Here is a 72,089-nt window from a genome sequence, read left to right on the forward strand (position 1 = left end):
CTCAGTTCATTTCGTAAACGTGTTGCTGTTTAGCGCTTTACTTTTACTTGTGGTACTGGTTAACAAGGAGATTCTATGCCGTCGTTGAGTGGGAACGCGTGCTGCGACGATCAACTGGAGAAAGAAATGTTTTCTTCTTTGTTGCTCTTGTGCAGACTGTGGCGGGCACAAACTACCGAATCAAGTTCAAGATAGCAGAATCAACCTGCAGGGTGACTGAAGTTTACAGCAAGGAGGCCTGCCTTCCCAAGTCTAGAACGGTAAACTATCCTTTTTACTAGATTGCCTTGGTTCCTAAGATTAAACAATTATTTCTCACATCAAAGTAATCTTTGTAGAAACAAAGCCAGCGAACGCGGCATAATCCATAGAAATACCTATACAATACATTCGACTGCTGCGTAGTGAAGAATACAGACGTAAAAATTTTTAGATATAAAACAGAAACAAAAGTGCTTATGGAAATGGGCACATTATTAAAAGCAATGCTTGATGTCGAAATGCACTTGCTTTCAGGAAGTTTCAGTGGAACGTTTATTGCATTTATCTTTACTCGTTCGTTTCAACTCGCCCTGCTTGTTAAGTGGCTTTGGTGTTGGGCTGCTGAGCACGAGGTCACCAGATCAAATCCCTGCCACGGCGGTCGCATTTCGATGGGCGTGAAATGCAGACACTCGTGTGTTTTGATTCAGGTGCACGTCAATAAACCCCAAGTGGTCAAAACTAATCGGCACTTCCCAAATATACGGCGTGCCTTATGGTGAGATCATTGTCGTGGTACCTAAAGCCCCATATATATATATATATATATACATATAGAAGCCATTCATTGCATGGCGTTGCCTTTCTTACCATTTATATTATCATGTCTACTGTCAACATTTCAGCGAACAGAAACTGAGAAATAGACAATTATGATGTTACACAGTATATTACCATACGTAAGTCAAATATAGGAATCGTTCGGCCATGGTGGCTTAGCAGCTATGGCATGGGCTGCTAAGCACGACGTCGCGGGATCAAATTCCGGCCGCGGTGGCCCCATTTCGGGAAGGCGAAATGCAAAAACGCCCCTTTGCCGTGCATTTAGTTCACGTTAAAGAATATCAGGGGGTTAGAATTATTCATGAGTCCCTGATTACGGGCACGCCTCATAATGAGATCGCTGTTTAGCACGTAAAGCCACGGATGTTTTTGGACATGACGCCTACCGCATTCATTGTTATCAAAAAACCTAGCCACCCTTCGTCTCGTCACCCATGTTCACCGTAAACCATGTGCGGTATGCAAGAACAAATTGCTTGGGTATATTATTGACATATCCGCTCCCATCTCGAATTGTATTTGTGTTGCCACACTTACGTAGTTGCGGATTACATCAGGTAATAGTTCACGTCTTCTACACGCGCCTACGTTCAAACTAAGGGCAATTTCGCTTCTCACCCCCCCCCCCCCAAAAAAAAAGAGAAGAAACTCGCTGCAGAGGGAGTGCTTTGCGCACCGAACCCGACGTATTGGCATCGTGCAAACTGCTGTTAATCTCCATTGCCCTTAGTATGTAAGCATTCAGACTAGATCTCCACAGCAAAAGGTCAAGTCCATAAAATAAAAACAGAGTGAGGCCCGAGAAAGCATAGGAGAAATTAATTCTTATGCTTATTTGGCTTGTTTCCCGCTCGAGAGCAAGCGCCCAACGCGATGCCTACGCATGAAAGAATGCTGCACATTTGCCGCCTTGGCCGTGGGTTGCGCCGGTTAACACTTCCAGGCTTATCTTCTAAACCTACAATAATACCGATAAAATTGTGTGGGAGGAGGTAGACTAATTATTAAAAGATGAAACTGATAACGCAGAAATGACGCAAACTGATGAAACTGATTTGCAGAAATGCCAGTGACCAGTTATGTCTTCGTCCACATTCATAGGCTTTGATCTCATTATTCCGGCAGTTCAATTGAGCATAACAGTCAGTTACCTACAAGCACACTATGGTTCCGTTGGTGCTTTCTCTAGCTGAAACTAATGGTCAACACTCTTTTATTCCCGCATCATTCTTATTCAGTTCATAAAATAGTAGAAAGTAGTCATAAAACAAGGAAACAGTGACCGTGGGTGTCACGGAGGAAACGGCAAACGTTTTTGCTACAATAGCAGGAAACCGGAAGGTGGCTCTTTATGTCAGTGAAAAAAAAAAATATGACACGGTTTCTCAGACACGTGGCGTTCGTTGCTTTCACAGCGACCACAGTCGTGCAGAAGGCGAACCTAGAAATACAGCTAAGACAAATATATTTTTTGAGGCTATAGTGTGCACGCGCAGATGAGAGAAGGCGTGGCTAACAGTTCAGGGTGTTTCTTTTGGCGCAGGTGGTCAAGGACACTTGCACTGCGGTCGTCTACGATGTGCCTTGGCTGAACGAGCGCTCGGTGTCCTCTTTCAACTGCGAAGGAACTACCACGTCAACATAGGGCAACACAGACTATGCCGAATCTTGAAGTTATGCCAGCCCTCCCTCTTTAACACCCTCTTTGACCACCTATTCCCAGCAGAGTAGAAAATAAAGGTGGTACACCAATTGGACAAAGTAGTTCTTTCGAATTCTATCTTTTACTTCGTCAAAAGGTCCTAGATGTTTCTTAAAACGAATGTTTTAGTACGCGTCAAAAGAGCAAACCTCAATCATATGTTATGTGCATCTCACCAGTCATCTACATTACTAATTTTGTTTCGCATGTTTATTATTGTGAACCAAAATACGTACTTTCGCCATTGTTGTGTAAGAATAGCTTAAAACACAGCCGTTAAGTGTGTCCTGTGCTACTCATCCCAATACACAAGCAAATGCCTTCCGTGGTATCACACTGCTGCGAACACAACGCGAAAAACTCGGGCAATATTTTGCTCTTGAGACAGACTTATTGCCTTCCTTTTTCTCAATATAGGCTATCTGTTTTGTACAAAAATATGCCGAGAGCAGGACTGGCAGCTTCAGACCTAATGGTATGCCCATAGACACGGATTTTGCAACCGACAGAACAATACTTGTGGAGTTGTTTGAGAAAGTCGTAGCATCTAGGAAAGCATTTCTGTAAACGCGTCCCTGAACAGCCGGTGTAGTCTGCGAACTGATATGCGCCCTTATCTTAGTGGTAAACTCAAAACGTGGAATTTTGAAGCTCTGGGTTGCGTGCCTGAACTTTCCTCTCGTTTTAATAAATACGAGTAACTTTATTAACTTAAGAAAATGCGACACATACCAAAGAGGCTAGTAAATTTAAACAAGAATTTTATTTTTTTGCAAACAGAGGAAGTTTTCATCGATCAACCAGCGGCCGCTGGAGACAATATCGGGTAGCTATTGTTTCAAATGCATGTAAATTTGATTTGACAAATACACCCTCAGTGCTATCCGTTGCAAACTGAAGTGGAGTTAATAAGACATTTCGTTTGAAAGAAACCTATAATAGATCTTTGTGTAATAACCTATGTGTAACTTGATATAAAATCTACAATCAGCTTGTTATCTTAAATGCAACAAACTACATTCAAGTCTGTTCAGCGGTTGTTTATGGTGAATGTGTGTGTGTGTGTGTGTTTTTTTTTTTTGTGGCCTATATAGTAAGGTAATCGAAGTTGCGCCCTGTGTAAAGTGTGCTCTCGACGTAAAAACGGCAGCGAAAAAGTAGATTCTATGCCTTATAACTGAACCGTAGAAAATATGGTTTTGAGGCTTTAGAAAACAGCCGGTTCTCACTTTACCAGTCGCTATGGAATTCGGGTCACATCATACACAGAAATACAATGTTAGCACCATAAGGATACTGAAAAACTTTTATCGTTCGCGAATAAGTTACATTTATAGTTAGAGAGACACTGGTATAAGTATTTGCCATAAGTCAAGAAAAATATGGGTCGTAAAATTTAATCCTGGGGAACAACTTTTATAGTATCCGATAGCCTATTGGAAATTCCATTATTACATGCAAGATAACGTTCAACAATTCACGCAATACTCATTAGTAAAAAGAAAGCTGACTCAATAATGGCCTATCCTTAAATTTAATAAAGAGGATACTTTGCTCAGTAGTATCAGACGCTTTTGAGAAGTCTGACCACACAAGCAGTTCTGTCGGAACCGTCAATGTATGATTTATTCATGTGATTGAAACCCACTTTGTAATATCTGTAGAGCACTCAGACTGGGATGCAGAGTGACAAGGTAACGTGCAAAGCGCTACAATTAGTGTACTATAATAAAATTCGTAATTCAAGAAGATCTCTAAAGAATGTATATGAAAAGGAAACGCGACACTCAAGGAAGGTTTTCAACTTAGTTTCTTTTTTTCTCTTTTCTCCTTCAGTGAATTCAGATGTGAAGGAATGTAAGGCAAAATGTAAAGGAGGGAAAGAGATAAGTAGAAGGCAGGGAAGTTAACCAGAATAACATCCGGTCGGCTACCCTACACCGTGGGAATGGGAAAGGGGAGAACAAAGATAACAGGGAGAGAGAGGAGGAAAGGAAAGAAGGAAATTGCGGTGAGTTCGCTGATGTGTGTGGTCTTACAGAAATTGCATTAATAGACACAGATGGTCGCACAAGCCCGTCGAAGGGAAACAAAAAATAATCTGGTGTAAAAATGACAACAATAGCACTCGAATCGAGTGGTATTTAACTGAGACATTGCCTGTTACATAACATGCACTGTATCAGCGACATGGACACATCCAGTCAAATAGTGCCATATCAGAACAATCATTGTTTGCCTAGTCAGGGCAATAAAATAACACTAAAGATCAGAAGCAGCCTTGCACAGAACGGGAAATGAAGCTTTTCGATGAAAACGTTACTGGAAGTTCATATAGACGTGTACGTTGTCAGATGCTGAACACATTCATGATCGGTCGCCTTTTAACTAGCCGCATATACCCGAAATCTGAGCCTATTCTTGGCATTGGAACCTCACCTGAAACCGTGTGCTGCGTGGTCACATACCATACCGGCGAACGTATGGGGCAATACGAACTGTATATTATGAAGCTTTTGTTTTCATTTTCGTAATTAGTATAAAAATAAAGTCACCAGTTTGCTCTGTAATACGGTTGTGGTGGTGATGGTGCGGATGGATACAGGCGTTGTTAGCCTGGCAGACTTGGATACTGATTGCTCCGACTGAATGACTCTTTCTGCGCCAAATACGCCGCCATGTGACCATCAGTCCTGTTACTGAAGTTCTAAAGCTCCAAACAGACGACACAAAAAGAGACATCGACGATCATCAGCCCTGTCTCTCATAGAAATTTGAGAAGAATGCGTAGCACTTCCACTGCAATTATTTCGACGGCGGTGTGATGAACAGTTGGGCGCTGTTGCGCTTGTTCGCGCTGCAGAAGACGTCCGCAGAAGGAAATTGTCGAATAGGCGTGTGCACTGGTTTGCCGTAAGAATATAGCCTCAACTACATACGCATGATGTGCGATCAAGCTATCAATTGACCCTACATCTTTTCTTTCCTCTCCTTTCTTCCGAGCGTTGCTTCCTTCGTGCTCTCATGTGACGCTGTTAGTTAGCTTGGTTGCACCCTTATCTCAGCGTAAGAAATTTTTCGCTAAGATATTGCGTACGAATAACGCAGCCCAGTGAATTCCGCCCCATAACTTCTGGGCGCTGAAAATACACACGGGAGGGAGAAACGCACACAGACACACGGAGCGTCAACAACTCGATTCAGGAGTTTTACACACGCGTCAGCTACCAACTGACTTATTGAAATGCAAGATGAGAAATGGTGCAATTCCTGCACAAGCACAACGCAAGAGATATAATGTGACTTTGAATGATTATCTGTGCCGTTAGATCTGTGCTTTTACCTGTGCATCTAAGCATCACACTACGTGACTGAAGTATTACTCACTGACGGGCTACTTTTCTTTATAATGTTGCGTGCCTCCAATAATAGACAGCCAGTTTTATTCCCGCTACTAATCAGTGTGTAGATGCTCGTATAGTATTGATTACACGCACAGGCATTGCAATACGCGCTAACATAGATTTCATTGAATTTATTTTAGTTGACACAATGCTCCCTCAGTTTGTCATTCATGCGTCTGCCCGTTTTGCCTTTCCACAGCTGAGAGGAATCTCGTAGAGTACCCTAACATCGCTGCACTCAAATTACTCGGCGTGCTTCTTCCTGCACCCTTGTATCTCAGTACTCGTCGTACGAAGGAATAGCTGGACAAAATGGTTATGGGCAGAAGAAACCACACGGATATCTTACCAAGCAGCCACCTTCTTGAGGTCGTGGCTAATTCTGTGCATGTATGACCCAGCCTCAGGTCTAGCTGCGTCTTTTCCGGTAACGTCAGACTAAGAACGGGACATGCTCTTATTCATTTTACGGTCAACAGAAACGGCCACACTATGGACGACCTACTGAAGGAATCCAGCTTTGAAAAGCCTGGTGATCTGAGGTGGAAAATTTGCCTGCATTGTATGAACACATAATTTACAGAGCGCCGGCCCAAGGCATAGAGAGTCAATACCACGTTTTACAACCTTTGATTGGGCCGAGTCGTGTGGTAGCAGTTCTTTCTTAAAGCGTGGATTATAAGCAACGCAAACATGACGAGGTAAAACGTTATTCTGACAACTAAAAAACTGCCATGCGTTAGCTTTCACAGGCAATTCACAGTTGAAAGCCAGTCCTTGTGCACATAGCTTGAAACCGGCTAAACTTCGATCGTTAACCTCCTGAAAAGCCACTAGATAGACGCGTCCTAAAAAAACGGACGTCATCGGCATACCTGAGCCCTTCAAAAAATTAGAGGGGAAATGTTTAAATAAATTTGATGGTGCAGACCAGAGTGCCGACCTTAGGGTGCATGGTGCAGACCTTAGGGTGCAGACCTTATGGTGCATTGCCTGCGCATGTGAGTCATACTTTACGCGCGTTGACATACTGGCTAGGAGCACTAATAAAACGGCCCGTTAATTCTTTGAAACACGCTACACCAAAAATAAAAGTACCAAGTCTATGAGAGATACCCCAGTCACGTTGTGTGATACTGAGATGCGCTTGTTTGAAGCACAGTTGCAACGGCACAGGTAACCCTTCGATGCTACGCCATATGTCTTGTGTTGCGCGTGCGGAGAAATGACACCGGGCCCCACCTTGAATATTAATAAATTAGTTGGCAGTTGCTAGGCTGTGTGTCTGTGTGTGTCTAAGCTTTGCGTGTTTCTTTCTACCGCTGAAAAATCATGTTCCCTAAATTGCAGAAACTTCTCCCAGAACCGATTTCATTACATCACAACACGTTTACCGACTAATTAGCGCGCTATTCGATGACGTGTTACCACCCACAGACGGTTTTTATTCTAAAATAATTTCTAGAAACACATGAGATTGCATAAGTACAACAATCTCATGTAGACTGCAAGCAAGCCGTAATGATTGCTGCCTGTTTGTAGTGAATTCAAATTACACTAGTTGTCCGCTCAAAACGGCTTTCTGGTTCGTCCACTTCCTGCAAATTGTTGTCTCCAACTTTGTTTAGAAACTACAGGTATTCGCATTCGTGCATAAGGCAGGCCTGCAAATCAAAAGTCAGTATGCAACAGCAATCAATTTGAATTGTAAAATGTCGTTCCGTCTGTGAAACTATGACATCAACAATAAAATGCAAAATATAAATGTTTCTTTTTCTATATATATATATATATCTATATATATATATATATATATATATATTATGTTTACTGTCAGCCTAAGCAGAAAGCGCTTGTTCGCTGAACCTGCAGATGGCGAGGCTTCGCCTGTTTTAAAGGCAAATGAGGAGCTACTACTGCATTAACGCTACGTGAAATACACGATCTTTAAAGACGACACATGGAACTTCGACTGCTAAAACAAAAGATTTTAGAACGGCAGATTTATTTTAGCAAGTTATATAAAACAACATTCAACTGAAGAAATATGTCATCAGAAGCATACATTGTCCTAACTGTTACGTCTGTGAGCTATCATAATACTCGTGAAGAATCTTACCCGAAAGACCATTAAAACTATTTGTTGAAATAACAGCATTGGTTACCTATAGCATATTGTTCAAACATTCCCTCATGACCAGTCCACTTACGTGTCTTTTATTTAAGTGCAGCTCCTTTTTTTCATTGCTATTTAACACGACTTCCTTTGCATGCCCTAGAGCCGAAATTCTCCTCGAGAAGGAATCTGTAATTAACATTCAGAGCATTCAGTAACGTCGCTGCAGTGATTTATACCTGGCGCAATGCCCTCGGAAGATTTGCAACGGTGAAAAAAAGTCTCAGTTGCTTGTGAACGAACTCGGACGATAAAGAGGGAGGGGAGAGTCGCACGGACGACACGTGGCTTCGTCATTGAGATCTCCTTGAACTCCGCTGCCGTGTGTATACACGCTGATTTGAAAAAAGAAACTCGTCTTGTAACGCAAGCGACTCGGTTGTGTCCTTGTGCTCCTTATCGCTACGAGATTCAGTAGCTGCCGCCGCGAGGCCCTTGTAGTCAGGAGTGTATGTGTACACACTGGCTGTATTTTGGGGATTATTTTACGATTATCGCTGTCGGAGAGATATGAGATTGGTCCTTCGGCAATCGGAAGCACGTGCAACCAACGTGATAGGCCGCGTGATTGTATATACTTTGGACCGGTTGGTAAGTAGGGGAACTCCCAAGGCACGACCTAGCCGCGTGTTAAATTAGGCTGGGTACACTCTAAAAACAAAGAGAGTTCCGGGCACTCTCTTCGAGGGAGTAGCGGCTTGTCCCATATTTCACTCTCTCTTCGAGAGTAGATCGACCCTCTTTGAGAGAGAGTAGGTCGACTCCTGTTTACAGAGTTTTGTTACTCCACCGCAAGGGATTGCTAGTACTCTTCCACAGAGTGATAGTACTCTTCCCACAGGGAGTGCTAGTACTCTTCCGCAGAGTGCTAATACTCTCACTGCAGGGGTAATGGCACTCCACCAGACCGAGTACTTCTACTCCCCCAAACAGAGCGCTAGTACTCTTACCAATACCGTCTTAGCGAAGTCCTGGCCACGCATGCAGGCAGGAAATCAGATCAAATTAGGGTCGCTGATACGCCGTTCCCTAGGCGGCTCCTCAGAGTCAGTGGCCCAATTCCAAGCGGCCTTCAGAATAGGCGTGAGCAATGTTATGCAGGATTTTAAAGTCTGGGTTGTGTCCCTTCGAAGTAGTGAATACTTAAAAATCATTAGTAACAAACGTGTCTCTTGTGTACAGTGTTGTTAACGTGGCAAACATCGGAAAACCAACCAAACCATTTTCAGATGTCTGTTACAACCAAGTGTATCTTGTAAAGAGATTCTACTGTACTGAATATTTTTCATCTATGGATCATCTGCATGTACATATGGTCACAAAGACATGTTGTGTGGAATGGCGAATCAGCAAAAAGCTCGTACTCTTACTTTTTCCCTAACATAAGCAGCTGATAACAATATGATAAAAAGCAAGTAATGAGGCTAGCATGTAACACAATCCTTCAGCTCTAAACAGTTTTTTGGGCCCACATGATTCCCTCATATGACATAAGGAAACAACTTGATTGCAGTAATGGCTGCATGTGATCTGAGTTGATTAAGACAAACAATACGTAAGGTTGCCCTGCATGTAATTTTATCAGAGTGCTTTTTAGACGTCCTGCTGGCGATCCTGGGTGCACGATGTTTCTCATGCTTTTTCGCACGATTCCTTTCTTTTCCACTCCACTCTTTTTTCTGGTTTTCTCCTCTTCCCCTTCCCCCTTGCATAAAATAGCACACCTGAAGTATCAAATGTTTTGAATTATTGTGTGTATCAAACCTGTTAACATGCGGGCTTCTCTGTGGTCTGTGTTGTATTTGTGCGCTGTGCAAGTCAATTCAAGATGGAAGATGGAGTGTCCCTGCCTTTAGTTTAATTGTGTATATATATGTATATATATATATATATATATATATATATATATATATATATATATATATATAAATAAATAAATATATATATATATATATATATATATATATATATATATATATATATATATATATATATATGTCTCTCTCATGTTTTGAAATATATGTAGATTCTGGAGTGCCTGCGTGCTCTTCTCCCCTGCTCCAGTGAAGAAAAGGAAAGCCTTTTTTGTACCATAGTAAAACATTCCCAGGTTTTCGCTGTGCCCATTACATCACTTATCATATGGATCTGTCACAATACAGAATAGCTGTGGTCCATAATACTAGCCCATCCCAACGTAACTATAAATTAGAACATACCGACATGCTGTGAAACAGCTGTTGCAAAGCCGCTGGTGCTGGCAATTTCCGCAGCACTGCAGTGGTACAGCCGAGTGCCACCTGTATAGTGACAAATGCATATGCATGTTAGCAACTCAGTAGTTGCTGATGGTTTCATAAGCTTTACACAACACAATAAAGTAATCTAGACAACTTTGTTGGAACAAATACGCATAATTAGGACACCATTTCAACACTAACACGATTTATTGCCCCCAATCTCTCGCTCACTAAGGGATAATACTACTGAAACGTCGGTGGAGAGCTCAGATTAATACAGCCCATAAAGGACAAGCTTTCTTTGAGGAAAACAGCTATAACAGAGGTTAGTTTTCTTGATTACTTTATGTGCTAGCTTTGATTTAAATGTCATGCAGTACTATAAAATATGAAGTGCCGCATTTCTAGCAGCAGAAGGCGACGTCAGCCTCATGGTACAACTGATTTTTGCACTGTTTGTGTCGGTGAGCCGACACATACAAAGAAAACCGAATTCGCACATACATATACAGTGCCAAGTGCACTCCTCCTTCTGAAAACGCAGCCACCAGTTCCAATGCTGCTGAAAGGACAGGTTCTATAGAGTGCGAGACTGCATGGAACTACCACTTATGACTGTAAGTGTGTGATCTGCTGATTGGAGAGGTAGTCACATGCTATTTCTAGTCTCTTTTAAAAGCATTACTAAAGGATGAATTAAAATCTATTCATAAGTCACAAATTTCACGCATCCACAGTTTGGTTAAATAACTTGTGAGAAAAAGACATGTTTACCTTGAATAGCAACCTTTTTTCCTGCTGCAAAACTTTCCTTCGAATAATGAAATAACTTTACAGCGTCATAATCTATTCTGTTTCTCGCAACTACTTGCCAGCAATGGCGAGTTACAGTGTTTATATCTGTCTCATTGGGCGACAATGCTGCCAAACACAAATGCTTCACGAACACGAGAACACGTCCCTCGCAGAGAATAGCAACCATATATGCCTCTGTGAGACATGATCGCACCTTTGTGGTCAAAATGTACATTACAACGACACCATCATCTCATTAAAAAAAAGCCTCAGTACAAGGCAGCAGCCAACTGCATAATGTGAAATTGCGACTGATGTCCACTTACTGGTGGCCTGTGTTTGAGTCACTTCTGGCAGTTGACTGGTGAGAAATGCACGTCCTGGGTTGTCCCTACAAAACATACAGGGTTATGGTCAAATGTTGAAAATATATATACACTGGTATTTCATATGTTGCAAAACAAATGAGTAAACTAATAACAAGTGTAATGTAAAGAGAGTACACAGGATAAGATAGGCTGTCAACTGGTAATGCATTACGTGAAAAACCTAATGCATAGGAAAGACTATACGTATACACACGAAGCTGACACACAATTTAATTCGCTCTAGGTTTTTTCGTGCAGTATATTCAAATTATTGTGTCTCGTGGTTAGAGCAAAATTAGTGTAAATTACGCACTAAATTATGTACCCTGGAAAACTTTTCTTCAGTATGCACCTGTGCGCGCTTTGAATGAGTAGCGTTGTAAAATTTACGTACATGGCATTTAACATAGTTGCTGAACACGGATTTCCTTTGCCCTGTGTCGTGTACAGTGAGCTACATATATCTGCCCCCCCCCCTTTTCGTACTAGGCATACTGCGTGCCATTGCACCTATACGCACGTCAATAAACCTCACGACACAGAAATAAAAAAAAGCGCCAATCACCCATGCCTGCATATTTTTGTGGGCCTAACCTAACCAAGCGTGGGCTGTTGCTTTTTATAGTAAACACAAGCCCCGTGCTCGTTGCAAGTATGTATCATGTCACTAAGCAAATTTGCAATTTCATTGTACCACTATTTTTTTACCACTTGGATATATATGTTGAGAGGCAATACAAAAAGCAGTCACTTCTCAGAACTAATCAGCTTTTTTAAAACACATTTCTAACTTTTCGACGACACTTGCTGCTATGTGTTTGTCTCCAGAGAGCATACATGATTTGACTTTCCAATCAGAGACATTACATAAATATACCATGTTAAGATGACTGCCTGGAGCACGTGAGAATTTTCATCTTGGTGTAACATAATCTATCTTGATTTTGTTGACATTTGGTCAAATGGTACACCCAATATACCCACATACTAGTTTTCTTGTCCAAATTGCATGCCAATGTATTTTGATTTTTTGGCATCGGCTCCTCTGCACTATGTGAATTCGCGCTGCACTAGCTCTTTCACATCGTCGTGTCCTTGCAGCTGCCTTCTTGCGTTATATAAAGCGGGTGCCTGAAAAATATCGTATGCAAAAGTCAACACAAGGGCATGGTGCAAAACAGCATCAAGACAGTCAAGGCCATGGCAACAAAAGAAAGTCTTAGCTCTTAGTCTTCCTAGTGAAATGCATGCAAAACATCCAAATGACTGCAACAGTCAACTGCTAAACTAAGTTCAATTTTTAGATTGAAGCAAAAAAACAAATAACCAACAGTCCATCCTTGTTTGTCACAAATGTTAGAATACTCCTGCTAATGAATAGAATATTCGTCATTTTCAGACGTCATAGGTCTGTTATGAGTCTGGTGTATCGCAAACACCACTTGTGACACATCCTAAGCACGTGCCCAGTGTGCCCCCCGCACCATCCCTGGTTGTGCCACTGCTGAAGCCGTAATTTGAGGATTATAGCTGCAAACATGATGCTCAGTAGGGATGGAAATATTGTGCTTCAGTTCAATGGATATATGGATGTGCCTATAAAAAAGGGCAACAAGGCTTGTTATGGCAAGCTTACCCACATTTCAACACTAACAAGAAAGTTCACTGCGGCCTGCATCTAAGCTTACTAAAAGGCATGAACTTATTTTCATGCATGAGGTGCGCAATGGAGTTCATTTTTGACAGACCCGACTACTGCTGCAGTTTGAAATCTAGCATTTTAGATTCTTGAAGGCATGTAAAAGTTGCAGTTAAACCGCAGTTATTAGTTTATCACACCAACCTATTGTTCTGTGTACGACAGACTGCTAACACGGAATTAAAGCAACATTTTATTTTGATATTTTATTTCTCTACTAAAAATATTCAAGCGATAAACACATTTTAATCTGCCATGCAATAGCCAAATGCACACATTACACTTGTAACCCCCAGAGGAAGGCTGATTTAGCTCTTCATATGACATAACTCTGACACGCCAACTCATATTAGCAAATGCACAGGAATGTCCAAAACAATAAGCGTATGCAAAGCGCCCCTGCAATTGTAATTCCACACAGCAGCCGTTATATTCGATGCCAATGCATAACTAGCTGCTCGACAATTTACCGAGTTCGTAGACATAAGCATTCATCCTTTCAGTTTCGCACCGTGCACGAAAACCGCAACAGGAGACAAAACCAGACCTACCTATAATCACACCATTTTAATACAAGAGCAAAAACAGTTCAATCTTAGGGATAAACACTGTGAGAGCGATTTAGAGCGTGACGGCGACGAGCGACGGCTTCGAGCGATAAAACGGGCCGTCGCTTGAACAGATGGCTCGGTTCTGGAAATCTAGAAATCGTCGCTCGTCGCCCGGAAGTGCTATGAGCGACTAGCCAATAGCGCGAAGCCGGAACTGGATGTGCATCGCTAAAATACTACCGATTGTCCCGCGGAACGAGGAAATGATTCAATTTTTATACGTGCAAGGATAAGAACCTACTGCAAGACCTCCGGAAATATTTTATGCTACTTTTTATAGTAAAATACATCAACGTAAATTACTAAAGCACGCGTCACGCGTGATTGCAGCCCTCATGCCGGCAACACCGGGGAGGCGTCGCTCAAAATCGTCGCTCGCACGGAGTACGACTTGTAGGCGACGAGCGAACGCGACAGCCTCCATCGCGTCGCTTGTAAGTGCCGCGCGCAGGATCGCTTATATGGAGTTTATACTTTTTTCAGCATAAAACATGGATTCCTCATGCGTTTTCAGTAAGTTCAAGATAACGCGCCCAACTGACCCCTTGTGCATGCAGCTGATTGCCTGCGGCAAAGTTTCTAACTAGCAGTGGTGCTGCACGTAATTTCACTGGTCGCAGATTCCCCCTGAGCGAGGTATGGTCAAGCGCGCGGTTTATTTATAAAAAAAGCATGCTGCCAGCAAAATGACGCCTTGTGTTATGTGATTCCTTAGTTCAACAGCATTCCGTACACAGTAGACTGCCAAACTGAATAAATTCAAACACACAAAACGCACGCTAATCACGCTCCGCGTAGGCTCGGAATCACGGGCTGGTGAACGGACCATTTTAAGCGTCCTCTCGCCGGGCGTCTTATTGAACATACCATAGTTCTGGCAGCGTTTGCGATTTTTAAAGATCTTACGGACAACGGCAAAGTGATAAAATCACATGCAGTTATCGCGACGACTGGCTTTTTCGATTGACATCGAGAGACAGCGCGTATGCCTAGTCCTTTGTCAATCGCGTCGGCTAAGCGCAGCGACGACTTCCTGGCGATAGCATTACATATACGGAGAATGTGCACCTAAGTTAGAATTCACTTACCGTGGAGGATTTGTTGTTATATCCAAGGCATGACGAACGACTGTCGTGTTTTCGTGGCGACGCGAGATGGCTGACACACGATCTCCCTTGGCTGGCCTTTGCAGCTGCTCGCTGGACGGATCACCTTTCTCCGGTGCTGTGTTGTTCCGCGACCTTTAGCGCGCGCGCGCGCACGCGGTGGAGCAACTCCGAGTGAAAAAGTAGAGCGCTCGCTACGCGTTCCTTTGAACTGCGGCGGCCTGTTCTCGTAGAAGCAAAACGATGTGTTCTTTGCTCAGCGTGCATGAATGATACATTGCCATGTTCGGGGCAGCTTCCTACAGATGAAGCAGAAGATTACGCTACGTTTTGTTCTCTATTGCCGCAAGAGTAGAACGGGCATTCTACTCTCTCTCTGAAGGGGAGAGTGAAAAGCACATTTCACTCTCTCCTTTGTGACAGAGTGAACAATGCATTTCACTCTCCTCGACATTTTGCGAGAGTAAAACGACGCTTTGAAGAGTGAACCGGCCGCTTCACTCCTGCGATACCCTTCCTAGTTTTTAGAGTGTAGCTCATTTCGGAACTTGACGGTAAGAGCTCTATACTATAAGTGGCACCATGACGACAGGAGGCGAATGCTGTGCTTGGCCTTATTAGCATGCGTCATGGTGTATTTTCAGTGGTGTATTCTAGTCTGTGTATTGTCGTCACAACGAAGGTAGATTTGGAAGTGCAATAAGTTGCCAATAAAGTTGGCAAGCGCTCGCGTACTAGCACTAATTGCTCTCCACCTTGAATTTTCACCGAAGCGCACAGCAATATAAACACTGTCCGGTGCCGCAAATAGTATCTGCAATGCCACAAGCCGTGAGCGTTGCGCACGTCTAAAATGATAGGTTGCGGCAAAATATGTCTGAATACCTGCATCTGGATAACCATAATTCGCTCCTTTTTCACTGGTTTACATGATTTCATATAGGCCTATTTTCCTGTTCCCAAAGTGTTACTGTCAAATAATTTTTTTCCTGCACGGGTTTTCAAAATACGCAACGCTTGGTATCTTCTAATAGGCGTCTTTGGGGCAAACTGACATAACAATTTTCATAATCTTCCTTGTTAGCCTGTAAAATTACAGCTTCATGGTGAATAGTATTTTTGCAACGACGCTGTTGATTGCAATTCCGCTTGTAATGGTGGTGGTTCGAGTGAACAGTAGCGTGTGGTCTTGAGTGGTCCGTATAAATTGCCGATCGATAAACATCAAGCTGCAAACCCTGTGTCGCTGTCGCAAATATCTAATTTGAAACGTAATTAATGATGAATAATTAATGCAAGGTAATAAACTGTGCCTATGTTGAATAGGTGTCTCTATTGCGTGGTTTATTTAACCAGTAATTCCGCATTTTTGTTTCTCGGGTCTCGCTTACTTTCCGCAGGCCAGCTAGGAGTTCGTACAGTTCAGGTGGTGAGAGCTCATGGGGCTGTTCAGCACCGCAGCCTGCGTGGAAGTCCCAAAGCGGCCGTATGACAATTGCGTCAGTGGTGATCATCACTAAAAGCTTCCTGCAGACAGACCCCTAGCACTTCGGAAGAAATGTGGGACAAATCGCTCCTGCAGCTTCGCTGTCGATGTGCCAGATGATCCGCTTGGCCTGCAACTGCCAAGTTCCTTTCTCTTTTTGTATGTGTGCATCGATAAGTCTGAGTAACAAAGGGTAGTCAGAAATGAACAAAACCTGATGAGAAGCGCATTTTACGTCGGTATCATTGCACCGATAACAAAATGTTAAGTGGTGGATGAAGTGAGGAATGAAGAAATGTAGTCCTTCCGAGGAACTTTTTCACAATAGGATCGTATTGCGGGGTGAAAACTTCCATGTAAGGAGATGCGCTGAAGAAAGTGTGGGATTTCGTCAATGATGGCATGCGGGAGACTCAGAGCATAACGAAAAACATTTTTGCATCACACCAGGAGGGATGAACCTTCTAAGAGGAGAAGTGTACGCGCGGCTCTTCCGAAGAAGTTAAGCGCAGAAATAAGAAAGACGGTGAAGTGGTCTAGGGAACAGTCAGAATAAACACAAGATGGTTTACACTATAGCAAAGCCATATTGTACTGGGATTGAGCACCGGTGATAAGCGCAGAAATCTTATACTAATAGAAATACTGGGCATACCAAGACCGGAGAACAAGCTACAATTTCTGGAAGCCTTCGTTTAGAGAAAGCTATTATCCTTGTAACGAGTATATATATATATATATATATATATATATATATATATATATATATATATATATATATATTGTCACGTGGTCGTGACGTCAAAGAATGCAGTGAAACAATAGCATTTGCTGAAGTAGCACTTGATTGCATAAAATTTTATTCTACATATGAAACTGAACGATGAGCACTGCTATCTGTCAAGATGTCATTCATTTCTTTCTTTACGTGGAAACGGCATCTCCTTCACAGGTGAAAGAGGACACGGATCGTTCAGTCAGCCACGGCACGTCGTAGATGACAGCGGTGCAGGTATCCTTGACCGTCTGGGCAAACACAAACAAGATTTGAAAGGAATAGCGGCAGCAGAGTACAGCACTCATGCATCAAATAGAGGTTTAAGCAAGCTAGACGTTTATAGACTAATATATTAGTCACGGCAGCTAAATGCTTGGTAAGAATGCAAGCTGGAATTCAAAAATTAGGAATCGGCAAGTCATCCTTATTAACTACAAAATGTAGCTGGCGAAGGCGGGTTAAAGAAGGGCACGGACTTTCTAATGAATGCATTTTTCGCTCATGTTCTTAACTTAAAAAGGACACACAACGTGGACGACATATTTTTTTATTTCTTGTATTCAATGCAGAAAGAATGGTAAGGCAATTAGTAGCAGCGAAAATTCTCTCTTCCTCCAAATAAAAGAATACCTAATTTTCTGTCAAACTCTTGGCCAAAACGGCATTTCTAGAGTCAAGAGACGCTGGGGAACTCTGTCAATACAGAACATGTGTTGATGCGTGCAAGCCAGCACAGTGCCCATGCGTCATGCACCCTGTTTGTGGCTTCCGGTGGCTGCGTGCTTCTTGGGTTATAAGGGTACGTCTTTTGTTCCGTTTATGAGGGGCATCTAAATTGATTATATTTGCTTATAGTACTGGCAATGGTTATTGGTCTCAATGACCTGAAAATGTGAAGGAGAGATCTAGTATATGTACGTGTAATGGAGAGAACATGTGCAAACTGCACAGGCCTCCACAAAATAAATCCTTCGTGGATCGTCAGTCTAGCTATGCGCCTTATGCACATTGCTTCGCAAGCCCAGGACCAGATTGCACAATTATTGTGCAGACGTCGCGGTAATCACATGGTCTTAGTCTGAAGAGATATTTAAAGGAATTAGGAATCTTTTTTTTCAAGAAAGCGGCATTGTGCCTTTTCGGGTGGATGGCCTAAGAGGCCATCCACACGAAAGCCGGACAGGTCGCCATTGGAATATGGACCTGGCAACATTTAACTTTAGAATGTTATCTAGTGAGGCGAGTGTAGCAGTGCTATTGGAAGAATTAGAGGGCAGTAAATAGGATATAATATGGCTCAGTGAAGTTAAGAGGACAAATCAAGCATATACATTGATAAAAAGCGGGCACGTCCTGTGCTACTGGGGCTTAGCGGAGAGACGAGAACTAGAAGTCGGATTCCTCATTAATGAGAATATAGCTGGTTACATACAGAAATTCTATAGCATTACCAAGAGGGTGGCAGGTCTTGTTGTGAAACTTAATAAGAGGTATAACATGAAGGTTGTACAGGTCTACGCCCCTACACCCAGTCATGTTGACCAGGAAGTCGAAAGCTTCTATGAAGACGTGGAATAAGCGATGGTTAAAGTTAAAAGAAAATACACAATACTGATGGGCGACGTCAATGCCAAGGTAGGCAAGAAGCAGGTTGGACACAAGGCTGTGGGGAAATATGGCATAGGCACTAGGAATAGGAGGGGAGAGTTAATAGTAGACCTTGCAGAACAGAATAATATGCGGATAATGAATACCTTCTTCCGCAAGCGGGATAGCCGAAAGTGGATGTGGAGGAGCCCGAATGACGAGACTAGAAATGAAACACTGGCATCATACAAGCTATGGACGTGCTCGGCAAGGTGTGCTGCAGAGACCAAGGATGGTAAGAATTTGAATTAGCCTAGACTTGAGAAGGGAACAGAAGAAACGAGCACATAAGAAGCCGATCAATGAGTCGGTGCTAAGAGGGAAAATAGGGGAATTCCGGATCAAGCTACAGAGCAGGTATTCGGCTTGAACTCAGGAAAAGCACCATAGTGTTGAAACAATGAACGACAATCCCACGTGCATCATTAAGGAGTGTGCAATAGAAGTCGGTGGTACTTCCGTTACAAGGGATACCACTAAGCAATCGCAGGAGACGAAACAACTGATCAAGAAACACCAATGTATGAAAGCCTCTGACCCTACAGCTAGAATAGAACTCGCAGAACTTTCGAAGGTAGTCAACAAGCGTAAGACAGCTGACATAAGAAACTATATTATGGATAGAATTGAACATGCTCTCAGGAACGGGGGAAGCCTAAAAGCAGTGAAGAAGAAACTAGAAATTGGCGAGAATCAGATGTATGCGTTAAGAGACAAAGCCGGCAATATCATTGCAAATATGGATGAGATAGTTCAAGTGGCTGAGAATTTCTATAGAGATTTATACAGTACCAGTGGCATCCACGAAGATGATGGAGGAGAGAATAGTCTAAAGAAATTTGCAATCCCGCAACTAACACCGGAAGAACTAAAGAAAGCTTCGGGAGCTTTGCTAAGGGGGAGACACTTGGAGAGGATCAGATAACAGCAGATTTGTTGAAGGATGCTGGGGAGATTGTTCTACAAAAACTGGCACCCTGTATACGCAACGCCTCATGACCTCGAGCGTACCGAAATCTTGGAAGAACGCTAACATAATCCTAATCTACAGGAAACGGGACGCCAAAAACTTGAGAAAAGATAGACCGATCAGCTTACTGTCAGTTGCCTACAAAGTATTTACTTAGGTAATTGCAAAGGAACCAGGAACATATATACATATATATAATGGGCACGGCACCTCAAGAAGGCGCAACCTCATGCTCATAATGCATGTCTGTGACATTTTCCGCTAAACCACCACTGAATCATAGGTTAGGTATTTTGACATACAATTTGTCGTCCATTGGTGTGTCCTCATCAAGTAATCAACACGAACACGCTCAATTGCCTAATATGCTCTTCACAATATTTAAAGAGTCTGTTTGAAGTAAAAAAAAGAATATTTTGGTCGAAACATATGTGAATATGTTTTTACGTAATTTACTTGATGACTTTCACCACGTTGTCATTCTCGTCCAATAAGGCTGCTATCTTCAATTGATCAATAATAAACGATTCCAACATTTACTTCATCTTAAATCATGCCACCCTTGAAAATAATAAAGAACGCTTACCTCGCTGGACTTAGGAAGGCAAAGTTCTTTGCTGTAAGTGTCCGTTACTCTGCATGTTGATTCGGCGGTCTTGAACTTTATTCGGTAGTTTGTACCAGCCACAACCTGCGCCGCATGAGGAGAGAAGAAAGAAAAAAAAAGTTTTACCAAATATTTGGCTAGATCCAAAATGCTTTCATGCTACCCAAGCAAAGAGAAGACCCGTGCTCTTACCCAGAGTACCAATTAAGCACAGACGACTTTTCATCTATATAAGGAAACTGCAGTGGGCTCGACCCTACAAACTATCAAACTACAAATTATCAAACTAGTGTTTGATAATTCATACGCAGAATTACGATTTATTGTAAAACACTACCTTACGTTTTGGCAGTTACCTTAACATTATTTTCTTATCCAACTATGGGCAGGCCAACGGGCCCGCGATGTGGCCGAAAGGCTTCGCCTTTCTGTCCTGACATGGGAGCTGCCCTCTACGTGCACGTTCCGGTGGACCTCAATAAAATTGTTCTACCCATACATCCACCAAACCATGCAGCTACAGTTAGGCTGCCAGCGCCGCTGACGCTGCGTGCGAAATGAGCGTTTCCTTCGTTAACCCGATTCCTCGCGTTCTAGCTCAGAGGGAGGCGCCATATTTAACATTGTAATAATTATTCAAGATAACGTAACTACCTCTTGTTCACTGCTGCCTAATATCATAAGCACTAAACGCCCTGCCCGGTAAAAAAAAAAAGGTAATTTGAAGAGTCTACCCAATTGCGCAGCAGAGTAACCGACTAGACAACAATGAGCCTGCGGCATCATTACATTTGGCAACAGCATAATGTGACCAACGCTTCATTATGGTTTGCAATATTGTGGGTGGATACGGACGGTTTATGTATAATGCGCGGGGTTTCTGCGATCTCTTGCGGATGCTATTGGATTTCGATGCGCTTATCTCAAATAACATCTGCTTGCAGGATACATTTTTTTAAATTCAGATATTGGCACCACCCATCTTGTTTTTGTACGACATGGTACACCGCATGGTAGATAGCCCACACGCAACCGCCTTAGTGTGCCTATCGACCCTTAAGGGGGAAGTAATAGCTGCGTGCCGTCACATTATTCGTCCACCGAAAACATTTGAACGCAATTTTTTGCGCTTTTGCACTAGCAAAGCGCATGCGTACACGCAACTCCTTCAGGTGAAGGTGGAAAATAAAGAAATATTTTGGTATAAGTTTGTATGGAAGGGTCCATATGAAAAACAGTAACCCTTCATAAAACCACGAGCAGCTTTCACCGAAGTCTAAAGATGACTTCCAATTTTATCATGTCCATAAGAAAATAAATACGGAACAAATAACCAAACCAACATCAAACTTGAAATCTTTCTTTGATGAAGCTTGTTCAGATTTCAGAATATAGCTTTCGCATAGCTCTATGAATTACAGGGCTAGTGTGTTTACCCTCACACATTTCACTATTGCATGCATTTTCCCCTCGGGGAACTCATAAAGCTTTCGCTGTAATCCTATTCACGCAGTCCGCATTCACCATAATGCGGAATAAAAAAAATTGCTCGTTAACTATGTTTATGGTGCAAGTTAAAGTATCCCAGGAAGCCATATTAAGCCCACCATGGCAATGCATATCACAGTGCAGGAGCACTTTCGGGTCGTTGAGCACCATATTTTAATCTAAAAAACTGACACTCGTTATTTATCGTAGCGCTTGAGTTAACGTATGAATGCAAAATTGCATGGATACTAATAGCCACAGACGCTGCTCTGAGAGCGTTTCTAGTGTTTGATCCTTTCTTAACCCTATATTTAGGCCCGTTACCTTTACCACGAATACGTCAACGTTCGGCCAGCATTGCATCACGCCGCATCAAATAATGACGTACCCTAAATATACCGTAACTGTTCAGGAACCTTATTTGAAGCTACAGGTGCCATGTAGGCGTACCATTTTTGGGGGTTGCGCTGCACAGCCACAGGGATCGCAGTCAAATCCCGGCCACGGTGGCGCCAATGCGATGGGAGAAAATGTAAGAAAAATGCCCATGTAGCGAGCACATGAGCCGAGCAGGTGCTAAAAATTAATTCGGAGTCCCTCACAACGGCATACCTGCTAATCACATCGCCATTCTCGCATGTAAATCATCCCAATTTATTTTAATTTATTTGAAGCACAACGTCGAAATATAAGCTTAATTATGCAAGCGGCACTTATTAAAACTACCCTTTTATCCCAGTTACGGAAAAGTACTTGTTACAATTGAATCTGTAACTGCAAATCACCCTACCTGTATTCTGAAATTCTAGCTGGCTTCACCGGACACGAGCTGCCCTGCCTGAGCACAGCCGCGAGTGAACCAACAGATTTGCACTATTTATGTTTAGTTGCAAGAGAAAAGTGGCGACGAAGAATCACTGTCCATACCAGACTTCTACAGCCAGAATAGTTTCTGTACGGTGAACTAGAGCACCAATTAATAGATCTTTTTGTTCGTTAATTGCCATGTTCCAGATTCACTAATGAAATAATGAGGCATTTGGCTTCGCATAAATTTCTTAGGTGTAGGTTAGGGCGCGTCCTTGCCGGTACGAAGGCAGTCCTAATTTTCCATGATGATAAATGAAAATAGGGAGCGCGTTTCGTGCACGGATGCGAAGTTACCTCGCATAGTTCTCCCTGGATACATACGCAACAGCATGATCACACTATCAAAAAAATTATGCGTTTTCTGCAAGGATTATAGCGACGAAAGCTTATGTTGTATCTTTACAAAAACTATTCCTACCTGAGTCTGAACATCCACCAGTTCGAGCACCGTGTCGAAGAACTCCCGGTCGCCAACCTGTCGTGATACGGCGAAGTGAGCTAGTTCCTCGAACAGCGCGTTGTCACCAACGCTTTGCCTCGTCCAACCGCCAACCAGCACGGGATCAGCGGCGCAGCATTGAAAGACAGCAAACAAGGCGACGATACTACACGAAGCGATGGTCCAAGAAGCCATGGTCACCTGTATTTCATTAGGACAAGTTAGCAAGCTTTCAGGCTGCACCTTTCTGTAGAGATGAACAGGCGTTTCAAAAACGCAATTCACAGTTCGCATAATCAATAATCGAATTCCCAGCCTTTCATGAACAGTTATGTGGTGACTATTCCTCTTCCGTACTTGTTGTAACGCTGTTCGTTGTAGCAGTACTCCTATTATGGGTCACACATGTGTCACCATCGAATATGTCATAGAAGTCAAGTGCTCACGTCACTGGCGCTTTAGCTTTATGTGCATGAGGAGTTTCTGCCGCAATACGGTCGTTTTCGGATTGGTATTTTACCCAGTCATTTAGTGATGCCCGAAGCCAAGCGGTATTCTTTACGGACTGCACTGTTTATACGAAGCACAATCTCTCAGCAGCGCGAGAGCACTGCCAGGTTGGTAATTCTGAAATATAGAAGAATTAACAGAAACAAATTATCGACGTACAGTTTTATTCTGTATGACAACAACTTCTCTAAAATTCAAGTTTTTCTCAGGCCCCGCGCTCCGAACTTTTTAGCTGTTGACTCTTCGTATGATGGTCACAGGGGCCCTGCGCATATTACGAATCAATGGTTCCTGGGACCATCTAATTCAAGCGTCGAGCACTTTTTGTCATGCTATGTCATTTTATTTCTTTTACAGGCATGGTTTTAGATTTAGCTTCCGTCAAATTGTGTCAGTTTTTGACATAGCATCGATCTTGTTGATTTCACTGGAGATCATCTGATGTGGGCAGCAGCGTCTTGCTAAGAATATATTTAACTTGTCTCTTATTATCAACAATCCCTTGCCTATGTTTTCTAAAATAAAATTGTTGTAGCTCCCATGTTCTGAAAACTGGTTTTAACGGCTTTCAATGATGCGCGGTTTTCGAATAGGGGATAACCGAAAACGGCAAGTAGGCGTTTTCATACTATTAGGCTGCTCTCTTCAAGTTGGCTGACCTGCAGCTAAGTGCTGCACTGAGCCGAAGGTATGACCTACAACAATGTATTAAGGACTGGATGACAGCTAGGCATCAGGTCGTGATACCCGCTTTATCCCCAATTCGAGGCTGACGTCTGCCATCATGTGTCAGTCAAAGAAGATGTGTGAAGAAGCGTGCTTGCGGATTTTCGCATGTCAGCTATTGTATTGAACCATGCCTGCACCGTCGATTTCTGACGATATACATTTGCCATAACTTTGTTCAAAGCGAAGATTTCATTGCCTCTTCCTTTGACTTTAGCTGACGTGGTTGCTTAGCGGCTTTGGTGAGGGGCTGCGAAGCACGAGCTCGGGCGATCGAATCCCGGCCACGGCGGCCGCGTTTCGATGGCGGCGATATGCGAAAGCACCCATGTACTTAGACTTAGGTGCACGTTAAAGAACCCCAGGTGGTCCAAATTTCTGGAGTCCTCCACTACGACAGGCCTCATAATGAGAAAGTGGTTTTGCATCGTAGAACCCCATAACTTCATTTTTTGTTTCCTTTGAAGTTCTGGCAGCTGCTGGGTGCTTCTGGCTGCGGTATTGCGCATTGCCTCTTCCCAAACACGTTGGTGATACTGAAAGTAACGACGTAGCCATGAGCCATGGTCGTAGAACTGCCATTACTGTTGGTTCCTGGCCGTAGTGCTTGGAGACTGGCCGACCCTGGACGTAATGCGAACAACCAGCGGATATGGTGCGAATTGCGGGTCGTCTCAACGAATGCTTGGGTCAAGCTGGAAGTAATGTCGTCAATACACCGCAGTCGTCGTACCATTGCCACTCCTCCTTTCTGCAGGTTACAGTCTTGCACGATTGACCGGCACAAGACATAGAGAGAAGAAACATCGGATATTCTGCGTATTAAGGCAGCCAGATTGGCTGGTATCTAGCATAGTGTTAACATATAAAGGATGCAGGGCGATATAAAGTGGTCCTATGATACCGGACGTAGTGAAAGAAACGCCGGATGAAATGTGAATTAGGGCGGCCCACTGACTGGCACATGGTATGGTGCAAACTAGGACCAAATATAGCAATAATGAAGGCGGTGCGCGGCGGCAAGTGACGCAGGTGAGCGCGGACGTGAGCTCTAACAACAATACGCCCTAGTTGTTATTCTGACGTCGTCATTTCATCGCATTAATTCCATTGTGATCACCACGATTTTTTAGTGCCTGTGTATTTCCCCATCAGTCATGTTCGTCTCAAGGTCTCTTTCTTTTTTGGAGTGTGTCCTGATTCACCAAAATGATAGTTTTCGTACCATGTGACCACGTTTCCGTTGCTGTGTCTTCGGCAGTTCTCGTTTACTGTGTCAATGAATTCGTTTCGATTTCTGTGGTTTCCAACCTCCACGAAAATGTCTACGAATGTATGCACAAAGTACAAGCTGGACAGATGTTTCAGTATCATTCACTGCTTTTAAAAAAATCAAGTTCAATTAGATTTCTTCCGCGAGGAACAGTGCCTGCGTGTAAGGTATGCTTCGCGACTAATAAAATATCTGCAACCTGACGCGATTGCTGCTGTGGCATGGAACCTGATGCCATTATGCCGCATACTAGGCTCCATTGCTCTCAGTGCATCATTGCGATTTTGTGCAACTGCCTACTGATATTTTGCCAAGTCGGCTGCGCCAACGCATTTATTCTTCAAGGGTAGTGTTGGAAAAATGCCTGCAATATTGCTCACTGTTGGAAAATAATGATATGCCTTAAAGGGGCCCTGAACACCCCGCACGTTTGGTGAAATAGCGTAGTCTGCGGGTAGCATGCGCTGCTGTGAAGATCTCAGTTAAGGTTTGCTGTCGTACGGGGTGCGAGGAGCTTCCATGTCGATCGCGAAGTAACCTTTCTCTCAAACGCTCTCCTTTCAACAAAAGGCTCTGTCTACACTCTCTTCAGCACGCTTTATTTCGTCATCGGACGCTTTAATTTGTCATTTCCTTAGACGGCTGTTATTGGCCGACACCTGGCATAAAGCTGCAGGTCGGCTACATGGAGCAGATACCGCGGCCACCGCGGAGTGCCGCCACGAGTCCATTGGCCAAGCGCAATGGGGCTCGCTGTGGACAACCGCGTTTGGCTTATGTCTAGTTCGTCGCAGGCACAAACGTGGGATGTCGTGGCGTCTGCTTTAACATCCAGAATTATATATGAACTGAGCGCCACGGTGACATTTAGAAGGCGGAGCGATGTGGACACACCCTACTGCGCCGTAGCTTTCGCAGTGCAAGGTACTGAGGAAGGAACGGGGGCACAGCGGAGTCTGTGTTTGATTGCCAATAAATGCGCTTCTGCTGAACGCATTGAAGCACTATTTGCGGCAAAGTATTTTGGAAATAGCCCATTTTCACTTCATATGTCTTTCTCCACATCGATAAAAAGTGGTTTGGGCCCCTTTATGCGCTTGCAAACAGGTATTTCAATAAAGGAATCCATTCCCGGTACTCTTTCGCAAGCTTTTCAAAGATGTAAGCGGCAGTTTTTTTCAAAACACACACTTTGTAACAGCGCTGTACAATGCGAAATTTATTACGATACTCCTTGGTTCAGTGGATACTCCTGGGTTCCGGAGGGGAGCGAGAAGTAGATAGGCTGGCAACCCCAACTGAGCATAGTTACTGCCAACAGCGCCACTGCATACTGCCTACATACACTGCTTTCTATGTGTAAGCGCATGCCTTGATATCAAGGAAGTGTCCAAGCCATGAATAATAGAGTGCATGGAATGCCACAACAACGTTCCACACGTAGTCTTTTCGGTCGGCTATATCACGTTTGCCAGGGTGCCAATCAAGATGGTAAAGCACATAGTCCCTTTACGTTTACGCATATTGGACGCTGATTTCAACTCAGTAAGCTCGCAATGTTGTCCTTACGAGTTAACCTTTTTATTGCAACGTTTTTTTTTATTTCTATTAATCATTGTCCTGACTATTTCGTGCATTTGCAGGTTAGAATGAGCCAGGGCCGCTCACTTCAAAGCCTTACTACAAAGGGTTTCTCATTAATTTTTTAATCTCGCTCTTATGCACAGCCTTTCGCCAAATGTCGTTTTGAAACACGCTCTTTGATGAAAAGAAGCTCATTGTTTGCGTAGGTGTCCCAATACTTTAGTAAAATCTGAGACTGATGAAGTTTATCGTGGCTGCACAATATGATTATGCTGGTACTTTGCTTCCGACATCTTAGCTAACGCCTATACTGACAGCTACGAAGCGGCGTTTTTTGCAAACTTATGCCTTGGGCGTTGTTAGGATGTGAAACAACTCGTTGTAGAAATTGAGTATCTTTCCTGAAATACTAATTTAATTGATAGAATGAGGCAACTATACAGATTTATAGCAGTATCGAGAACCAGATGAGCATGTTCAAAAAGCATAGTTTGTTTTTGGGGTTATCTCCGAAATATTAGGACGTGGATGACCGCATGCGGAATATTTTGCTGGTTACGTGAGGCTTTTTGTCTAAGTTTATAGAAGTGTACGAACAAGTTGTTGCTATTCCATGAATATCACCACTGTCAGCTACTTATGGGAGATATTACAGCATCGTAAGAGGCAGCCAGCGTGCTTAATGGGAGTGAAAATGTCTTTTTATAGGACTTCGCATTTGTTACACGATCAAGTCGAGTACAGCTTACCTTGGAAACTTCTGGGGTACAGGCAGACAGCGACACTGTTCTAATCGAGGTTACGGAGCAAGTGCCAGAGGCTAGAATGCTACGCCGACCGCCGAAACTTGAAGTGGCAGGAGTGGCGACGGAGCTGTTGTCGACAGCCCGACAATGCTTCCGAGAATAGCGTAGTTTTCGAGTGCCGTGCGTAGATATACCCTGGTGTCGCATCTTATTTTCTCTTGCGAACTTGCCGAAAAGGGACAGAAAAGAAAAATAACAGAAAGGGCAGGGACACGTAGCAGGATAATCAGAGCGCACAGTGCTTTGAAGTACTAGGTCGTACGATCGGTGTCTTCTAGACTGCCGCTAAAGATTAGCAATCACGAGAGTGGAAAGCGCCTTGATAGTATCATATATGAGTTCAACAAGACGCCAACACAAAGCTAGTTTCTCGAACACGATAGTTACAAGATCAATTGCTTCTAAACGAGATTGAATTGACGTGCAAAACGGTTGTATGTGGCCTTTTTTCAGGCTTACTTGTGAGAACCCTACATGGGGAGAGTGGCGTAGGGACAGATTGGGATCGTTGTCACTACAACGACACCTTATTACACTGGCAATTCTCTATAGCTAAAACCTTACACATGGCGCACTGTACTAAGTGTTTTCTGAATCGTAGCCATTTACAGTGAGAAAGTGAAATGTTACAGGAAATAAATTACTGAAACATCTCTGATGTGTAAAATGTGCTGCGGCAACCCAGAGGAAACAACGTGTTTGCGTGTGTATGAGTAGGCTGTCACTACCTTGCCCTCTTTAGATTCACGTGTGATAGGTGCTTCCCAAATTTCAAGTAGTTGTAATGTCCTGATGGGTGTATTTTTGCACGCGTCATACAAATAAATTGGAAACGTGCTACTTTGCTAAATATTTTTCGACCCACCGTGGTTGCTTGAGGCTATAGTTTTGGGATGCTAAGCGCAAGATCTCAGGATTGAATGCCGGCCACAGCAGCGGCATTTCGATGGGGGCGAAATGCGAAACCGCCAGAGCACTTAGATTCAGGTGCACGTCAAAGAATCCCAGTTAGTCCAGATTTCCGGAGTCGCTCACTACGACGTGCCTCATTATCGGATGGGGATTTTGGCACGTAAAACCTTGAAACTTTTTAAAAATATTTTCGTTAGCGAAACCTGAACAATCACATTGACAATAACAATGTACGTGAGCTTACGACGCAGCGCTCCATAAGGCCTTTTGAAAACCTGCGCCGTGCAGCATAGCTCATTATGAGAGTTGCGCATCGCAATAAGCGGATATGAAGAAACACTACCATCGTTAGGTGTTGCTCATCTTGATTAGAGGAATTTTTCATTACGTGCACACATAATTACATACATGAAGGATAAAATTAGCAAAGTCACCCCGACTTTCTTCCTGTGTAGCATTGTATTCGACAGAGTGACTGTTCTTAGCGTGAAGTAACCTGCAGCGAAGGACATGCAAGCAGAACTAATATGTCCGAAATATGCACAGTGCGCACTATACGCAGGTGATAGTACCAACCTCTTGTGTGACAAATATTTAACATCCTTAATAACCCCGACCATGCGCCAAATCTTACGAATAGAAAGCCCGATGCACAAATGTATTTACAACTATTTGCAGAGCAGAAAATTTTCGGTAATCGTGCGGGCTGGTCACAGCTACAGGGTACAGTCTGCCACTTCCTCTTAGTCTTCCTCTTGAATGCAGGCGATTGTTCAAATGTACCGTAAGACTATATCAGCTAAACAATCGCGTTCAACTGGTTACTGCATTTATTCTTCAAAAAATATAATTATCAAGCCTAGAAAAACTTAATTAATTAGTTTTCGAACAAGCCAAATAATACTACCCAGCATGCCCGAGATAAATGTAGATGCTCGTCACGCTATCGTCTCCGACTGTATAACATACTTGGGTGCAAACTTAGATTCTTACCTAATGTTTTCGCAACATATTGCCTTCATTAAAGGGCCATGAACTACTTTTGATCAAAGTAGAGAAATGCGCTTGAAGTGAAAATAGGCTATTTAAGGAATACTATGCCGGAAAAGGTACTTCACTGGGTTCAGCAGAAGTTGAGTTTTTGGCAATCAAGCATGGCCTCCGCTCTACCGCCGTTACTTCTTCACTGTTTTTAAAGGCGACGGCTACGTCGCAGTGGGGCCTACCCACAACGCTCGGTCTTCTAAATGTCGCCTTGACGCGGAGTTAGAATTTGAAAATGACGCCAGAACTTCCTCCTTTGGTGCCTACGACGCGCTAAACATACGCCAAACGTGGTTAAGGGGAAGCTTTAACTCGGGCGCTCCTATCTAAATACATGTAAAAGGAAAATTAGTTTTTCTCGGCAACCACTACACTAAGCTTGACGAGGTTCTTTGTATTTAAATGAAAACTTAAAATCTAAGGAAAGTTGGTTTCGACTTTTCGATTTAGGTCATGAATTTTTTAAAAAGAAAGGCAAATATTGAAAATTTCGAGAACGAAACTATCAAGTTTACAACTCTGTAACTCAGCAACGAAAATTGATAATACAATTCTGTGAACTGAATCTATAGTACATTTAAAGCGGACAAAAGTTATGTGTTACACATGAAGCTAAAAAAAAATACTTTAGTAATACGTAAATACAGCTTTTTCAGACCTTTAAACCACGTACAAATTTCACTTAATATATAAAATCACATATGCAATTTGTCCGCTTTCAATTATCTAATGGATGCTGTTTACAAAACCGCCATATATGCTCTTGATGCGTGGCTATTAATATGTAAACTTCGTGGTTCTATTTTTTCAAACTTCCGAATTTTTGAAAATTTTGTAACAAAATTCAGGACCTATATCGAAATTCCACTTCCAACAGTCAATAGAATTGAACTTTCTCTTTCAAATGCAACAAATTTATTTGAAATCGCTCTCGGCGTTATCTAAAACGTTCTTGCGGTTTACATGTATTTGGATAGGCCGCGTCGGAGTTGGACACGAGCTAAAGCTTCCTCTTGAGAAAGCAGCAGTGCGCTTAGCCAGTGGCCTCGTGGCGGCACCCAGCGGCGGCCGCGTTATCTACGCCATGTAGCCGAGCGCAGCTTGACCTTAGCTGCCAGCCAATAGCAGCAGTCTGAGGGAATGACAATATAAAGCGTCCACTGACGAAAAAAAGCGCCGAGAAAAGGATGGACAACAGGGCCTTCTGTTCAAAAGAGAGCGTTTGAGAGAAAGGTGACTTCGCGACCAGGGGGGGGGGGGGGGGGGGGGGGCTTGCGAGCTCCACGCACCACGTACGACAGCAAAACTTGGCTGAGATGTTCACAACAGCCTATGCTACCCGGGGTCTGTCTTATTCCACGGAGCCCGAGGGGGGATTTAGGGTCCCTTTAAGCACAATCGGACCATCCGTATTAGAGCATTCAGGAAAACAGGATCATTTTTCTCGAAACGCGTTATTAGCATGAAACGTTACTTTCATCCTCAGCCACAAAAATTACGCGTTAATATAAATCACTGTCATAGTGTCAAAGACGTTTTACCTCGCTCTCTCATGCGCGGCTTATCATGGTATTTTCTGCGCAACAACATCCTTTCCAGGAAGAACTGCGGAAGCGCTCCAGAAATGTACATTCTATTCTTACCATCGGCGCTGCGCCAAGCCATTTTGCATGTCTGTCATAATGATCCATGTGTAGGACACCTTCGCTTCACTTAGACGTTGGTAAGGATACGATAGAAATAGAAGAAAGTCGGGGTGACTTTGCTAATTTTATCCCTCATGTATGTAATTATGTGTACACGTAATGAAAAATTCCTCTAATCAAGATGAGCAATACCTAACGATGGTAGTGTTTCTTCATATCCGCTTATTGCGACGCGCAACTCTCATAATGAGCTATGCTGCACGGCGCAGGTTTTCAATAGGCCTTATGGAGCGCTGCGCCGTAAGCTCACGTATATTGTTATTGTCAATGTGATTGTTCAGGTTTCGCTAACGAAAATATTTTTAAAAAGTTACAAGGTTTTACGTGCCAAAGTCCCCATCTGATAATGAGGCACGTCGTAGTGAGCGTCTCCGGAAATCTGGACTAACTGGGATTCTTTGACGTGAACCTGAATCTAAGTGCTCTGGCGGTTTCGCATTTCGCCCCCATCGAAATGCCGCTGCTGTGGCCGGGATTCAATCCTGAGATCTCGCGCTTAGCATCTCAAAACTATAGCCTCAAGTAACCACGGTGGGTCGAAAAATATTTAGCAAAGTAGCACGTTTCCAATTTATTTGTATGACGCGTGCAAAAATACACCCATCAGGACATTACAACTACTTGAAATTTGGGAAGCACCTATCACACGTGAATCTAAAGAGGGCAAGGTAGTGACAGCCTACTCATACACACGCAAACACGTTGTTTCCTCTGGGTTGCCGCAGCACATTTTACACATCAGAGATGTTTCAGTAATTTATTTCCTGTAACATTTCACTTTCTCACTGTAAATGGCTACGATTCAGAAAACACTTAGTACAGTGCGCCATGTGTAAGGTTTTAGCTATAGAGAATTGCCAGTGTAATAATGTGTCGTTGTAGTGACAACGATCCCAATCTGTCCCTACGCCCCTCTCCCCATGTAGTGTTCTCACAAGTAAGCCTGAAAAAAGGCCACATACAACCGTTTTGCACGTCAATTCAATCTCGTTTAGAAGCAATTGATCTTGTAACTATCGTGTTCGAGAAACTAGCTTTGTGTTGGCGTCTTGTTGAACTCATATATGATACTATCAAGGCGCTTTCCACTCTCGTGATTGCTCATCTTTAGCGGCAGTCTAGAAGACACCGATCGTACGACCTAGTACATCAAAGCACTGTGCGCTCTGATTATCCTGCTACGTGTCCCTGCCCTTTCTGTTATTTTTCTTTTCTGTCCCTTTTCGGCAAGTTCGCAAGAGAAAATAAGATGCGACACCAGGGTATATCTACGCAAGGCACTCGAAAACTACGCTATTCTCGGAAGCATTGTCGGGCTGTCGACAACAGCTCCGTCGCCACTCCTGCCACTTCAAGTTTCGGCGGTCGGCGTAGCATTCTAGCCTCTGGCACTTGCTCCGTAACCTCGATTAGAACAGTCTCGCTGTCTGCCTGTACCCCAGAAGTTTCCAAGGTAAGCTGTACTCGAGTTGATCGTGTAACAAATGCGAAGTCCTATAAAAGACATTTTCACTCCCATTAAGCACGCTGGCTGCCTCTTACGATGCTGTAATATCTCCCATAAGTAGCTGACAGTGGTCATATTCATGGAATAGCAACAACTTGTTCGTACACTTCTATAAACTTAGACAAAAAGCCTCACGTAACCAGCAAAATATTCCGCATGCGGTCATCCACGTCCTAATATTTCGGAGATAACCCCAAAAACAAACTATGCTTTTTGAACATGCTCATCTGGTTCTCGATACTGCTATAAATCTGTATAATTGCCTCATTCTATCAATTAAATTAGTATTTCAGGAAAGATACTCAATTTCTACAACGAGTTGTTTCCCATACTAACGTCCAAAGCATAAGTTTGCAAAAAACGCCGCTTCGTAGCTGTCAGTATAGGCGTTAGCTAATTTGTCGGAAACAAAGTACCAGCATAATCTTATTGTGCAGCCACGAGAAACTTCATCAGTCTCAGATTTTACTAAAGTATTGGGACACCTACGCAAACAATGAGCTTCTTTTCATCAAAGAGCGTGTTTCAAAACGACATTTGGCGAAAGGCTGTGCATAAGAGCGAGATTAAAAAATTAATGAGAAACCCTTTGTAATAAGGCTTTGAAGTGAGCGGCCCGGGCTCATTCTGACCTAGAACTGCACAAAATAATCAGGACAATGATTATCAGAAATAAAATAAAACGTTGCAATAAAAAGGTTAACTCGTAAAGACAACATTGCGAGCTTACTGAGTTGAAATCAGTGTCCAATATGCGTAAACGTAAAGGGACTATGTGCTTTACAATCTTGATGGGCCCCCTGGCAAACGTGATATAGCCGACCAACAAGACTACGTGTGGAACGTTGTTGTGGCATTCCGTGCACTCTAGTAGTGATGGCTTGGATACTTCATTGATATCAAGGCATGCGTTTACACAGAGAAAGCGGTGTATGTAGGCAATATGCAATGGCGCAGTTGGCGGTAACTATGCTCAGTTGGGGTTGCCAGCCTATCTACTTCTCGCTGCCCTCCTGTATAGGAATAGACTGAACCAAGGAGTATCGTAATAAATTTCGCATTGCACAGCCCTGTTACGCAGTGTGTGTTTTGTAAAAAAGTGCTGCTTACATCTTCGAAAAGCTTGCAAAGGAGTACCCGGAATGGATTCCTTTATTGAAATACCTGTTTGCAAGCGCATCATCATCATCATCATCATCAGCCTGGTTACGCCCACTGCAGGGCAAAGGCCTCTCCCATACTTCTCCAACAACCCCGGTCATGTACTAATTGTGGCCATGCCGTCCCTGCAAACTTCTTAATCTCATCCGCCCACCTAACTTTCTGCCGCCCCCTGCTACGCTTCCCTTCCCTTGGGATCCAGTCCGTAACCCTTAATGACCATCGGTTATCTTCCCTCCTCATTACATGTCCTGCCCATGCCCATTTCTTTTTCTTGATTTCAACTAAGATGTCATTAACTCGCGTTTCTTCCCTCACCCAATCTGCTCTTTTCTTATCCCTTAACGTTACACCTATCATTCTTCTTTCCATAGCTCGTTGTGTCGTCCTCAATTTGACTACAACCCTTTTCGTAAGCCTCCAGGTTTCTGCCCGTAGGTGAGTACTGGTAAGACACAGCTATTATATACTTTTCTCTTGAGGGATAACGGCAACCTGCTGTTCATGATTTGGGAATGCCTGCCAAACGCACTCCAGCCCATTCTTATTCTTCTGATTATTTCCGTCTCATGATCCGGATCCGCCGTCACTACCTGCCCTAAGTAGATGTATTCCCTTACGACTTCCAGTGCCTCGCTGCCTATTGTAAATTGCTGTTCTCTCCTGAGACTGTTAAGCATTGCTTTAGTTTTCTGCATATTAATTTTTAGACCCACTCTTCTGCTTTGCCTCTCCAGGTCAGTGAGCATGCATTGCAATTGGTCCCCTGAGTTACTAAGGAAGGCAATATCAACAGCGAATCGCAAGTTACTAAGGTATTCTCCATTAACTTTTATCCCCAATTCTTCCAAATCCAGGTCTCTGAATACCTCCTGCAAACACGCTGTGAATAGCATTGGAGATATCGTATCTCCCTGCCTGACGCCTTTCTTTATTGAGATTTTGTTGCTTGCTTTATGGAGGACTACGGTGGCTGTGGCGCCGCTATAGATATCTTCCAGTATTTTTACATATTGCTCATCTACACCCTGATTCCGTAATGCCTCCATGACTGCTGAGGTTTCGACTGAATCAAACGCTTTCTCGTAATCAATGAAAGCTATATATAAGGGTTGGTTATATTCTGCACATTTCTCTATCACTTGATTGATAGTGTGAATATGGTCTATTGTTGAGTAGCCTTTACGGAATCCTGCCTGGTCCTTTGGTTGACAGAAGTCTAAGCACATAAAGGGGCCCAAACCACATTTTATCGAAGTGGAGAAAGGCATTTGAAGTGAAAATGGGCTATTTCAAAAATACATTGCCGCAAAAAGTGCTTCAATGTGTTCAGCAGAAGCGCATTTATTGGCAATCAAACACAGACTCCGCTGTGCCCCCGTTCCTTCCTCAATACCTTGCACTGCGAAAGCTACGGCGCAGTAGGGTGTGCCCACATCGCTCCGCCTTCTAAATGTCACCGTGGCGCGCAGTTCAGATATAATTTTGGATGTTAAAGCAGACGCCACGACATCCCACTTTTGTGCCTACGACGGACTAGATATAAGCCAAACGCGGTTGCCCACAGCGAGCCCCAGTGCGCTTGGCCAGTGGACTCGTGGCGGCAACCAGCGGTGGCCGCGGTATCTGCTCCATGTAGCCGACCCGCAGCTTGATGCCAGCTATCGGCCAATAACAGCCGTCTAAGGAAATGACAAATTAAAGCGTCCGATGACGAAATAAAGTGCCCTGAAGAGAGTGTAGACAGGGCCTTCTGTTGAAAGGAGAGCATTTGAGAGAAAGGTTACTTCGCGATCTACTTGTAAGATCCTCGCAGCCCGTACGACAGCAAACCGCATGCTACCCGCCGATTACGTTATTTCACCAAACGTGCGGGGTGGTTCAGGGCCTCTTTAAGGCGTATCACTATTTTCCAACAATGAGCAATATTGCAGGCATTTTTCCAACACTGCCCTTGAAGAATACATACGTTGGTGCAGCTGACTTGTCAAAATATCAGTAGGCAGTTGCACAAAATCGTAATGACGCACTGAGAGCAATGGAGCCTAGTATGCGACATAATGGCATCAGGTTCCATGCCACAGCAGCAATCTCGTCAGGTTGCAGATATTTTATTAGTCGCGAAGCATACCTTACACGCAGGCACTGTTCCTGGCGAAAGAAATCTAATTGAACCTGATTTTTTTAAAAGTAGTTAATGTCACTGGAACATCTGTCCAGCTTGTACTTTGTGCATGCATTCGTAGACATTTTTGTGGAGGATGGAAACTACGCAAATCAAAACGAATTCATTGACGCAGTAAACGGGAACTGCCCCAGACACAGCAACGGAAACGTGGTCACACGGTACGAAAACTATCATTTTGGTGAATCAGGACACACTCTAAAAAAGAAAGAGACCTTAAGACGAACATGACTGATGAGGAAATACGCAGGCCTAAAAAATCGTGGTAATCGCAATGGAATTAATGCGATGAAATTACGAGGACAGAATTACAACTAGGGCATATTGTTGTTAGGGCTCACGTCCGCGTTCACCTGCGTCACTTGCCGCCGCGGACCGCCTTAATTACTCTTCGTATGATTGTCCCAGGAACCATTGATTCGTAATATGCGCAGGGTCCCTGTGACCATCATACGAAGAGTCAACTGCTAAAAAGTTCGGAGCGCGGGGCCTGAGAAAAACTTGAAATTTAAAGAAGGTATTGTCAAACAGAATAAAACTGTACATCGATAATTTGTTTCCATATACTCCTGTTTATTCCAGAATTGCCAACCGGGCAGTGTTCTAACGCTGCTGAGAGATTGTGCTTCGTATAGACAATGCAGTCCGTAAAGAATACCGCCTGGCTTGGGGCATCACTAAAAGACTGGGCAAAATACCACTCTGAAAACGACCGTATTGCGGCAGAAACTCTTCATGCACATAAAGCTAAAGCGCGAGTGATGTGACCACTAGACTTCTATGACATATTCGATGGTGACACATGTATAACCAATAATAGGAGCACTGCTACAACGAACAGCGTTAGAACAAGTATGGAAGAGGCATAGTCACCATATAACTCTACATGAAAGGCTGGGAATTCGATTATTGATTATGCGAACTGTGAATTGCGTTTTTGAAACGCGGTTTCATCTCTACAGAAAGGTGCAGCCTGAAAGCTTGCTAACTTGTCCTAATGAAATGCAGGTGACCATGGCTTCTTGGACCATCGCCGCGTGTAGTATCGTCGCCTTGTTTGCTGTCTTCCAATGCTGCGCCGCTGATCCTGTGCTGGTTGGCGGTTGGACGAGGCAAAGCGTTGGTGACAACGCGCTGTTCGAGGAACTAGCTCACTTCGCCGTATCACGACAGGTTGGCGACCGGGAGTTCTTCGACACGGTGCTCGAACTGGTGGATGTTCAGACTCAGGTAGGAATAGTTTTTGTAAAGATACAACATAAGCTTTCGTCGCTATAATCCTTGCAGAAAACGCATAATTTTTTTGATAGTGTGATCATGCTGTTGCGTATGTATCCAGGGAGAACTATGCGAGGTAACTTCGCATCCGTGCACGAAACATGCTCCCTATTTTCATTTATCATCATGGAAAATTAGGACTGCCTTCGTACCGGCAAGGACGCGCCCTAACCTACACCTAAGAAATTTATGCGAAGCCAAATGCCTCATTATTTCATTAGTGAATCTGGAACATGGCAATTAACGAACAAAAAGATCTATTAATTGGTGCTCTAGTTCACCGTACAGAAACTATTCTGGCTGTAGAAGTCTGGTATGGACAGTGATTCTTCGTCGCCACTTTTCTCTTGCAACTAAGCATAAATAGTGCAAATATGTTGGTTCACTCACGGCTGTGCTCAGATAGGGCAGCTCGTGTCCGGTGAAGCCAGCTAGAATTTCCGAATACAGGTAGGGGGATTTGCATTTACAGATTGAATTGTAACAAACACTATTAACTGGGATAAAAGGGTAGTTTTAATAAGTGCCACTTGCATAATTTGGCTTATATATCGATGTTGTGATTCAAATACATTTAAATTAAATTGGGAATATTTACATTCGAGAATGGCGATGTGATTAGCAGGTATGTCGTTGTGGGGGACTCCGAATTAATTTTTAGCATCTGCTCGGCCCATGTGCTCGTTACATGTGCATTTTTCTTGCATTTTTCTCCCATCGAATTGGGGCCACCGTGGCCGGGATTTGACTGCGATCCCTGCTGCTTTGCAGCACAACCCCCCAAAATACTACGCCGACATGGCACATGTAGCTTCAAATAAGGTTTATGAACAATTACGGCATATTTAGGGTACGTCATTATTTGATGCGGCGTGATGCAATGCTGGCCGAACGTTTACGTATTCGTGGTAAAGGTAACGGGCCTAAATATAGGGTTAAGAAAGGATTAAACACTACAAGTGCTGTCAGCGCAGCGTCTGTGGCTATTAGTATCCATAAAATTTTGCATTCATACGTTAACTGAAGCGCTACGATAAATAACGAGTGTCAGTTTTCTACATTAAAATATTGTGCTCAACGACCCAAAAGAGGTCCTGCGCTGTGATATGCATCGCCATGGTGGGCTAAATTTGGCTACCTGGGATACATTAACTTGCACCCTAAGCATAGTTCACGAGCATTTTTTTTTATTCGGCATTATGGTGAATGCGGACTGCGCGAATAGGATTACAGCGACAGCTTTATGAGTTGCCCTAGGGGAAAATGCCGGCAATAGTGAAATGCGTGAGGGTAAACACACTAGCCCTGTAATTCATTGAGCTATGCGAAAGCTATATTCTGAAATCTAAACAAGATTCATCAAAGAAAGTTTTCAAATTTGGTGTGGCTTTGGTTTATTGTTCTTTCTTTATTTTCTTATGGACATGATAAAATGGGAAGTCAGCTTTAGACTTCGGTGAAAGCTGCTCGTGGTTTTATGAAGTGTTACTGTTTTTCACATGGACCCTTCTATACAACCTTATACCAAAATATTTCTTTATTTTCAACTGTCACCTGAGGGAGTTGTGTGTACGCATGCGCTGTGCTAGTGCAAAAGCGCAGAAAATTGCTTTCGAATGTTTTCGGTGAATCGAATAATGTGACGGCACGCAGCTATTACTTCCTCCTTAAGGGTCGATAGGCACACTAAGGCGGTTGCGCGTAGACTATCTACCATGCAGTGTACCATGCCGTCCAAAAACAAAATGGGTGGTGCCAATATCTGAATAAAAAAAATACATCCTGCAAGCAGATTGTATTTGAGATAAGCGCATCGAAATACAATAGCGTCCGCAAGAATTCTCAGAAAACCCCCGCCTTATTCATAAACCGTCCATATCCACCCTCAAAATTGCAAATCCTAATGAAGCGTTGGTCATATTATGCTGTTGCCAAATGTAATGATGCCGCAGGCTCATTGTTGTCTAGTCGGTTACTCTGCTGCGCAATTGGGTAGACTCTTCAAATTACATTTTTTTTACCGCGCAGGGCGTTTAGTGGTTATGATATTAGGCAGCAGTGAACAAGAGGTAGTTTCGTTATCTTGAATAATTATTACAATGTTAAATATGGCGCCTCCCTCTGAGCGAGAACGCGAGGAATCGGGTTGACGAAGGAAACACTCATTTCGCACGCAGCGTCAGCGGCGCTGGCAGCCTAACTGTAGCTGCATGGTTTGGTGGATGTATGGGTAGAACAATTTTGTTGAGGTCCACCGGAACGTGCACGTAGAGGGCAGCTCCCAGGTCGGGACAGAAATGCCAAGCCTTTCGGCCACATCGCGGGCCCGTTCGACTGCCCATAGTTGGATAAGGAAATAATGTTACGTTAACTGCCAAAAGGTGAGGTAGTGTTTTACAATAAATCGTAATTCTGCGTATGAATTATCAAACACTAGTTTGTAGTGTCGAGCCCACTGCAGTTTGCTCATATAGATGAGAAGTCGTCTGTGCTTAATTGGTACTCTTGGTAAGAGCACGGGTTTTCTCTTTGGTTGGGTAGCATGAAAGCATTTTGGATCTAGCCAAATATTTGATAAAACTTTTTTTTTCTTTCTTCTCTCCTCATGCGGCGCAGGTTGTGGCCGGTACAAACTACCGAATAAAGTTCAAGACCGCCGAATCAACATGCAGAGTAACGGACACTTACAGCAAAGAACTTTGCCTTCCTAAGTCCAGAGAGGTAAGCGTTCTTTATTATTTTCAAGGGTGGCATGATTTAAGATGAAGTAAATATTGGAATCGTTTATTATCGATCAATTGAAGAAAGCAGCCTTATTGGACGAGAATGACAACGGGGTGAAAGTCATCAAGTAAATTACTTAAAAACATATTCACATATGTTTCGACCAAAATATTCTTTTTTTTTTTCACTTCAAACAGACTCTTGAAATATTGTGCAGAGCCTATTAGGCAATTGAGCGTGTTCGTGTTGATTACGTGATGAGGACACACCAATGGACGACAAATTGTATGTCAAGGTACCTAACTTATGATTCAGTGGCGGTATAGCGGAAAATGCCACTGACATGCATTATGAGCATTAGGTGGCGCCTTCTTGAGGTGCCATACCCATTGTATATATATATATATATATATATATATATATATATATATATATATATATATATATATACCTCGGTTGGTCCCGTCACCGACTGTACACGTATCATACATATACATATATTTCCGCTTTGTCAAGCCTCATGTTAACGCATTCTGAGATTGTGTGACCGCTCTTTTTAATAATTTATTTCGGGACCATGTTGGTTGTAGTTCAAAATTTAAAGCCAATTGGTTTTATTGGAGTCGCATCAATCATGACACTACGACCACTTTAAATATTACGAGCCTAAAATAGGCAGTCTTAGTTTCAAATGCGTAAAGCCTTTGCGCGCGTAAACCTGCCGACGCATTTAGGAGACTCCAGACAAACACATGCCCACACCCAAAGTACATTAACAAAATCAAAGGGGGCGAGGAAAGCGACATATGTAGGCATTGTTCGCGGGCAGGGACACTCACACATATAATGTGGGAATGTACCTCGCTCCGTTTTCTCATCCCCCGGTCCGCAGCGAGATTGACTTGACCGCCTGGTTCAGGGCAGGGGACATTGACCGACAGCTTGTACTAGTGGGTTGGGCGGAGTAGGCCTAGCAGGCCCAAGGCCTTACTTGAGCCCGATGCATCAGCCACCAGCCCCCTTCCAACATCCCCCCTTTTTATAAGGTTTATCACCACCACCACCATCTTACGTATATATACCATAGGTTCGAGACAGCTATAGTTTTCATCCTCAACCATTTTTTTACTTGAGTTTCACAACGCACTAGTGCATGATTATCAAAGTGCTGATGGTGAAAGCTGATGATATGAGTCACCTGACTAGGGCTAACTCTGGCTTCATGTGTCCCTTGAACACTTGCAGAGTAAATTTTGCAGGGTATTGACAAGGAAGAGAGAAACAGCATCTACAGGACAGATGTAAATTTACTAAAGAGAAAATATAAATATCATGATGGGTTGTAGAATTGCACAATAATATCAGATACTGATGTGCTCGAATCAGTCGACATCACAAAGAGATCGCACGAAAATGTCCTCAAATTCATTATGCGCATTTTCGTCATCAATTTCCTTTATATATATAAAATGTGAACGCGACCTTTTATGAAAAGCAACTAACAGCAAACAAAAAATAAGGACAAGTATCAAAGAAAAAATGTGGATTGTATCCCAAACACATGAATCAAGGATGATTGTGGCAATTTATTGAAATGGAGTGGCCACATAGCAGTTTTAGGCATCGCCTGTTCGTGCGGGGAGGCCTCATAAAATACCCCTAAATACACCATAAAATGTTACTTCTAAATGCCAATTCGCACCATCGGTCAACTCTACCGCAACCAAGGTATTGCAGTAGATGCCGGAATTACAGCAATAAATTTGTCACACAAGCGCCAATCGCTAAACACCCCCGTGTGTCAGTGCCGACGCTGCGTGGCTTGAGGCTCAGAATGTACCGCACCGTTTATTGTGATCCACATCTCCCACCAATGCTCTTCTGGGGACGAAGTCGCCGCCCCCTTAGAGAATAAAGCCTAAATCCTGGGAAGTAAGGACGCTTTCATTAGTTAATACCAGGCTGCCTTACGTCACTTGTGAAATATTCTCTACTGAAGCGCCTTTATTGGAGGATTCCTCGCCGCTACTTCACCAAAACGCAGCCGCGAAGCTACCTCGAGCTTCTTTCAACGCTCGTTTCACTGAACGGGGGCTTCTCAGCCATGATGTTCTACGTGATGCTTGCCTCTGAACGAGCTATAACTTTCTGTTGGCAAGCAGGCCGGGCTGTACCGGGTCGCCTGGCAGGCGCAAAAAAGAAATGGCGGTCTTGAATCGGGGCAGACGGTAGTGCCCTCTGTACAAAGTTTAACGTATAAGCGAACGTCATAGTTTATGGCCTACAAAATAGTGAAGTTTGCGTTGCAAGTCCCACGTGCCCCAAACCTGGTAGGCCACCTTTAGATGGACAGACTCATGTGCCCTTTCGTTAAGCCTACAGCAACGAAAACAAAAAAAATATAGAATTGGTCAGATGAGCAACGGCAGAGGGTCCGTAATTCCACGCAGTCCAAGCATCACGACAGCAATAGCAAGCGCAACTAAATGTTGAGAGCGAAAGGGAGAAGGGGGGGGGGGGGGGGGGGGCAGTGCCGATCGACAGCTTGGTATCCGAACGAGCAAGCACACCTTTCAAGTGGTGCCGCCGGCGATGTTGCTCTTCGCAAGGAGTCCTTACGTGCGGTAACATTGAATGTAAATCAGAGATAAGCGAACCCGTTTATATTATAATACTATTTGTAGAGACTAACGGATGAACGAACTTTTCTTTTTAATAAAGTCATTTCGGTGAGACTTACAACCAATTCCTTCGAGCCTGGAATGGTGGAATTCTTTTCTAACCTTACGAAAGGGTCCTTTTAGGCGGGAACAGGTGAAGGCAGCTTCCAGGACACTTTTTCTCCCTACATTCTTTCTTTCCGGCGAGGAGGCCTGAAATCCACCTCCCTCCCCCCCCCCTCATCACCAAGAAAAAAAAAGAAAGGCTGAAAGGCATTAAAATAGCACAGCCTATGTGCGCCTGCTATTAAAATTAAATGTGTTAGAGGAATTCGACGTGCAAAGCTGTACTAATATAACTTTTTGTTTAATTAATAGCACGATCTTATTTTTTTTCTCCCTGAACGTAGAGCACGGCAACCAAGCGCAAAGATTTACCTTGAGCAGGTGAAATGTAGGAAGGTACTTGCATCCTGCGCAAATGCATTTCAGACCCGCGCCTATGATGTTTACACAAACACAACACATATGCACCTGCAAATAAAAATACCCAATATGCTAAAATACACTTTTAGCACGCCTGTCAACAATTTCATTAAGCCTCCCTCTAACAGTACAAGATGATCTAGAGTACTATTGTGCTACCAAGTATCTATGTTTGGCAAACAAACCTCACTGCCGCTCCTCATTTATTAAGGAAATATCAAGCGCATAATAATGGTTACAATGTAACAATGTTAAGTGTCACTGTTAATTATCTCCACGGATTTTACCATTTCTACTGCAGATACTGTCCGCCTCTTATCATCAGCAGCCTGGTTAAGCCCACTGCAGGGCAAAGGCCTCTCCCACACTTCTCCAACTACCGCGGTCATGTACAAATTGTGGCTATGTTGTCCGTGCACACTTCTTGATCTCATCCGCCCACCTAACTTTCGGCCGTCCGGTGCTACGCTTCCCTTCCCATGGAATCCAGTCCGTAATCCTTAATGACCATCGGTTATCTTCCCCCCTCATTACATGTCCTGCCCATGCCCATTTCTTCTTCTTGATTTCAAGTAAGATGTCATTAACTAGCATTTGTTCCCTCACCCAGTCTGCCCTTATCCCTTAACGTTACACCCATCATTCTTCTTTCCATAGCTCGTTGCGTCGTCCTCAATTTAAGCACAACCTTTTTCGTAAGCCTCCAGGTTTCTGCTCCCTACGCGAGTACTGGTAAGACACAGCTGTTATACACTTTTCTCTTGAGGGATAATGGCAACCTGCTCTTCATGATCTGAGAAATTCTGCCAAACGCACCCTAACCCATTCTTATTCTTCTGATTATTTCAGTCTCATTATCTGGATCCGCGGTCACTACCTGCCCTAAGTAGATATATTCCCTTACCACTTCCAGTGCCTGGCTACCTATCGTAAACTGCTGTTCTCTTCCGAGACTGTTGAACATTACTTTAGATTTCTGCAGATTAATTTTTAGACCTACCCTTCAGCTTTGCCTCTCCAGGTCAGTTTGCATGCCTTGTAATTGGTCCCTTGATTTACTAAGCAAGGCAATATCATCAGCGAATCGCAAGTTACTAAGGTATTCTCCATTAACCCTTGTCCCCAATTCTTCCCAATCCAGGCCTTTTATTACCTCCTCTAAACACGTAATGAATAGCATTGGAGAGATCGTATCGCCCAGCCTGACTCCTTTCTTTCTTGGGATTTTGTTGCTTTCTTTGTCGAGGACTACGGCGGCTGTGCAGCCGCTATAGATATCTTTCAGTATTTTTACATACGGCTCGTCTACACCCTGATTCTGTAATGCCTCCATGACTGCTGAAGTTTCGACTGAATCAAACGCTTTCTCGTAATCAATGAAAGCTATATATAACGGTTAGTTATGTTCGACACATTTTTCTATCACTTGATTGATAGTGTGAATATGGTCTATTGTTGAGTAGCCTTTACGGAATCCTACCTGGTCCTTTGGTTGATGGAAGTCTAAGGTGTTCTTGATTCTATTTGCAATTACCTTAGTAAATACTTTGTAGGCAACGGACAGTAAGCTGATCGGTCTATAATTTTTCAAATTTTTGGCGTCCCCTTTCCTATAGATTAGGAATATGTTAGCGTTCTTCCAAGATTTTGGTACGCTAGAGGTCATGAGGCATTGCGTATACAGGGTGGCCAGTTTTTGTAGAACAATCTCCCCGCCATCCTTCAACAAATCTGCTGTTATCTTATCCTCACCAACTGTCTTCCCCCTTTGCATAGCTTTCTTTAGTTTTCCGGTGTTTGTTACAGGATTACAAATTTCTCTAGACTATTCTCTCTTCCATTATATTTGTGGGTGCCACTGGTACTGCATAAATCTCTATAGAAATCCTGAGCCACTTGAACTATCTCATCCATATTTGCAATGATATTGCCGGGTTTGTCTCTTAACGCATCCATCTGATTCTCGCCAATTTCTAGTTTCTTTTTCACTACTTTTAGGCTTCCTCCGTTCCTGAGAGCATGTTTAATTCTATCCATAATATAGTTTCTTATGTCGGCTGTCTTACGCTTGTTGATTACCTTCGAAAGTTCTGCGAGTTCTATTCTAGCTGTAAGGTCAGAGGCTTTCATACATTGGTGTTTCTTGATCAGTTCTTTCGTCTCCTGCGATAGCTTAGTGGTATCCTGTCTAACGGAGTTACCACCGACTTCTATTGCACACTCCCTAATGAGACACGTATAATTGTCGTTCATTGTTTCAACACTAAGGTGCTTTTCCTGAGTTAAACCCGAATACCTGTTCTGTAGCTTGATCCGGAATTCCCCTATTTTCCCTCTTAGCACTAACTGATTCATCGGCTTCTTATGTGCCAGTTTCTTCTGTTCCCTTCTCAAGTCTAGGCTAATTCGAGTTCTTACAATCCTATGATCTCTTCAGCACACCTTCACGAGCACGTCCACATCTTGTATGATGTCAGTGTTTTATTTCTAGTCTCGTCATTCGGGCTCCTCCACGTCCACTTTCGGCTATCCCGCTTTCGGAAGAAGGTATTCATTATCTGCATATTATTCTGTTCTGCAAAGTCTACTAATAACTCCCCCCTGCTATTCCTAGTGCCTAAGCCATATTTCCCCACAGCCTTGTGTCCAGCCTGCTTCTTGCCTACCTTGGCATTGAAGTCGCCCATCAGTATAGTGTATTTTCTTTTGACTTTAACCATCACCGATTCGACGTCTTCATAGAAGCTTTCGACTTCCTGGTCAACATGACTGGATGTAGGGGCGTTCATGTTGTACCTCTTATTAAGTTTCACAACAAGACCTGCCACCGTCTCGTTAATGCTATAGAATTTCTGTATGTAACCAGCTATATTCTTATTAATCAGGAATCCGGCTTCTAGTTCTCGTCTCTACGCTAAGCCCCAGTAGCACAGGACGTGCCCGCTTTTTAGCACTGTATATGCTTGATTTGTCCTCCTAACTTTACTAAGCCCTATTATATCCTATTTACTGCCCTCTAATTCTTCCAATAGCACTGCTACACTCGCCTCACTAGATAACGCTCTAGCGTTAAATGTTGCCAGGTTCAGATTCCAATGGCGGCCTGTCCGGCTTTCATGTGGATGGCCTCTTAGGCCATCCACCCGTAAATGCACAATTCCGCTTTCTTGAAAAAAAAGATTGCCAATTCCTTTAAATATCTCTTCAGACTAAGACCAGTTGATAACCGCGACGTCTGCGCAATAATTGTGCAATCTGATCCGGGGCTTGCGAAGCAATGTGCATAGGGCGCATAGCTAGACTGACGATCCACGAAGCATTTATTTTAAGGAGGCCCGTGCAGTTTGCACATGTTCTCTGCATTACACATAAATATACTAGATCTCTCCTTCACATTTTCATGTCATTGACACCAATAACCATTGCCAGTACTATAAGCAGTTATAATCAGTTTAGATGCCCCTCATAAAAGGAACAAATGACGTACCCTTATAACCCAAGAAGCACGCATCTACCGGAAGCCACAAACACGGTGCAGGACGCATGAGCACTGTGCTGGCTTGCACGCATCAACACATGTTCTGTATTGACCGAGTTCCCCAGCGTCTCTTGACTCTAGAAATGCCGTTTTGGCCTAGAGTTTGACAGAAAATTAGATATTCTTTGATTTAGTGTGAAAGAGATTTTTCGCTTCCACTAATTGCCTTAACATTCTTTCTGCACTGAATTCAAGAAATAAAAAAGATGACATCCACGTTGTGTGTCCTTTTTAAGTTAAGAACATGAGCGAAAAATGCATTCATTAGAAAGTATGTGCACATCTTTAACCCGCCTTCGCCATCTACATTTTGTAGTTAATAAAGATGACTTGCCGATTCCTAATCTTTGAATTCCAGCTTGCATTCTTAGGAAGAGTTTAGCTGCCGTGACTAATATATTAGTCTATAAACGTCTAGTTTGCTTAAACCTCTATTTGATGCATGAGTGCTGCACTCTGCTGCACCTATTCATTTCAAATCTTTTTTGTGTTTGCCCAGACGGTCAAGGATACCTGCACCGCTGTCATCTACGACGTGCCGTGGCTGACTGAACGATCGGTGTCCTCTTTCACCTGTGAAGGAGATGCCGTTTCCACGTAAAGAAAGAAATGAATGACATCTTGACAGATAGCAGTGCTCATCGTTCAATTTCATATGTAGAATAAAATTTTATGCAATCAAGTGCCACTTCAGCAAATTCTATTGTTTCACTGCGACAGCAGTGCGTATCCTTAAACTAGTGTCGCTATTTCCGTTCAGTCAACCCTGTTACTGGGCTATGGGCCGTTGTCAATACAGAGTTTTACCTTGTCGATTAATCTGTGCGTATTGTCGAAAGTCATCGGAGGCGTTCGCGCACGTCCGTGTGCTGGTCGTTCCATATTTTGTTCCATTTTTCCTACATTTAAAGAAAAGATAGTAATTATTCCCACTATGCTTCCTCTTGCTTAAACGTTTGTTAGATAGTATGGATATGGTTAAGACATAGAGCTCCTCGCACCCTCCTATTATTCTCGTCATGCATCTGTTCGGCAAGATAGTGCAGTTGCAATGTTGCTTTAGTCAATCCGATAAGATCTATAGACGTGGGGAATGGAAAGAGTGTCTTTTTAAACCGGATTATCAAATAAATTGGTGAAAGAAGCATAGACGCGTAGATTCAGGGTGATACGAATGATGCCGTAGATGAGGGTGGGATTCATGGGCGTGACGCAGGAGGGACGGGATTCTTTCAGCAGAATTAAACAAGTGGAAGGAATCTGAACGGCTTCGAGGGCGATGCTAACAAAAACTTCATCTCTGTCCCATTGTGGTGCATGCATATTCAATTTCAAATCATTCACACATATTATAGCGAGCCAGCTTTCAATAATGTGGGTGTGAACACAAAATGAAGGCGCAAGTATTCTATGATATCCCATGAACGCGTATTTTTCATGAAAAATGTGCAGGAATGGGGAGAAAGAAACTTTAATGTGCTGACAGATGCAGTAAAGTGTTGTTTGCAGTTTTCCATGTTCTATATAAACCGACATGTCCAGGAAGTTGATTTGACTAGAAGACTAGTGAGCAATAAAGTTAATAGTCAGGTAAAACAAGCTGAAATTGTTAATTATTTCAATTATCGCGTTTGTGCCGTGTCCCAACATCATGAATATGTCGTCAGTGTAATGCGGCTAGGTGCGGGGTTTAGAATAAGTTTTTATCAGGTTTCCTTGAACCTGTTTCATGTACATGTTGGCATACGTGGGAGTCAATGGTGTTCCCATGCTTGTGCCGAAAGTTTGTAGGTAGTGAATAAAATTAAATTCGAAATCATCATCTTCATCAGCCTATTCTATGTTCACTGCGGTATGAATTCGAAATAGCTGAGTGTAAAAACTAACTTAACTAGTGACAAGTAAACTTCAGGAACGCACGCTTGAGGACTGACTGCGTAGGACTTCGGCAAACACTAACACTAACATAGCCATTCATGGCTATGTTAGTGTAAAGACCAGAAACAACTTGAGTTACTAGAAAGTGCGGTCGGAGAGAATCTGGTTGTCGCTAACCGAGTCGAAAATTCGGAGGAAGTCGGGCGTATCTTGAACAAAAGTGGTATGGTGGTCGGAATGTCTGACAGATGGTTATTCTAGAAGGAGTGATTATGTAGGTATGTTGTTTGAGACAGTACAGGCTTGCCTAGGATTTATGCTGTATATATTTCTTCTACGGGCAGCTTATATATGCATCTTTGTTATCAGCTTCTTTGTTATCATAAAACGATATTTGGACTGGGTGATTAGTTCCTTGGACCGGAGCTCTGTTATTGTACTATGCACAAGTTTGATGTAGTCCGAAGTGGGGTTTCAAAAAGTAACAACGCTGAACATACAAGGACAAAGGCAAAGGAGAACACGACACTTGCACAAGTTTTCGCATTGATTGAAGAAGGTGGCTAGTAGGTTTGAGGTGCGTGTGGTCATGTCTGCTTCCAACAAATTTGCTACAATTTGTTCCCTTTTGCAGGGAAAAATTTTTGGGCCATGGCAAGGTACGCAGTTCCTACTCCGAGAAGTTAAAAATAGATATATTCTATGTGGATTTTCTATTGGGTACAGGTTGCCACTGTCATGCGGGAAGGTTTATGTGGGCCAGACCTGCCACTTTGTGAACATCAGATTAAAGAAGCACTTGTCATCATTAAAATGTATGGGGGTTTTGAACTTGTCTTTCTATTGTAGCGAGTGTCGGTGCCGACTGATACAGGGAAAAAAACGGTTTGTTTGTTCTGGCGTAAGGATCAAACCACAAAGGAGGTTATGGAAAACTCTTCATATTGATAGAGAACGGAAAAGGTGTGTTAGTAAGTCGTCTGTCACCCTAACTAATAAAGAGTTCAGATATTTCCAAGAAGGTTTATCACGTACCTTCTGGTTAAGTTTAATGGGGATGTGTTCTATTAGCTCCATTGGTTTTTACTTATGTTAGGACGTACTCCTGTTTTCCACGTATAGTTCGACAAGTCACAAGGATGGCTACTGCGGCGCATAATACAGTCGCTTAGCTGTTGCCCTGAGGGTCCGTGTTTCTAAATGTGACATTCCTCAGAATAACCTTCAGCTGTGAGTCAGCGTCAGTGTCATGCTCTTCTTACCACGTCTCCTTGTCTGTTTAGCGCTCTTACTTGTCGAAACTTGAATTAGCACCAACTCGGCCAAATTTTCCTTCTAGTCCGATGTTGGGTTTCAGTCGAGTTTTCTGTAATGGGTTTGGTTGGTCAATTTCATGAAGGCCTCATTTTTGTAGTCTTTTATTGGCCAGATTACGATACTGCTGCCTGTGTCTGCTGGTTTTATCACGATATCGTTTCTTACATCAAGTTTTTTAAGCATTTAGTGCTGAGCGGGCGGCAGCTTTCTTTGCGCTGGCGACAATGCCTTGTTGACTCTAGAATTTCCTTTCAGATTAGCTTGATGCATAAATCAAGGATTCTGGGCACTATTCGCCTTCCGGTGTCCACGTGCTAGGTGGTCTAAGAGAGTCTATATCCTGCTTACCTACGTCTGGCCTATCGAAAAATAATTCCCTTTTGTGCATGCGTGTGGAAACCCCTGTTATATGTTTGTGGAATTTATGTTTACTACGTGGTTCGTGGGACAAAACGTTAAATTAGGCTTGAGGAGATTGAATTCATCGGGATTTGAACGCTGTGATACGTCTATACGTTGCTGTTGTGCCCTGTATGTTCGCTGGTAGCACTATCGGTGAAACTATGTGCAGCAGGGGTCATAGTAGATTTGTCGGGTGGGTTGGCCACCTTTGTAGTGCTAGTAGGTTTTTCCCCTTAGTTTAGACGAATTGTTCAAGTTCTCATTTTTACGGTTCACATAAATTTATGCTGTCAAGTTTATTAGTAATTATTGTAAGTGGTTCCTAGCAGTGTTTTCGGTAATATCAATAAAGAATGAGATGAATTCTTCAGGTCATGATTCCAATTTAAAAATAGCCTGGAGGCTAAAGAGCCGAAGGCACGTGTAACACTTATCCTAATGCATTTTGGGATTTTTCGGTGTTTCTTGCAGCTAGTGTCAATATTTGTGTGAAATCTTTTTTTTTATTGTTTGTCGACGACAATGCGGCATTGGAGGCGAGGGCGAAATTTGTAGTTGCGTGTGCTATTCGGAGCGCCTGGTAGCCATTTCTGTTTGGTTCGGGCACACCTCCGGTGTGAAACATCTCTGGGTGGCGTCTTTTTGCGTTTTATTTGGTTGTCGAGGCCTGCACCGATGTCCTTCTGTGTATCTGTCTGTCTATTAGTGTATGTAGTTGTTTGGGCGAAGGGTTCGTGGGTGGCTGTGGGCTTCCGCATGTCGGGCTGGTGCTGCTTCCTCGTCCACCGTTTGTGTAGATGTTTCTCGTGTTCTAGCTTCGACGAAACGTGCGTGCCAGCGTGTACAGATGATTTCAGGCGTGTGTTCTTTTGTTGTAGCTAACTGGCACGGGGGCTTTAATGGTGTTGTTGCTTGCCTTGGCCTAAATAAGTTTCTGAGCATAAAATTTATGTTGTTAGCAATTACGGTGACGGCATAAAAATTGGGGTGTAGTACGTCCTGGGCGAGCAGAAGTCGGAGTCCTGGTATATTTCAGCATGCTGGATGACATCGACGTTATCGTGTTGGTTCCCAATGTCCAGGAAAAAATCGCTGAGTTTGCGTGTGCATTGTGTTTGAACTAGGAATGTATCTGATTGCTAAATACATGGCATGTGCTTGTTTGTGATCCGGAAAAGTACCGTTATCAGGCTTGTTTCCGCGTTTTGTGCTGTCAGTGTGCAAGTCGTTCATGATTCGTTCGCGGTTCAGGTCAATAGCCCCACAGCGAATCATGAGTCGCAGTTGCACACAATTATTTAGGTTAGCATCAACTATGTTTGTTGAACAGCCGTACATACCCCATGGCATGCACTCACTAACATAAATTGGAGTATAAAATATTCATTGAGAAGTGGCGCATACGCAACTCCGCATACTCAGTGACACGAATTGGCATCAAGGAGATTTACTGAAGAGCAGCGTATACGTACTGCCACATAACCAGAGAACCAAGAGATTCTAACGGCTTGTTTCGAGCCCGGTTCCATTAGCACCGCAGCCCGATCGGCTACCCATTAGGACAAGGATCAGGGACCCACTTCAAATAACACAGGTTGGTGCGAAACGAGTAAACTGGTCAGCAGCACTTACATAAGGTCACATACATGGAACCTAAGTTCACGCGACGATTGCTTTTGAACACGCTTGCCTTACCAAAGCAGCGCGGCACTCTAACCGCTAACTCATTAACTACACAGTCAACAAAGCTGGCGCGAAAGCTGTCAGAGGCATCGCCAGATCGACAGCATCTGAAAATCATGGGGCACCCTGACATTGCCAATCGCATTATCATGAATATATCATGTATAAGTCATAAATCATTCGCTGATCCCGGGGTGACAGGAGTTGGAAAGGAAAAATAATAAAAACAGCAGATCCCACGCACTATGCAAATCGACGTAAACGAAGCTTTGTCTGCTGGTGGCGTTCATTGACGTTATTTGCCGGTGATATATTGATGACAGACACCAGTCATGACATCATGTGCAATGTTACCTCGACTACCCCGCTCGAAGCTTGATGCGATATTCGTCACCTCAGCACTTTGGTGCCAAAGCACCAAGAATAGTGCTTTGGAGCCATTCCTGGTTGCAGCGTTGTCGCTAACAAAACTGCCTCCTCTCTCTATCGCCTCTCTCTCTCTCTGTCTCTAAATATATATATATATATATATATATATATATATATATATATATATATATATATATATATATATATATATATATATATATATATATATATATATATATATATATATATAAGTATTATCTCCTTAACATTCGCCCCACCTCCTCTCTCTAGTGTCGTTGATGTTGCGGGTGAGCACAAAGACAAGCGCGGCATCACCTGCACTGCATTTGTGGGGTATCAAGCCTGCTTACGGCCTCAAGAGGGCAGTGTGCACATGTTATGCGGCATGAATATTGACATGGGCTTCTAGGGTTATGTTTCATTTTTGCCACGCTTTTGTCGTGTACTAACGGGATAGCACTCAAGTACTAAAGCGCCAAACAGACGACACAAGAAGGGGCTCCGTGTCACAGAAAATCCGTTGTGAACGCCGCGGGCGTCGCTTGGCGAATAAATATTCAGAACCACAACCGCGCAGGCCCTCCACGTGGCGCGTACCTTGTCTTACATTCTTTACAAAGCTACTCCTCAGAATTTTGAGGATAATAGCTCATAAATAAATGTCGTGAAGAGAAACCCCGACAGTACATGCCTTTTATCTTTTTGTCACATGGCCACGTTTCAATCACGTCCTGACGCAGCCGGCGTTAGTGTCGGCCTCTCTACTACTCCGGACCTGGCCATCGCTAGCGGCGTGCAAGACCACGGCAGCAGCAGCAGCGGAAAGTCGAAGAGGCACAGAAAGCTTCGCTTTAAAATCAGCAGCATGTTACGCGCCTGTAACACGCGAAGGCGTAGGCATACTACACACGTGGTGATGTATTAAGTTATCGGATCGAGCTGTCAGAATTGTGGCAAGACATAACGAGCTGCAATGTTAAGTAAGCGTATTTCTCTGTAGGGCGATCTTAGGAACCACACATGCGAGAACCTAACGCACAATGTAAAGGTTATTTGGTTGATCGTTTCATTCTCGGTTTCTTTCCATCTTTCTTCTTTTTTTTTTCCTTCCTGTATCCTTTCTTTCGGTATTTCATTCATTGTTTTCAATTTTGTTCTTTCTTTCGTTTTTTTCTTTCGCTTGTTCTTTCGTATTCAGCCATTGCATCTTTGCTTGCTTACGAGGTGAGCTGCTCCCGACGTGGCCGCGGCCCACTTCGGACTATGAAGCTAGTGAAACCTGAAAGACCTGAATAAAGTTTTTATAAAATACCCTACTGGACGAGACGCCGCTATTTTTGGGTAAGAGCCATTGCAACGAACCACTTCAGGCTTTCCCCTTAAATAGTTGCAATTTCACTAAAAGGCGAATCATCCATTGCCATAGCAAATCAGCTGATAGCCATACGAAGTAAGGACGGCATTTTTATCAGCCGTATCAACTTCTAAAGACTAGCTTGCTAACGAAATTAATACGCATGCTGTCAGCGCGCACATCAAACATGAACACATCACACTCGATGACCGCGGACACTGGTTGCCGAAACTCTGGTGCGCAAAAGCATGCGAGAAGACACCTAGACTCTGCCCCGAATTCAGTTCGCTCTCAAGATGCGGCTGCGCTACCTCGCTGAGCCAACACATAGCAGCTACAGCCGGAGTATAACGCCATGCCCCCTCTCTCCCTTGTCCCCGGTGCCTTGAAATTTCGGATGCCTCGCGCACGACGGAAAACGGCGCGTTTCCTCCCCACTGGCCTCCCTTTCGCGCAGGCGGGCCGCGGTTCGTCGGCTCCCCTCGCAAGCTTTTACGTGCGCATACAGTGTAGGGCGTGCGGCGACCAAGTTATCGCCCTCTGCCTTTACACGGAACATCACTGCGACGCCGACGCCAGAAATTCGCCTAGAGTTTCCATAATTGTTATCGCAAGGAAAGAGGAATCATTCGCGTCGCTACATTAATAACTAAGGAATAAATTCTCATTAAAATAATTATTGAGTCTACCGATTTCATTTAACCCTTCAATTCCGACAATTCCGACAATTCCATTCTCGTATTCGTGTTTTTAGGGAATCTGCGTGCTGGCTCTGCACCATGGCCTCGTGACAGACCGCAGCCGGATTTAACCCTGTCAACTGTGGACTTGTTTAGCCGAAGTAGGGAAGGAAATGAAGAATTTCTCAACAGTACACCAGCTTCAATGTACAAAATGTTCTATTTTATGATATTATGGTATTAGATATTTATGAGTCAATAAAAACTTTGAAAATGTATGCTTTGCGCACCCGGCATATATAAAGATTTCTTACATTCTAAAAGTCTCTTCCTGCCCATGTTTATCACCGAATAAAGTCATTGAGTAGTAAGCCCCATCACGTGTGGATACCACCTTTTATTTTTCATTTGTTTGTATATATAGCCATAGGACTCAAAAAGTCAAAGACACATTCCTAGGAGTCAGGAAAGCTCGAAACGCGAATTTTGTTGCGCCTGGCTTTGTGCCAGGTGACCATTCGTTTTCGTTCTTCTGTCCAACCCGTGTGTCAAGGCTCTGCGGGAAATGAGGTAATGGCACGTAGTCTTTCACATTCTGCGCAAGATGTCACTAAAGGGCCAGATGGGATTAGTATATGCTGCTGACGCCTCGATCAAAGTTCGCACCTAGCGAACGCCAGAAGGTAAGTTTGAGAATGCCATCTCGAGCCCAGTTTGGAATAAGGTAAGCGGTATTAGGATGAGTTGGTATCCACAATGGCCGACGCGTGTTCTTGCTAAAGAATTCCCGATCGTGCTACTCTTAGTTTGCGTACCTGTCTGCGACGGAAAAGAAACTGCGGGCAGGTAACGAGAGACAAATGAGCGTGACCTGCTCGCGTGTTTGGGGTGCTATGTCTTCCGGCTATCACATCATGACATAAGAGGCCTGATTCTCACCGTGTACGCGTTTCGAACGGCTAATTTCTTTCCCAGTTATTTTCGATTGCTCCCTAGGTAAATGCGGCGGGTTTACCGTCACCATTTTCTTCGTGACCCGGGCTCACATCACCGTTCTTATAATTGTTGTAAATTGTTGGTGTTTGCGAGCGGACGTCAAAGCCTTCATTGATATTGCAAATGTGTTCAACCCGGCGTTTCTTTTCTGCTTTACCGCTCAGTGGCCGCCATAGTCGTGTCCATACGGCAATGTTGTAAAGTAAAATGAAGCGATGACGTAGCATGAAGTGTAAGTGGACGAAAAACCCCTACTATAGTGCCTAGTGTGGCCCTACTATGTGCAGAATATAAGCAACCGTTATATATAGCTTTCATTGATTACGAGAAAGCGTTTGATTCAGTCGAAACCTCAGCAGTCATGGAGGCATTACGGAATCAGGGTGTAGATGAGCCATATGTAAAAATACTGGAAGATATCTATAGCGGCTCCACAGCCACCGTAGTCCACCATAAAGCAAGCAACAAAATCCCTATAAAGAAAGGCGTCAGGCAGGGAGATACGATATCTCCAATGCTATTCACAGCGTGTTTACAGGAGGTATTCAGAGACCTGGATTGGGAAGAATTGGGGATAAAAGTTAATGGAGAATACCTTAGTAACTTGCGATTCGCTGATGATATTGCCTTGCTTAGTAACTCAGGGGACCAATTGCAATGCATGCTCACTGACCTGGAGAGGCAAAGCAGAAGAGTGGGTCTAAAAATTAATATGCAGAAAACTAAAGTAATGCTTAACTGTCTCGGGAGAGAACAGCAATTTACAATAGGTAGCGAGGCACTGGAAGTCGTAAGGGAATACATCTACTTAGGGCAGGTAGTGACGGCGGATCCGGATCATGAGACGGAAATAATCAGAAGAATAAGAATGGGCTGGAGTGCGTTTGGCAGGCATTCCCAAATCATGAACAGCAGGTTGCCGTTATCCCTCAAGAGAAAAGTATATAATAGCTGTGTCTTACCAGTACTCACCTACGGGGCAGAAACCTGGAGGCTTACGAAAAGGGTTCTGCTCAAATTGAGGACGACACAACGAGCTATGGAAAGAAGAATGATAGGTGTAACGTTAAGCGATAAGAAAAGAGCTGATTGGGTGAGGGAACAAACGCGAGTTAATGACATCTTAGTTGAAATCAAGAAAAAGAAAGTGGCATGGGCAGGACATGTAATGAGGAGGGAAGATAACCGATGGTCATTAAGGGTTACGGACTGGATCCCAAGGGAAGGGAAGCGTAGCAGGGGGCGGCAGAAAGTTAGGTGGGCGGATGAGATTAAGAAGTTTGCAGGGACGGCATGGCCACAATTAGTACATGACCGGGGTTGTTGGAGAAGTATGGGAGAGGCCTTTGCCCTGCAGTGGGCGTAACCAGGATGATGATGATGATAATGATGATGATGATGATGATAGTGCCTAGAATGGCTAGCAAGTGTGCCGTGCACCCGCTCTTTTCAATGGAGGAGCGTGGCGCCGCCTGCAATGAATGCCCATGGTGACTAGCAGAGGTCGCTGCCATACGGGTGGGTGCAGACTGCGCGTGTCATCTGCTTCGCACATCAGTTTCGCAGCGGTTGCGTCGGCTTATATGTTTGCGTTTTCTGTTTTATTACAGCGTTGCATGTTTGTTCTTGGTGCTGTAAAAGAGTGAGTGCGCGGCTGCTGTGTTTGTGTGCTTGTCATTACGAGAACTATGCGGCGGCGGTGAAAAAATGCCCAAGCTAAAGAGAGAGTGCAAGGAGAGGACCTGCTTTGTGCCGTTGTGTAGAAGCGGCTACCGCATGAACAAAGGGCGTGTATCCTTGTTCACTCCACCATCTGATACGAAGCGGCAGCAGAATGGGCAAGAATGACCAGGAGAATGGACTGGAGAACGGGTGGCACCAACTGCTGTGATTTGTGAAAAACATTTAGAAAACAGTTAAGTTCAGCGTGCGTTTTCTATCACCGTGAACGGCGTTGTCCAAGGTATTCCCCGCGATAAAACACGCCTGAAACCCTACGCCATACCAACGATATTTCCTGAGTATCCTAACCATGCACCTTAATTGTGAGTGCCAGAAGAAAGAAAAACAAGAAGTAGCAGTAGTGCTTTGAACTGCAGGTTATATTGCCCGAAAGATCACTGCCAAAAGTTCTTCACCACAGTGTGCAGGCTTGATTCCTTTGCGTAAGTAAAGCTGAAGCTAGTGCCGACGCTGCTTCTTATTGCACTACCCATTTTGATAATGGATCGAGGCCTTGTCTATCTTAGTCAGACTTTGTCAACCACTGTGAAGGCCATGGAAGATGCTTTTACTGTGTTTGTTAGCAAAATCAAGTTACATGTAGGGAGTCTAGGTGATTTTTCCGGTCAGCTCCAGACACTGGCGTTTCCACGGCTAGGGTGCCCAGAGCATGAAAAACCAGTTTTGACAACATATGTAAAGTTCTATGTTTTCTTGAGGTTTGGGTTTTTGTAAAAGGCATCAACAAAGAGGGGGACGCGCAAAGACAACGGCAGAAGCTCCTTAAACTGGTCACTGCCATTAAATCTATCTTCTTCATGTATGTGTACATTATCTCATAGCTAGTGCTGTCTTGTGCCTGCGTTTGACTGTTGTTACGCTTTAATAAAATATTTGTTACGCTCAAATAAAAGATGATTATTATTTTTGTTCACGTATATCAGAAATAAAAAGAAATCTGCACGCATTTGCGTAGTATAAGAAATGTATATTACACAGAAAACCCCAGTTCATTCTAAAGGCTAATTTATTTACTCATTATCATACTCTCGGGGCCCAATGAGCCTTATGAGGGGATAGGAACCTGGTTTACAAACAATCAGCAACATTCAAACCTATGAGGAGAAGAGTAAGATGAACAGGCCCAAACAGCAGCAAATAAAGTAAAAAGAAAGAACAGCGAAATTCGAGTCATTTCAAAAGATGATCGGTTACAGCGGTCTTGAATGGTTATGCATTAATATAACATTAGTATAACAATACCGTAACCTTAGAATTCTTTTGCTTTATTAGAGTAAAAAATGTAACCTAATGCATACTCTTAAAAAAGTTACGCTGTCATCATCGATAGAATAAAAAACAAGTGTCCTTACTATCGCCTAAGAGACACGAAGGCCAACGCCTCGTAAAGCCTACTGTAATCCACCCTTATCCTCCTTCATCCGCTCTAATCCTCCTTAATCCCCCTAATTCAATCTAATTCGATCACCTTAATCCAATGGCTAATAGAAAATTAAATTTGCACATCATTTCTCATCTCTTATACACGGCTGGACATGCTTTGGTTCGCTTCTGTCCTTCCTTGGATCGTGTGATATGTTCTGTACCTCAGAACACGACCTTGAAACATGGAGATTTAAGGCATCTGTCTTAAAGATTACGTTTCGTCTTCGCCAGCATAGAAACACATAAGGTTTCCCGCTCGAAGCCGAGCTGAGGTAGCACTAGCTTTTCAAGCAAGCGACAAGCGCTAAAGAAGCCTGTTGTAATCAAGACAAACCCTAAACAGTAATTAGCTGCCCACATTTGAACTATGCTGCTGCTACGGTTTAATAAAAACAAAGAGCGATGCATCTCGCTTGCCGATGCTGTGGAAACACGGCGGGTTACGAAGACCGGTTGGTGCCGCGGCACCCACCTGCACTGCAGCGCTCCTAGCGGCAGCTGCCGGCATTCATTGCATCCGGTGCCACCTGGGAGGCCGCGGACGGCACACTAGCCTGTATATTCTAGGCACTATACCCCTACCGAAGCCTCATGCTAAGCGCCTCAAGTGCGTTGCTCTTCCAATTTAGCTGTGGCAGTGACTGTTGCTTTCGTACAACAATTCATTCGTGTGTGCATGCTTTGACATTGGGAGAGTTAGCTAGCGGCGCTCAAGGCCATGTTGGCAGATGTGGCACATCCTTTTGGCACGCGGCGCCAAGCAGTACGTGAGCTTTTGGTGTAGGCGTCGAGCCAATAAAAAATAGAAGGAGAAATTGGTGTCGACATTTGCTGGCGGTGGCTTTCTTTTACATTTAATTGATAATATAGGACAAAGGTAAAGTACGTGTAAATGAATGCATTGGGTGATCCAAGGACCCGCACTAATTTGCAGGCGGCAGCATCTGTTTTGCGCTGGATTGATGATATGGCATACAAAAGTTACGTAACTGCAAACGCGTGCAGTGTCTCAATAAAAAGTAAGAACATCTAACACACTAAGAGTGAAAGTCACTTTTAAGAAGTTCTCATTTAAAACGAATTCCCTGTTTGTCTGAGCATACACATGTTTTAGATGCGCGAATGAGGCAAAGGGCATTAAGACAAAATTTCTGACAAACGTTGGCGTCTTTACAAAAACGTTGAAATGTTTTCATAACTTGAAGATAAACTCTTGATGCCCCCAGGCCTAATCTCTTAGCAAGTGAAAAACGCCGATGTGAACCAATTAAACGCGGTTCTTGTTCAAGGCCCTGTCTGTGTGTTGCGCTTGGGAAAGTCGAGTAGTAGAATGCAATCCTCACCATTTTGGTGACCCTGACATGTCGGAGAAGACACTTGCTTAATTCGAAATAAAAGAAACTTATTCAGATTCCAATCGAATCGATGTAAGAAAAGCTAGTTGCTTTGACTGACTATATTTAGCCGTGTGGTTAGCGGTGAAAACTTAATTTCCGCAACGCTTAATATAACGCGAGAGTGGCGAGCTGTTGTTAAACGTTACCATACGTGCGCCACTACTGCTTGTCTGCGTAGTTTAAAGAGCACACAGGGAGGGGTGTTTGCTTGAGGTTTTTTCGTGTGCCGCATTTCATATACTCGGTGAGGGTTGAGCATCATCGTTACCTCACAGGGCACAACGCATCGTTGCAGAAAACCACAGTCGTTTTATGAGGTACGCCGTGGTGGCGGACTCTGGATTACTTTTGACACCACGGTGTTCTCTAACCGGTGCTAAAATACAAGTTCACGTGCGTTTTCAATATACCCCCGTCGAAATGAGGCTGCCGTGATCAGGATCAAATCCGCAACCTCAAGAAATGCCATAGCCGCAAATCTACCGCGGCAGGCACACAAGTGTTGATTTGACGTGCGACCATTTCCCTAGCGCAGCCTTCAGCTTGCGGTGCGCTTTAATTAGTCTGGCTCTGGTTCTGCACGCCGTGCGTTAGTTGTCCCCTTGACATATTTGCATGGTGTTTACTTTCTCAGAAATAGATGAAATGTACTGTAGAGTGCCTTGAAATAACGTTTATCCAGTTTCCCCGCCACCACTGTCGTGTCTATACCAGTAGCGCTTCCTTGCCTTCACAGGTCACCCTTTCCCTTTCGCAACTGCCTTTTCTCCCCCTCCTCTCTACAGTTCTGTCTACGTCCCCTCTGGACTCATACATTATTAGAATATCAAGCGCTGTACGTTCTGCAACGCTGTTCAGAGGTGTCACGGTTAATTACAGCTGTCAAGACACTAATGTGACGACGCCCAATGACCTCCATAACACATTGTGCCCATTCGACGCGGCGGTGTCCAAACGAGCTTTTCGCCTCGTTTTTCGTTTTGTGCCTCACTCATGTCATGTATACGCACGCTCTGAACCACCCCCCGATGCGGTGTCCCAGACATCAGCGGCAACAACAGCAGCAGCAGCAGCAGTATGAAAGTCGAAGGAAGAGGCAAAGAAAGCTTCACTTTAAAAACGTTTAAGAATCTGTTGCTCCTTTAATTAGCGAATCCTTCTGGCTCTTTGCCTTAAAGTGGCATTCCCCTTTTTATCGCGGCTCTTTCATTGGTTGCCATGCGCATGCGTTTTCAATAGATATATGTATACGTGCAGCGCGAATATCTTCGTGAGATGGCCCTTCGATTTCGGCATCGCCCTCTTGCTTGCATTCGTAACGTTACCGCTGTGGAAAACTGATCATGAGTCATTATTACGTTTTACCGCCAGAAAGAGACAGCATAATGCAAGACTGTTTAGGTTCTGTCAACGTGCTGCTTAGTTGTGCATGCTTGCATCTTCTATAGTGTCCTCATAATATTGTGGCGGCTGCAGTCGTAAACACATTAGGCCATCATGTGTTCCGCAGTTGAGCGCTGTTGTTGGCAGGCTCCTAATATAGGGAAAAAAATGCCAACCATTTGAGCGCAGCTTTGTACGTGTTTTCATTTCAAGTGTCAACATTTTGTATCATGATTGTATTGGTACACGGTATATGTTATAAAGAGAACGCTGTGAGTGGCGCGCTTTGTTCCAATACAGACGACGGGCGCTACTCGGGCCTACATCATAGCCATCGTTCCCTGTCTTGCGCGACACAATGCTCTTCACATGCTTTCCTTCCACCAACTATGAGAGCGGCACTTCTTTGCGTGAAAATCCTGCCAGCAGTGTCAGAGGCAACAACACCTAAAAGGGCGTCACATCGAGCCTTACTGAGAGCCGCTCACCGTCACCTCTTGCAGTAGCAGGGATCCGTCACACAAGCTGGTGCCGCGGAGTGAGGAGGCCGCGGACGAGCGTAGTCCTGCCTTGCTTATGCTACATTGCACTTCGCCCCCCCCTCCCCGCCCCCCGCTCCCGGAATGCTTGTCGGAAGGACGGCTGAGATCGCGCCTGTGGCGGCTTTGGCCTTTGAAAACTCAGCGCATGTGCATGCCGTCTGTTTTCCGCTTCTTCTCCGCTTCATGCTTTCACTTTCTCCACTTTCCTCATCGTGCATTATTCTTTCTCGCTCTGTTCCGAGTTCAGGTTTTCTTCAAGATGATATCAATCTTCAGCTTCTCAGAATGCGAGAGGCATAGGAAGGGGGCAGCATATACGATGCGACTGCGCATGAAGGCCTGGACTAGCCCAAGAATGTTGTCATCTTTTGTACCAGTATGTCGGGCAGCGATAGGTGAAATAAGGCGAACTATACTTGTGTAGCGTGAGTGCTTAGATGATGTAGAGTCGCAGTATTCTTGCAATTTTGCATTATGAGGAGCCCATGGACTCGGAGGACAGGAACGCGAGGAATAGGCACTCCGTGGGCTGACAGGTCGTGTATGGTGGCTTCGGATTTAGCCGCAGAGCAGAAAAAAAAACGCGCGGTTCAATATATGTCAAAACTGCAACTATGGCTGTTTGTAGGGTTGCATGAATTTAGCCATCACTACCTTCTGCAGTCGAGAGCTCGATGTCGTCTGCATAGAGACTGCGATGGAGGCGGGGAATGACAGAGAGGGGTTCCAATAGTCTGACGAGGGCAACATTTAAGAGCATGGGTGAGAGTACTGACCCTTGCGGTGTACTCTAAATCCCTAGCGAGATGACGTCCGATTTGAGCTCCCCAATGGATAGAATGTCTCTACGACATTGGTACAATACAGTGGTCCCCGAGGGCGGAGTTCGGCTTAAGATGCGAAATACGGCCTGTACTTGCGCAGGGTTAAAGGGGACATCCATTTCAGCGTTCTCTTGTCCTGTGTAGGCCTTTGCTGTTGAGGTGTTTGCGCGCCAATGTACTTGGCGGTTAGATCCCGTAATAATTGATTATCGGAGCCTGGTGCCATATGTAGTGGTTTCTGAAGATTCTGCCGTTCTGTAGTTTGCTGGTGTGATCATTGCAGAGATACCGGAGGAAATTACAGGCTATATGGAAGTTAGGTTGTCCTTCCATACCATGCATAAAGCATGTCATTGCTGATTGGTAGCTGATGCGCAGTGTGCTCGATTGAGTAGCGCGATGCGTTTGCGCAGCTTACAGTTGAGTTTCTGATTCTGGTATATCCCCTTTGAAGTACCTCGAGGCCCTCTAACATATGCCGGAGTTGGTTGTGGAGTAGGTTCCAGGTATATGGTATGTCAGAGTGGTACGTCGAGTAGCTATAGCGTCGCTCGTCATTGGACAATCCTAAAGCCTGTTTCACACGCAAGCGACAGCGCGGCGGTGGTCGCGGCGCCTGAGCGGCGCGCAGACGCAGCTTCATTTCACGTGCGTTTTGGCGCGACGCGTGCCGATGTGAGGACCAGTGTTGCTTGCAGAAAGCGCCCGTGAGCCGCGGGTTTCAGCGGCCTTCAAGAGCTGCGCCTTGCTCCACATTTCCATGTATTGGCGCGCTTCAGCTGCGCGTCTACTTGGTGTATTAAGTTTGTGCCCCAATTTCGCGCTTGTAAACATTGCAACAAAAAAAGAAAGATTGTGTATTGAACGGTTATTACAACATTTAATTCACATTAATGTCTCTTTTAGCTCTTTATGGGCGACACCTTAAAAGTTTTCCTAACGACACAACCACACACAGGGAATTAAACACACGGACGCAAATAAATGGATTGCTTCGTATTTCTGCGATCTGGGCTTTAAGCACGCGCACGTCTTTCAACGGCTCTTGTTTTCGTCATTGAACAATCCTCAAGTCTGTTTCACATGCAAGTGACCGCGCGGCGGTGGGCGCAATCTCGTCCACCCGGATGCAGGAGCCCTATGGACGGCTTTCAATGAAGCTCGCGTAATTTTCGCCTCTTTATTTTATCATGCAAAACAAGTGGACACTGCATAACTTGAGTGATGAACACCTCGTCGAAGACCACGCGAGATATTGCAAACTAGCAGCGGACGTGGTCTGCTACAGATGTCGTCTGCTCGAACCTTCTCGAGCGGGCGAATTCCCCGATTCCCCGCACCGCCCGCGCTTCGGCCACGCCCCTGCCACGTGATCCCATCGTCACTGCTCAAGGCGATCCGCCATTGGTTGCCACTCTCACGTTTCGCGATTTTTTTCGGAATGATTCGATCATGAATGCAGCGACGCGCACCACGCGGAAAACTGTTATTGGGAAAGGAGGCTTCCTCACGCGACGGGCGCCGCGCCATTGCTGGCCCAAAATCGCTTGCATGTAGAACAGGCTTAAGAATGTCGCCCATACGAGCTCGTTACACTGGAAGCCTTTCTCTTCTGCGGCAGTTTTATATTCCTTCGGAAGTATGTCAAAGCGAATCCCAAATAGATGTCGTTGTGAAGCAGTGCAGCGACTCTATTTGCACTGAAAAAGCAATGTTATGCCTTGTCCCAATCACGATGGATGCGATATTTCTACCGTCAGCGAACGTTGCGCTATAAGCAAAGTAGTACTACGGGCGAGGGAGCCCAGTAACTCCAACATAAACAAGCAAGAAGTTTCTCCGTTGTCTAACTTCATTCATCCCTTGGCTATAAGGATCAAAATACGCATGAACTACGGATGAAGTAAAGCAATAAATTAAAAGCTCTCGCAAAGGTACCGCATTTCGCGCCAATTCTGGCAATATAGAATGTTGCCTGCCGTGGTAACTACGCATCTTTGCAAATGGTATTGTGGGCATGTCACGGACAGGCTTACTGACAAAGCAGGTGCGACGCGCGCTATCTCTCCCGTTCTTCGACTCATGAGCCCTTAAGAAAGCCATAGAGCTAGAAAGAGGCTATAAAACGTTGTTAGAACATCGCAATAGCTACGCTAAGCATTACAAAAATTATTACTTGTATTGCTTAGCTCAGTTTTTCACAAGGGCTTCGGAATTTTTCCTGTTCTGCCTTTTCTGTTTTAAACACATCCTCAAACATGACTAGGCAGTTCTGCGACACCATGGTCCATGCAAAGCGTGGCGCTTAATACAAAGAAAGAATAACTGGAAGGATAATACATACACGTGAGAAGTGTAATATACTGTATCTAATTCCTTACCATGTGTCTCAAGATTATTCTATGCTGCATGCGCATTGCTCCGAAGGATGGCACACAGGCAAGGGAGAACATGCGTCCAGCTCATAAGGTGTTGCCTGTGTACAGAATCCCAAAGTCACTGATCACAACAGCAGTCAATAGTTCAGAAGTGTCTCACTTTTCTTTGTATTTTTACTACTTTCGCCGTATGAGATCGCAGTCTGTCTGCCGTATTATTCTTTACCTGACGTTATATGCCACATGGCTGGGCAGTATCTTGGAGCGGAAAATTGAAAAGCACCACTATACCGGTTACCTTGTTTTATGCAAGAAAATATTTCTGATATTTGAAAAACAGTCTATAATTTTTTAAATGTGTAATTTCCAAATGCAGAGGAATATGTATTTGAGTTAATTGCGCTACATGTACGTTATTGCATCAGGAATAACCAGCGCGATAGGAGCTTGATTGAGTCCGGTGACAGCCCTTTAGACGATTGCCTGGGTACGCCGAAAGAAAGGTTCTTGAAGTCCATGACCAATACGGCACGCTGACATAATGAGCAAATTTCGTTCCAAACAGTTATTTGCACCAGAGCCTTATTTTAAGCCGTACTACCAGATTCTACAAGGCGCTGGCTTGTTTAAGGCAGCGTGAGGCAAACCTCCATGTCAAGAAGAAGCTCGAAACTTTTCTGAGCATTGGTAGAAAATTTTTATTGTCGAAGTACCATATCGCCTTCACTTATTTATCTCGTTTTTCGGTGTATGCTTCTGGTAGCTAAGTCATGAGGCATCCTGCTTCTCAGCCAGCGGTCGCGCATTCCACTCATTACGTTGAAATTAAATTATGACCTGAAGGGAATCAAGAACGCTCGTTGAAATAGCTATATGGAAAGTATAGAAAAGTTAGTTACTAATGCGACGTAGAGCTCTTGATTTGTGCTTGGCAATCAGCCAACGGCTATAAAGCAATGTGAGTACGTGTATGTACAGCTATTACGTATACGTGTCTCTTTGCGAAACACCTTTCCTGTTCGTTTTATACCCCACCCTTATCTAATACGCCTTAAAGGGTCATCAATAAAAGAGAAACAAAAGGGAAATACGCTGTTTTACACAAGTTAATAAATTTGTTTTATTTCAAGGCGTGAATACAGTGCAACACACCGAAGCACGCAGAGATGTGTGTGTTGTTAACCCGAACATTTTTACTAGCCTTTACATTCTTTTTTTTCGCTTTCGAGAGTGATGAGAGAAGCAAATATACATTTCCGCTGGGCATATTTCTTTCTGCAACTGAGAAGCTCCCTGGGCTAGTCCTGTGGCCTCCCTTCCTTCCGTTGAAATTGTGCGCTAAGCAGCGCTTTTCCGCAACGATGCATCTATTTATCTCGTTTATCTGTACACTTCGTATGATTAGCGTACTTGTGGAGCAGCATCGTTGTTCCGCAAACCATTTAGCACAATCTTACTCTGGCAACATTTCACACCCGAACTCTTCCGAGTGAAGCTAACTTACCAAGCCTCTTTGAGGAACAATCGGGCATTGTTTGGGATATAAGTGGCCTTAACTAGGCTAAAGGAACCGGTGAGGCTGATGCAGTACGGACTACTGGCCACGCCCTCCTCTACAGAGGAATTCAAGACAAGAAGCAGTACGGAGTAGGACTCCTAATATGTAAGGACATAGAGGACAACATTGACGGATTCTAGAGCAATAATGAAAGAGAACCAGTAGTCGCAATAAAAATTAATAAGATATATAGACTAGAGGTAGTACAAGCCTAAGCTCAGACCCCCATTCATGATGATGACGCAGATCAGTTTTATGAAGATTTTGAATTAGCGATGAGAAAGGTGCAAACTTAGTATACTGTAATAATACGCGACCTTAATGCAAAAAGGTGATAAAGCAGGCTGGTAAACAAGAAATTGGTAACTATGGCGTCGATTCTAGAAAAACCAGAGGAGTGATGTTGGTGGAATTCGCGGAATGGATTAAGCTGCGGGTAATTAGCGCCTTCTTCAGGAAGCGGAGCAAGAAAATCTGCACTGGAAAAGCCCTAATTGAGATACACGAATTGAGATTGATTTCATACGTTCTGCCAATCCCGGCATAGTGCAGGATGTAGAAGTGTTACGTAGGGTAAAGCGCAGTTATCCTAGGGTATTGAGGGCTAGGATTCGCCGCAATTTGAAGAGCGAAAGACTAAAATTGGTCAAGAAGAAACATGCCAACTTAGACGCAGTAATGGTAAAAGCTAAAAAATTCAGGTTGGTACTTGCAAACGGATATGCAGCGTTTAACAATATGGCATAGAGGTAATGAATGTAACCGCAACTAGGCTGGCTTCAGAAGCAGCCATTGAAGTGGGAGGCAAACACCAAGGTAACCAATAGGTAAGCAACAAAGGGCCTAATAAAGAAATTACCGCGAATGAAAGTCTCCGACTCAAGAGATCCAGTCAAATTCCCGGAATTGTCAAAACTGATCAACAAGGACAAAATTAGGGATATTGTAAATTATATTGTAAGAAAGACTAACGGAGCAGCAAAAATGGACGCAGCATGAAATCAGTGAAAAGAAAACTTCGCTTAGGACAAGCCAAGATGTATGCACGAAAACATAAGCAGGGTAACATCACCAGCCATTTCGAAGCTATAGCAGAAGCAGCGGAAGAATTCTGTACTGAACTGTGCAGTACCTAGGGCATCCGCAATACCTCTACCAAATAATAATGAACAGGCTATAGAGGCTCCTCCTATACCTAGCGATGAAATTAGAAGGGCTTTGCAAGACATTAAACGGGAAAAAGTGGCAGTAGAAGATGGAATAACAGTTGACTTTATCAAAAATAGAAGAGACATCATGCTTGAAACGCTTGCGGAACTTTATACAACATGTCTCACGACTTCAAAGGCCCCATAGAACCGGAAGAATGCCAACATTATACTAATCCACGAAAAGGGAGACTCTAAACAATTGAACAATTCTAGCCCCTTTGGGTTACTGCCAGTATTGTAAAAAATGTTCTCCAAGATAATTTCCAATAGAATAAGGGCAACACTTGACATCAGTCAACCGAGACTACAGGCTGGCTTCAGGAAGGAGATACTGTACATTAGATTACATTCAGGTGCTCAATCAGCTAATCGAGAAATCTACAGAGTACAATCAGCCTCTCTACAAGGCTTTCATAGATTACGAAAGGGCATTTGATTCAGTAGAGATACCAGCAGTCATAGAGGCACTGATTACGCGATGACGTAATCAAGGAGTAGAGGACGCTTAGGTAAATATCTTTAAAAATATATACAAAGATTTCACAGCTTCCCTAATTTTCAACAAGAAAGTAGGAAGATACCTATAAAGAAAATGGTCAGACAAGGAGACACAATTTCTACAATGTTATTCACTTCGTGCTTGGAAGAAGTATTCAAGCTGCTAAATAGGCACGGCTTATGATTAAGGATGAAAGGCGAATATCTCGGCAACCTTCGGATTGGAGGTGACATTGTCCTCTTCATCAACACTTTAGACGAGTTACAACAAATGCTTGATGAACCTTAAAAGAGAGAGTGTAACAATGGGGATAAACAATAATATGCAGAAGACAAAGATAATCATTGATAGCAGGGCAAGGAAACAAAAATTCAAGATTTCCAGTCAGCCTCTTGAATCTGTGAAGGACACTCTAAACATGAGAAGGAAGTTTACAGAATACGAATGGGTTGGAGCGCATACTTCAGACATTTTCAGATCCTCACTGCAAAAACTTTCATAATTTCTAAAAATAAAGGTGTACAATCAATGCATTCTACCTTTGCTAACATACGGGGGAAAAACTTGGGGACGGGCGAAGAAGCTCGGCAACAAATTAAGGATCGCTCAAAGAGGGATGGAACGAAGAATGTTAGGTATAGCCTCAAGAAACAGGAGGAGAATGAAGTGCATCAGGGAACAAACTTTGATAGACGACATTCTAATTGGCATTAGGAGAAAAAAATGGAGATCGGCTGGTTATGTAATGCGTAGGTTAGATAACCGGTGGACCATTAGGATTAGAGAATGGGTACCAAGAGAAGGAAAGCGCAGTTGATGACGGCACAAAATAAGGAGGGGGGGGGGGGGGTATGAAATCAAGAAAACTCGCAGGCGCTAGTTGGAATGGGTTGGCACAGAACAGGTTTAATTGGAGATGGCAGGGACACGCCTTCGTCCCGCAGCGAAAATTACATAGGCTGATGATAATGATAATAATGGCAGGCGTTCTGTTTACAAGTATGTTGTCGCAGGTTAAAATCACTGCGTAGACAATGAACCATGATTAGGGAGGAAAGCAAAGAGGCTCGCTCGCGTAGAAATATAGGAATACGAAGTAAGCCCTGTTATAGGAACGCCAAATCAGGCACTCTAATTCTGCACCACGCGTAGTCGTTAACCCTGATACAGTGCAAATTTGTAGTAAATGTATTATTGCCCATATGAATCGTTATTCGAAGTTCGTTTTACAGGTAGTAGATGACTTTCTCTAGGAATGTATATGCCCATTATATAAAACGGATATAAGCACTCTTGAAGAAGATAATTGAAGTGATTTACATTCCATTAAACAAAATGAAAACAAACTTTTCGAGCATGTACCTACTTCTGAAGAGGGACGTCTACCAGGTGATTGAAATAACAGAATGCCTGGCGTTGATTTCATAGGAAAAAAAAAAAAACTTCGGCCACCCAAGTATATATCCCAATTATGAACGCGAATAGCTGCTGATTGCTCAATAGCACAGTTTCGACATATACATTGCCACCGTATGGTAGAAATACGCCTCTTCTTATGTGTCTTAAAGATGTAATGAATGCTAGATGAGTCGTTGCGCCAACGTGTAACGAATGAAAGCAAGTTTTGAAACACAAGCCACAACCACTTGACCTTGCGGATATGTTCATCAGGCCGCTCCCTTCGAAACTCTCCTATTTACGATGTCAGCCAAGCACCAAGCTGGCCGTTGTACTATGTTGTTTGAAGCGAAGACAGGGCAAAAAGAAAAAAAAATGAATGGAGTTTGTAAAGAGGCGCATAAACTCTGGCGTCGCCTCCTATCCGGTTTTGCAGGCAGTTTCCTCCCCGTTTCTTTCTCTTCCACAATCAAAGAAAAAAAAGAAAACAGACATGGCGCCATTGTATATTAGCTGCGCGAACTCAAAGGCTGCGGTGTACCTCTGAGGACCATTCTCGAAGACACTTCTCTGTCGCTTGCACCTACTGCGTCCTCTCACTAGAAACCCTTCTGCTCCCAGTCACTCTAGAACGCACGGTGAGTGGAGAATATCCATATTCTGCCATTGATGAATGGTTTTTATCAGATTTTCACAATTCGAGGTGACTCTGGCTACCGCCATACCATCACATCACATCTCGACAACTCCAACGAAGGTTTATGTCTGCTAAGTTTCAAGCGCACTTCCAGACTTTCATTGCCCTGTCAATGTTCAGACTCCCCTTGTGTTACGCGGTTAAAGCAGGGGGAGGGGGCGTCAAGCGATATATGCAGACTAGCATACGCGTAACTAAGCTGTTTCAAAAGTAATAAATAAGAAAGAGGAAGCTTTGCTTTACCCTGACAGCTAGAATCAAAGTAAATGCCAAGAAGACAATGGTTTGCTCGATATACAGCAATGCAAGTTTTGCGACGTGTATTAAATTTTGAACAATAAAACCTATTACTGTAGGAATCATATTTCTTAATTCTGCCATAATATATCTTACAAACAGCCTGAATATTTAAAAACATTGCTCAAGTGTGACGTTTGCTGCTCTGTAATTCAGTAATAAATACAGATATCACACTCTTCTAAACGTTCCCAAAAAGAAGACACGAATGAGGGTCAAACTGATGTGATTTTATTTATAACAGATCATATTTCTGCCAATATTTTTTGTGAGTAGGGCTGGTGAAAACTGTCTTATGTATTCTGAAAAGTTGACGTAAGCCTTAAACTTACATAACAAATTGTTCAGTATTTCTACCACAAGCCGTTCACTGAAGTATGATATCTATTTTTACTCCAGAGATACATATTTGCAAACGTCCTGATTGATTTCCTAATGCTAAACAAATTCTGGTGCTTACTGTAGGAAATAATAAGTTGTAAATGTAAAACTAGCTTTGTAATGCTGCTTTATAATATTCTTCCCCAAATGCTTCAACAATTTTTCAAATCAGAAGAGCGATTGCCTTTTGAGAGACTTTCTATGTTTTACATGTACTTGAATAGGAAATTGAAGTTCGCTAAGAGAAAGATTTTCCTTTTTATAGAAACATCAAAGGAAAAATGTTTCTTCATACAGCAATGCAACTACATTTCTAACTTTGCCTCACACCCGAAATTCTGGCAT

General features: G+C 43.6%; 4 protein-coding genes across 4 annotated transcripts in view; 3 read left to right on the forward strand and 1 right to left on the reverse strand.

The window, feature by feature from the left end:
* The window catches only part of LOC142589018 (cystatin-2-like), an 8,115-nt gene extending 5,535 nt beyond the window's left edge, over positions 1-2,580 (forward strand). The window contains exons 3-4 of the mRNA XM_075700811.1: positions 156-260; positions 2,369-2,580. Coding sequence (XP_075556926.1) covers positions 156-260; positions 2,369-2,470 — 207 coding nt within the window. The 3' untranslated portion in view covers positions 2,471-2,580. The remainder of the gene's footprint in view (positions 1-155; positions 261-2,368) is intronic.
* Positions 2,581-17,239: 14,659 nt separating this feature from the next.
* LOC142589019 (cystatin-2-like) lies at positions 17,240-28,220 on the reverse strand. The gene is made up of 4 exons (XM_075700812.1): positions 28,054-28,220; positions 23,191-23,412; positions 20,394-20,498; positions 17,240-17,438 (listed from the first exon to the last, which is right to left on the reverse strand). Exons 2-4 carry the CDS (start codon positions 23,404-23,406, stop codon positions 17,337-17,339), a joined length of 423 nt encoding a protein of 140 aa, XP_075556927.1. The 5' UTR covers positions 23,407-23,412; positions 28,054-28,220; the 3' UTR covers positions 17,240-17,336.
* A 4,843-nt stretch (positions 28,221-33,063) lies between these two features.
* LOC142589020 (mialostatin-like) lies at positions 33,064-47,993 on the forward strand. Its single transcript, XM_075700813.1, has 4 exons — positions 33,064-33,225; positions 37,634-37,855; positions 40,520-40,624; positions 47,811-47,993. The coding sequence occupies exons 2-4, from the start codon at positions 37,640-37,642 to the stop codon at positions 47,910-47,912; spliced, it is 423 nt and encodes a 140-aa protein (XP_075556928.1). The 5' UTR covers positions 33,064-33,225; positions 37,634-37,639; the 3' UTR covers positions 47,913-47,993.
* A 22,870-nt stretch (positions 47,994-70,863) lies between these two features.
* Positions 70,864-72,089, forward strand: part of LOC142587421 (cystatin-2-like) — a 13,665-nt gene continuing 12,439 nt past the window's right edge. The window contains exon 1 of the mRNA XM_075698431.1: positions 70,864-71,007. The gene's annotated coding sequence lies outside the window, so the exon portion shown is untranslated. The remainder of the gene's footprint in view (positions 71,008-72,089) is intronic.

The sequence above is a fragment of the Dermacentor variabilis genome, chromosome 7, assembly GCF_050947875.1.
Source record: "Dermacentor variabilis isolate Ectoservices chromosome 7, ASM5094787v1, whole genome shotgun sequence".
NCBI lineage: Eukaryota > Metazoa > Arthropoda > Arachnida > Ixodida > Ixodidae > Dermacentor > Dermacentor variabilis.

Coding starts and splice junctions, on each gene's coding strand:
- LOC142589019 (XM_075700812.1), bottom strand. CDS start 23,406: ATGGCTTCTTGGACCATCGCTTCGTGTAGTATCGTCGCCTTGTTTGCT. Junction 20,499..23,190: donor TGGTGGATGTTCAGACTCAG/GTAGGAATAGTT, acceptor CATGCGGCGCAG/GTTGTGGCTGGTACAAACTA. Junction 17,439..20,393: donor GCCTTCCTAAGTCCAGCGAG/GTAAGCGTTCTT, acceptor GTGTTTGCCCAG/ACGGTCAAGGATACCTGCAC.
- LOC142589020 (XM_075700813.1), top strand. CDS start 37,640: ATGGCTTCTTGGACCATCGCCGCGTGTAGTATCGTCGCCTTGTTTGCT. Junction 37,856..40,519: donor TGGTGGATGTTCAGACTCAG/GTAGGAATAGTT, acceptor CATGCGGCGCAG/GTTGTGGCCGGTACAAACTA. Junction 40,625..47,810: donor GCCTTCCTAAGTCCAGAGAG/GTAAGCGTTCTT, acceptor GTGTTTGCCCAG/ACGGTCAAGGATACCTGCAC.